Here is a 72,089-nt window from a genome sequence, read left to right as displayed (position 1 = left end):
TACCAGGAATCACTCTCTTTTTTAGAGTCAGACAAAGAAAAGGAAACTCTGTTCTATTAAGCACCTCTTCTTTCAGGCTCAGTGATGTGCTCTGCCCTGACACTCTCTGGTTTCTCATCCACAGGGACCCTGGATCCAGCTGTCGTGGGGACCCTTGATGAGGACGGCGAGGCTCATCCTGGTAAGACCAGGTCTGTATTATGAGAGGGCACCCGGCCTGGAACCGTGCATGAAGAGTATGCAGAGACCACGCACAAGACAGCATCCAGAGGCTTCTATATCACTAGAACACGATTCCCCAAAATGTTTCTTCCCCAAACTTAAGTTTTGCTAAAATTTTTCAAGAAAGTCATAGATTAAGAATGCCACCCCAATGATAAACAGCATTCTGAATGAAAGTTTAATACAGTGTGACTTTTTGATCAACTTTATTAGCCATTGCTCTGTTAAATTAAATGGGAAACTCTCGCAATTTTGAGGTGCATCTATAGTTTGAGCACAAGAAGACATTTAGACCTTCCTCTGTCGCCATGCTTTTGTTTTCCGTATGACAAACTGATTTATGATCGATCACTCAGCATTCATCATTAGAACTGTGCTTCTTGCTTTTTATCTGTTAAAAGCATCTAATCACAGAAATCCCCCCTGAGGATTTTTGTGAAGGATAAATTAGCTGATGCTGCAAAGCTTTTAAAACAGCGTTTGGTATAGAGTAAGATTTTTATTTTTATTTTTAAATATTATTGATGTGACTACTCACATATTTGTGAATTCCTCTTCCAACTGAGGAAGGTGCCTTTGAATCATTTTGTATATTCCATGGCTTTCTTTCCAAAGCAACGAAAAAGCATTCGGGAGAAACCAGGCTATCACTGCTTCTGGGCTGTTACACGCAAAGGTTCTTCCCGCCAGTTGGGAGAGGGGGACAAAGATGCATCAAGCAGCTTCTTAGACTCTCCTTGGCAATTGGCTTGTACAGCAAATGTGGAGAACACCCCCCTGTTTCTGATATTGAGTGCCACCTATCCCTAAGCTCATGATAATAATAAAAATAAAGAAATAATGTTATAGAGATGCTGTATTGGAAAAAAAAACATTTCCAAAATCTTCATACCTGTTGTGTCCAAAGCTAGACTACTACACACCTACTTCTTTGTCTATCTGTCCACCCACCCTGCAACCTACAGCAGTGGCTTAGTGCACTGGGGGCCCGAAAGGCTAGGCTTGCCCAGTTAGCAAAGTGGATCACAGAGCTTTCTGCAAACATTTTTGTCAAAGTGAGATAGAAAATGCCAAGGTTTCTAACTCAAGAATGCTGCTAAGATTTCAGGAGCTTCCTTCCTTTCACAAGAGATGGTTCAGGGAATTTCCCACGAAGAGAGAAATAGAAGACTGAAAAGTAAATAGTCAAGAAGCTCCAATTCGGAGAGGGACAGGTGGGAAATGGGCCTCCACGGTGTCTATGCCACATCCAGTCTAAGCTGACAGGGGGCTTCACAGGACACTGGGCACCCAGCCCCCAGGCCTGGGTCGTCAGCTCATCGCGCTGCACTGGGCAAAGCTCTGACTTCTCTTTTTCTTGCGTCAGCCTCTTGTTTAGGGTGAAGGGAAAAGCCACATGGCTTCTGACAGCTCCACATGAAACTATCTGAGCGACACTTGAAAGGATCTTTGCTCACTTTGGTCAAACACTGGACCTAACTCTCAACAGTGGCCCCGCATTTTCACTCATCAAACTTGTTGCAACCAGGACGTTAGTGCATGAACCCCAGGGGCCAGCTGGACAACTGGGAATGAAGCTTCTCATACAGGATGCCCACAGGCGTTCTTTCCAAAGAGGAATGGGGAATGACATCCGTGTATCACATCCTGTGTGGCTGGCTGTCTGTAATTTTTGGTCCCTTGTCCCAGATGAGGGCCACCATGAGGAGACACAGCAGAGAGACACTCAGCCCCACATAGGTGATCACAGTCAGCACAGGGGCCTCCTGGATCCAGCAAAAGAAAAGAGATATCAACTCATTTTGGACCTTCGTATTCTTTAATAAATTTACAATTATTGTAAATAGGATAAAATTGTTTAATTATTATATATTCTTGATCTGGACTACCATTCAGTCCTTAAAAAATTATGTTTTCAGACCACTTATGGATGTTAGAAAGTGTCCATGACAATGTTAAATTTACAAAGCAGTATATATACTACATGGATCAGGGTCTCTCAATCTCAGCACTATTGATGTTCTGGGCTGGATAATTCTCTGTCGTGGAGGGCTCTCCTCTGCATTGTAGGATATTTCGCAACACCCTTGGTCCCACTAGATGCCAGCAGCACTCTCCCCACCAAGTGGTGACAACAAAAAATGTTTCCTGCAATTGCCAAATGTCCTGGAGATGGTGAAGTTGTCCCCAGTTGAGAACCACTGATATGGAGTATGGTCACACAGTTGAAAAAGAATACATGCATAAAACAACACGATTTATTTTTTAAGTTAATTTCCATTATCTCTGGATGGTAGAGATATTTCTTGTTCTTTGTAATTTTCTATATTTCGCCTTTTAAAACCAGGAAGCATACATTTTCTTAATTAAATAAAATCAGTATATATTTAAATCCTCCACTGAATATAAGTTTGGAATAAGATTCATTTTATAAAAAAATTAATTATCAGACTCTAATTGCTTAGTAATACACTTAAGACCTTACCTTCATCACACTGGATGCCATAAGCACTGCAAAACTGGAGAGGCGACTGCAGGAACATACCATTTGCATCACAGTATATAAGATGACATGACAGCCTTCATTGAACCAAACCATTTTGTGCCAATAGATACATAGAGGCCTTTCAATTTCATTTTTCCCCTGAAAAGAGAATAACAGCCTTGTTATATTGTATTTTACAATCACTTCAGTCAGTATATGTAATATACATATCACTATATGTAAATCTATCAGAGTTAACAATTTATGTATATTTGAGGGTAAAACACAGCTATAATTGCTGCTGCCTATTGTTGATTGAATAATCCCTCCCACATTTGTTCCCTCCCTCACGTATCTAATTACTCCTTGACTATAACTGTGTCCTATGAATCCCAATCTTATCTTTTTATGAATAACTTCAACAGAACTTCTAGCCCAAGAGATGGAAAACTATGACCCTTGGCAGATGTGACCCACTGCCTGTTTTTATATGCCTGTGAGCTAAGAATTGTTTTTACTGTTTCAAATAGTTGAAAAAAATAAAAGAACAATATTTCATGACACTTGAAAATTGAACAAAATTCAAATTTCAGTGTCCATAAACAAAGTCTTGTTGGAACACGCCTATTAGTTATGTAGCTGATGTTGCACTACAGTGGCAGCATTGAGTCATTTTGACAGAGACCATATGGTTAGCAAAGCTGAAAGTAATTACTGTCTAGTCTTTTACTAAAAAAAATTAGCTGATCTTTGTTTGAGCCCACCAGCTCTGAGTGATCAGCTTTAGACCAACTGGAGAACTTTGCATCCAAAGTGAGGAAAAGAATTATTGTTTGTTGAAAACCTGCCAAGCGCATCAACTATGTTATATCATTAAGTTGCCACAACAGCCCTGATGAGGAAACTAAATCTCACAGAGCATCAAAAACTTGCCTGGGTGCCAGCCCTGTGGTGTAATGAGGAAGTAGGGTGGGCTCCGCTTTGGCTTCCTGGGTTTGCAGGTTCAGATGCCTCAGTTTTCTGTTACCTCCAGTGTCTTCTCCAGCAGTGGTTGTGCAGTGAATGCTCACCACTTCCATTCCAGCACTCAGGGTGAACGTCTTTTTGGACCCTTTACAGCCTCCTTTAATGGACAGGGTTTCAATAGCTGAAAGCCAGACATTTTGTTATGAAGATTGATATCTACTTATATTAAAAATTCACAGCACTTTACACATTACACAGAGTGAGTTTCATTGTATGTGACACCACCACCACCACCAGAGCAGAATCACTAGGTAAAGTGAAAAAATTACAAAGGAGCTTCAAACAGTTATCTTTGTAAGTGAGTTTGTTGGTCTCATGTGGGGAAACAATATACTTGAGGGAACAAAGTAGATGAAATAAGGAATGTGTGTGGGGGAGATAAGAAACAGGAAGTAGAATTCAAGTTTGAGCTGGATGCTCTGTCATTTTCACTATAATCATTTCAAGAGAAAGAATTGGAAGAGGCTCTGCTATACCCCACCACTCTATAATCAATGTGCAGATGGAAAAAATAGGCCCTTGTCTTGCCATTTTACCTATTTTGGTGAAAGATAAAGACATTTTAAGCAACTTTACATGGAGATGCTGGTAATAACACACAGTGAGTTTAGGTCATTTTGGTCTTCGTCACAGTGTTGAATCCCTTCCTTCTGTATCTCTGAGACTAAGGACACTACATTCAGCTTCATTTGCAAGTTTCTCATATGTTCTGCACATTCCATTACCATTTGGTCATGCCTTTATTTCACCATTTAACCACAGTGTCCACCTACTGCTAGGCACAGGGAAATAAAGGAAACAGGACTTGAAGTGGAGCCCTACCCGTCTCAGCTTTGTCTGTGGCCTCAAAGGCCCAGAAGAACACAGTGGGACACGTGTGTCTCCCACATCCAGAAATGAGGGGCCGAGCACCTGTTCTGGACATGGCTCTTGATACCCAACAGGAGGTTTCCCAGCACTGGCGATGGCTGCCTGCAATCCCCCTCTCTATTAGAGCTTGAGATTGGAGAAACCAGATAGGATTCTAGGGGGAAAAGTTGAAGGTGTAAATGAATGTACTTTCCCCTCCTGTCACATCAACTGAGCAATGTTTCATGGGAACTATGCAGAGAGCATCTATCTGTTACCTGGAGATTGGAGAATGTAGAGATTGGAGTCTGACTCTCACCAAGGGAAGCCTGAAGTGTTTCCTGGATGAGATCGAAGATGCCCTTGCCTAATAGCAGAATAATGAGTATTGCAGTGGAATCGGGATGCAAAGGTGCAGAGTCCTGGGGAAGGAGATTCAGATCTGCAAATAGGAGCTAGACTGGAGCCCATGTTAGAAGGAATCCTACTAAGGGAGCTCCCCGCAGGATGAGAGGATCCTGCTTGAGTAGCTCAGAGGCTGAGGGGAGGGGTCTAAGATGCCGACTGGGGGAGTGGCCTTGGGACATCTTGGGATGCCTGCAGGTCTCTTGCAAGAGGAGTGCCAAAGACGCCCCATGAGAGAAGCAGCCTTGTACAGTTTAAAAATTGAAAATGTGATTACCAAAACTGACTCAAACATAAAATAAAGAGAGAATATTATACAAATGTTGCCATGTGGTTTCAAGAGAACATCTGAGAAAAAAAATTCCAAATATCCACCAGGCTTGGAAGAATTTACATGGGGCATTGCCTGCACGCCAACTTGCCCAGGAACAAGGTCTCCTGAGCTGGTGTGAATGGAGAGCAGAGGGCGAAAAGAAAAGCATTTAGCCTCTCGTCCTGCAATGAGGAACAGGCTATCCCTACAGCATCCAGGTGCCTGAAGCTGCGGGGACACATGAGCTGAGCTTGACTTGCGCCCCCAGGAGATTCACCCCAGACCTTCCCTGACAACACACGTGTTATTATAAATAACATGTCAATACATTTGAAAATTAGATGAAATTCACAAATTGCCAGGAAATGAAAGTTACCAAAACTGTCTCAAGAAGAAATGAGAAATCTGAATAGTCCCATATCTAAAGAAGAAACTGAATCCACAGTTTAAAACATTCCCACATTTCATCGTGACTAACACCTCTGCTGGCAAATTCCACCAAACATTCAGGAGAGAAATAATACACATTGACTCTAGCTCTTCCACAGAACAGGAAAAATGGGAAAAACTTTTTGATTCATTTTGTGAGAATAGCTTAACTTTGCTACAAAAATTTTACAAGGTCATTACAGGAAAGGAAATTTACAAGCCACTTTTTTTCTGGAACTAAACTCATGTATTCCTAAAAAAAATTAACCTTCCAAATCCAGCTATATTTTTGAAGGAGGCCACATCATGACCAAATTTGCTTTATGCATTGCCATTCAGTGTGCTACTTCCTGAAAAAGGAGAAATAATAATCTGGGTAACTGCGGTTATTATCTACTATATATATCATGTATAATCTACTAAAATAGAACTGGTCATGTTCTGTTTGTTGGCCTGGGTGGAGTTAAGACATGTGTACACTTTTTGATAACTTATCAATCTTTACACTTGGATTTGTGCTCTATTCTGATTGTATGTCATATTTCAACAAATATGTTTATTAAAAAGAGAAAACGAAAGCACAACAATGAATGAAAACCATAACAGTTATTCAATTGAGAAGTGCCCAGAGAACTAACCAGAAAGTTTGGGGAAAACAACCCAAAACAGACCTAACAAGTTAAAATGCAGAGTTATTTAGAGTCAATACAAACCGGAAATTTACCTTATTGAAGGTGAAATTGCAGATACACACATGTGCATGTGAGTATTCTATCATGTATACATACATGTATATGATATACATAGGTACATGCATTATATATATGTATGAGTGTTTGTGGACACACATGCACATATGTGTCTCTCTATATATATAACTTATAGGGGGTATATATATGTGTGTGTGTGTGTGTATTTATATATATACATATGGCTGCTCTGGAGAGGGAGGGAGGGACAGATGTTTACTGACCACCTACAAGGTTTCTCAAACTTAATTTTTCCAACATTTGAAATGTCATTTTTTTAAACTTCACATATGTTTCAATAATACATTTGTATTTTAATGTGTTATACCAGTATAACCTTAGCATTTTTAATTTGTTCATTAACGGCAGAATTCTCCAGCCTGTATGCATTCTCTTGATGCTGTGATGTAATAGGCTGGGCGCTGACAGCCTCCCTTTTGTATTCCAGAGGTTGTGTGAAACCTCAAGTTTGTGGTCTCTCTCTGGCCTGCGGATTTGGACCAAGTTTCTGCACGTGCTCACTAGTTGTCCTCCAAAATTCACTCTAACCACCACTGTTGGGAGCATACACAGGGAAGAAGCCCTAGGGTGGAGGTGTGTGTATGTGAGGCACGCAGAGCACTGGGGGTGCCTAAGGGCCAACTGGGGAGATCCATGGGTGAGGCATACCCCACAAGTCATGGGAGACTTCTTGATGGAGTGCTCAGTGCAGTTACAGGATCCACATCCTTTAAAGCCCTCTACGAGTACCTATCTGCCAATGCCCCCAAACTCTTCAACCCATCCACACTCATATTTTTGTGCTCCAACAGAGGGCTGGAACTTCTCTTCTTGAAACCTGGACTTCCACAAAGGCCCTCTCCTCTGTGTGTCATGATCTAAGACAGTGTTTTCAGGGGTTTCCATGCAGCAGCTGAAAGGAGCTTGAGCTGGTTCACGAGCCACTGCAGGGTCCAGAGCTGGGACCGAGGTCTGTCTGCCTATTACCAGATGCATGGCTGGGTGAGACTCCCTCTGGGTCCCTTGGCATATGGTGCTGGATCCCACTTCTCCCACAAAGGCACTTTTGTCTATGGATGGATGCCAAAGCATTGTTAGTGCAAGAGTAGAAAAACAGGAGGTGTCTTATTCCACGATGATGCTGATGTCACTCTCCTTTGAATTACAGAGATTCAAATTTGACTCAGTTTTTCAGGAGCCTGCTATTTGCCTACAATTCTCTACAACCTCAGACCCTCCCAGACCCACTCTATGAAGGACATAGAAAGAATGTTCTCAGATCTACTTACAAGGGCCAGGCAAATAAAAGCCAATAAATTGGTTCTGGTCACTCTGCTGGGAACAGAGGGCAGTGGACGTCTCATACATTCTGGTTTGGAAGCAAGACTTCTTGTTCTCTGTGGATGAATAAACAACAAGAAAAGAGAGCCTGTGGTAGGTAAATACATGCTTGACTCATCTGAAAAGGTCATCTCCTCTCCTTCAACTTGAAGGTTAGTGTAGGGAGAGAGCATGGGTAGTTTCTACTGTTCACCTTCTCCCTTAATATTCAGAACAAAGAATCAGTTTTATTTTGGGTGGCAATTCAACAAACTAAAAGATAAAATTCCTAACCCCTCTTGCAGATAAGAGTGACCAGACCAAATTCAGGCCAATGACGTGTGGCAAGAAGTATGGAGTGGGGGTTTGTGGAGGCTGCACAGATGGAACTGACATAGATGGGAGGTTCAGCATTAGACATGTGACAGCAATCCACAGGTGTTGTAGGTATTATCTCATATACACCTGACGATGTTCCTAGAAAGCTGTTTTTAGCACCATCCCCATTGTGCAGGTTGGGAGACTGGGGAGATCTGGAGAGGCACAGTGGCTTTTCCAGGACACAGAACTGGTAGGATAAAAGAGGTGTGACTTCAGCTCTGTCTCCTCAAAGCTGGCCACTGTTTCCCCTCCCAAGGAGCTGTGGGGAGGGTGGTGATGGATATTTGTGTACAGTGATGGAGATGACATGGGCAAGGAGGGAGAGCAGCCAACAGCCTAGCGGGGGCTTTGGGTGGGTCTGATTGAAGGAAGGGGCCAAGTAATAGAACCTTGAAGAAGTGACCTCACTTCCTTGGTGACAGCCCCCAACAGAACTTAGAACTCTGGTTACCAGGCACCCACATTGTAACCACAGCCTCCTGTCCAGTTCATTTGAGTGGAGACACTTGACACAGCAGGATGCTCTCGTGTTGTCCCGTGACTTTCCGAGGCTCTGGCCACCGGAAAGCCAAGAATGAGAGCATGTTAAGTCGCTTTAGACATTGGCTCAGCCCTCACCTCGAATGCCTGTGGCCTTTTACCTGGAGGAACCATCAGGTAACAGCGTAGCCCAGGGCAGGCCACTCTAGGTCAGGCCACAACTGTGATCCCAAATGGACAACCCCACACCCCTTTACTCTCATTGTGTGTGTGTGTGTGTGTGTGTGTGGGTGTGGGTGTGTGTGTGTGTATGTTGGACGTGGAGTTAGAGAAGGTAGTATGAGGAGGAACCACCCTGAGCAGGAGTAGGTAGCTAAATGGTGGAGATCTGGTGGTGTGTCATGTTCATATTGAAGATCTTGGCTGCAGGAGAGGAAGGTGAGTGCTGGGGACCAAGCTCTTCTACCCACATGTGAATCCCAGGCCATCCAGGTGTCATCACATTCCTTCCCTGATGGAGACTATGCAGATGCCCCTCTGTGCCTGAACTGTGGTGGGGTTTCCCTCTGTGGTAAAGTCCAGTCAGGCCCCTGATGCCTCCTGGCCTGACTTCTGGGCACTGTCACTGCAGAGCTGCACCCAAGTGATGGTTGAGGAGCTGGTAGATAATTTCCAGTTCGCCATCTCCCTGGAGAGGACACAGGTGCACCAGTCCATCAATGAAGAGGGCTGGTCTGAGGTGAGTGTGGGAGCAGAGGGGTCTTCATACCCAGGACTCTGAGATGACCAAGGCACTACTAGAATGCAGACTCAAATCTGAGTCTCCCCTGGAACCCCCCAGGGTTTTTTCATTAGAGTGCTCCACAGTCCCACTCCCAAAGGAATCTGGACCTCCACTCCTTCCCACCAGCTACACAGGAGGGTAGAAAGTCACCTCATGCTCCCGCTGGTTCACCATGATGTCATTGAGTGTATGTACCTCCTCCTCTCCCTCAGTGTGAGGATGAGTCCACCGTGAATTTAAATGAGGCCTGCAGGATGCGGGCCCTCCAGACAGGCGTGATGGAGAAGATGACAGAGTCCATTACACCAGCTGTCCTGAGGAGGAACATCTCTAGCTTCACTACCTTCATGGTCAACTACTCGGCCTTAGACACATCCCACCAGGTCCTGGACCAGCTGTTTACTAGGTGAGCGGCCACTCCCTCCTCAGCACAGTGGTGACTCTGCACCCTGCCAGCTGTGTGTCCTCGGAGTATCACCAAATCTGAGCCTCAGCTTGCTCCTCTGAAAAGTAGGGTGGGAGAGGATAAATTTCATGGGGATCTTGTAGGAACTAATGGGATCAGCCATGGTGGGTGCTTACCTGGTGCCTGGCTCTACAGAGAGGGCTGTAGACGTGCTGTGGTTGTTCATGGTGTTTATTTCTCTCTTCCCCGTCAAAAGTAGTCTGCCTCACCCATCTCTGAGATGCGGCCTTTCTGAGTTTGGAAAAGCACATGGAAACCACCCTGTCAAGGAGTTGGAGATTCCATCCAGCTGGTCCTGGTCCTTTTCCTTGGGGTAGCCAGTCAAGGATCTCTGGGGCAGCAGAGAGGCCCTAGGCCCACTCAGGTGTCTGGGATGGTTCTGGGTGGATTACATTCATTCAACCACGTAGATTAAGCACCTACTGCATGCAGGACATTTGGAGACAGTAAACCCAGTGAATGAAGGAGACACAATGCGTGGCCTCAATTTCCGTCTGAGAGTCAGACATTGACATTCGACATCATTCGCAGGTCTTGTCATCCACCGTCCATCCCAAGGGATGCCCTCATAGCCTCCTTGACATCTGGAGGCATCTCCCCTTATTCCAGCCAAGAGGGCAGAGCACAGGACCACCTAAAAAAGTGAGTGGTCTTTGGGTCCAGAAGGACGGCCTCCTGTCTCTAAAGAACAAGCTGTGGGGGGAGAGATGGAGGCTGTGGCTGAGGTGAGCCTGTCAGAAGCCGCATCTCACGCATCTTTTGATTCCCATGGGAAGGCAGAGGCCCGGTGGCTTCCACTCCAGGAGGACAGGAGTCAAAGAGCTATGGATGGGTGCCAGGACCCCTGGGAACCAGAGGGGTGGCTGGGCTGCGTTCTCCCCTAGAAACCCATTCCCACTACAGACCCATTTTAATCTGCCTCCCCTTCTCCACATCTACCTCTTCTGACCACCGCCTCCAGGCCCAGAACAGGAGGTGTGTGAGCAACCTGGTCACAAATCTGTCTCAGTGCTCAGTCCAGTTGCACAAGTGCATGGAGGGCTGGGGTGGGCTGTGTCCCAGACCTTCAGGAGAAGAGTGTCAGTGGGAAGAGACTCACAATAGACTCTGTGTCAACCTGCTGGATAAGCAGGCCTGCCACTGCCAGGACAGCCTCACAGGGGTCAGGGCTGCCATGTGGCTTTCACCTGGATGGAGAGGGGCAGGCATAGGGCCCAGACCCAAGCTAGGGTGCCTTGGGTGAGAAGCGTGGAGGGAAAGGCCAGGCCTCTGACTCTGTTGCCCAATTGCCGCCCCTAGTGCCATCTCTTCTCTGGTGGGAACCTGCCTGGACCCAGGGCAGGATTTCTGGGAGCTCCTGCACTATCCCTGCTTCAGGATGAAGCTGGCATCTCTGCATCTCAGCTTGCCTGGCTCGGGGCTGCAGGGCCACGCCTACCTTCTCCAGGTCCAGCTGGAGCATCCACGGCCCATTGAGGCAGATCTGGAAGGTGAGGGGACTGCAGTCTGGGAAGATGATTTGCAGGGTCTTCACAGGCTAGGTTCCCTTAAAGGCAGTGGGGTCTTTCCTGGCTTTGACAGGCACAGGGGAAGTCAGCTACTTGAGTGACACTGTTTCTTTCTCCTGCTGCAGTACCATCTCCAGAGCTCCCTCCAGCTCCAGAGCCAGAGCAAGGGCCAGCTCCACGGCTAGATCCAGCTCCAGCTCTAGTTCCACCACCTGTGCTAGAGCTGGAGCCAGTGTCACCTCCATCAGTCCCTCCAGGGCTAGAGCCACCACCAACATCAGCTCCAGCCCCAGTGCCAACTCCTGAGCAGGAGCCACCTGGACCATTGCCTCCAGGGAGAATCCTCCCTCCACCTGGAGAGATAACAGCAGAGCCAGATCCAGCCTCAGAGCCCGCCTGCCCCTGGGACATGACCAGCAAGAACCTGCTGAGGGAGGAAAAGCCTGACTTCTTGGAGTTCCCTCCCCGGCTGGTGGCAGAGCAGTTGACACTGATGGATGTGGTGAGCAGCGGGGCTCTCAGGGCAGGTGGGGCCTGCCTTCCCTGTGCCATCAGCTGCCCCACACCTGCCATTTCCTGATCCAGAATCCCATGATCTCGGTCCAACCTCTTGCTTCCCCACTTACTCTCATGTGACCTGAGCAGCCTTCTTAACTCCCAAGCCTTTGCTGTCCTCATGTGGACAGTAGGGATGGACTTTGAGAGCAGCTGCCATGCAGAGTGGCTGTGCAGTTGGATGAGGTGGAGCAGAGAGGAAGTTGGGCAGAGTCTGCGATTTGGTTGGGGAGGGGAGCACACTAAATTGCTGTCTCGTCCTTGGGTAGTTCACTCATTTGCCCAGGAGGCCTCAACGGCCTCAGCACTAATTAGGCACTTCATGTGTACATGACTACAAGGCAGACAAACAAAGCCCGTGGTTGTTGCTGCCTTGGGGGAATGTGCATGTGAAAGAGGAGTCAGACCCCAGGATGGTCAGAATGGGTGGAAGATGCCCCTAGAGATGGTCAAGCAGGAGCCGAGTTCTGGTGCTTGGAGGAAGTGAGACTGGGCGGCGAGCAAATGCTACTTCCTTGCGCCACAGTATTGGGTCCTGGGCCATCCTGTGCTGGGTGCCCTCAGGGGACACAGGCAACACCCAGGGATTCCCACAAGTCGCATGCCACATTCTCAGCTTCCTGAGTTCCAGCTCTCACCACTGACCCGGCCTGGGACTGGGGGCTGCAGATGCTGAGCTGGGCTGTGGCAGGGCTGGGTGACACTCCCTGTCCTCCCCAGGAGCTGTTCAAGACAGTGATGCCCCACGAATTCCTGGACTCCATCTGGTCCCAGTGTGACAGGGGCAATAAGCACCTGGAATCCACCATCCATGTCACCACGACCCACTTTAACAGAGTGGTCGAATGTATCATCAGCACCTGCATTGGGGACCCGAGCATGACTGCCCAGGACAGGGCCAGGGTCGTGGAGCTCTGGATCCAGGTGGCCAAGGTAAGATGCGGGAGGCCCTGGGAGCCCCTCTCTGGTGTCGGGGGAACTGCCCCTTCTCCTTTCTCAGCTCTCATATTTGAAGTCCGTGGTCTAAGCCTTTGCACAATCCTTAGGCCCCTCCTGCTAGGCCTCGATGACCTGACTCCTGGTCCCAGTGGTGGGAAGCTCACCCCTTCCTGGGCTCCTTTCCTGGCTTGAGCTAAAATCCTCCTCCCTGGAAGTATTCCTCATCAGGTTCCACCTGTGCCTTTTCCAGGTTCCTTGAGCCGCTGTCTCATCCAGGACAGGAGACATCAATGAGGGGACAGAAGCCAGAGGAAGCAGGGCTCCAGTTCCCCCTCACAGCTCATTCTCTTCCCTTCCCCAGGAATGCCACGGCCTGAGGAACCTTTCCTCTCTCCATGCGATCCTCTGGGCTCTGCAGGGCCCCTCCATTCAACGTTTAAAAGAGACGTGGAGACAGGTGTCCAGGTGGGTAGGCCTCTCTCCATGCGAGCACCACCTGGGTGGGCCAGACACCCCCCACAGGGCTGGCATTGCCCTTCAGTCAGTTGGGACCTCCTGGGAGACAGCAAACCCTGGGGATAGGGTCTGACCTGGTTGGCAGGCTTCAAGTCTTTCTGAAAACTGAGGCCAGTGGTTCTGCTTCAGGAATCAGTTTCCCTAAGTGACAGATCATGGCTTGAACCAAATTGAAGATTTTCAAGTGTTTGCAGCAACAGAACTCTCTGTCCACGTGAAATTAAGACTGTTTAAAACACATCTGCTGAGAAAATAAGAGAATGGAGGCCCCAGGTGACAATAGGAGAGCCCCCTCCCCAGTCCCAGACACCTCAGGGCTCAGAGGACACAGTGAAAATGCTCATCCAGGCTGTCTGGATCTTCTGGGTTTTCAAACAAAAGGGATTTATCCTCAAACCACTCCACAGTGTTTCTTTCCTTTTTTCCCTCCTCAGGAAGAACTGGCAAATCCTTAAAAACATCATGCGAACATGCCACCGGGAGAGCAGGAAGCTTCTCAAGGAGGTGAGTGGAGGCTGGAGAACTGGAAGGACGGGAGGTGAGGTGGGGAGGGACCAGGCAGGATATGCTTTGCTAAGTTTTTCACTTAAGGTTCCCCGAGAAATAACGGTCTGTCTTGTCCAGCTGGACAGGAAGCGGGGGGTGTGAGCTATAGGGGCAGGTGGGGACTGTTTGGGGCAGGAGGCCTTGGTCACGGGATACAGTGGTGTCGCCTGGACTGTTCCAAGAGGTGAGGAGCTGGCAGAAAGAGCAGGTGTCTGGCTTCCATGCAGACCCATCAGCTGGCCCTCATCATCCTCCAGGCTGGCGGGTGGATGGAGTGGGTGGGGGTTCCTTTCTTCCTAAAGCAGCCCAGTCTGTCCTCAGGAAGCCAGGCCCCTGCTGCTCCTTCTGTCTTCACTGCACCTCACAGGGGAGGGCATTCTGCCTGTCCCAGGGATGGGCACTGTGAGGTCACACAGGCCTTGTGGACACAGGGGCTGCACAGCCTTGGGCGAAATGGTGGATCTGGGACAGAACTGTGTGCTCTCTGGGACTGTGCACTCTAGGCCGATAGTGGTTACTGCTGACAAACCAGTGAGTCTCCCCCGGTGCCTTGTCCACAAGGATACACCCCAGATGGCAATGAAAATTATCGAGGAACCTACAGATACTTAATGGACCTTCATGACAGATCCTTAATGGCCTCCATCGAGGCCCTGGCAGGAGGGGCCTAAGGATTGTCCAAAGGCTCAGACCACAGACTTCAAACATGAGAGCTGAGAAAGGAGAAGGGACATTAGAAGTTTCCAAGTGAAAAAGGATGCAAATGTCACCATTACACAGTGCCGTGGTCAGCCCCTACACTGTCACTCAGATGTGGCACACGGGGGTCCCCTTCCTGAGTGAGTGAAGGAGGAGTTCTGTGCAGGGACCATCCTGAGGGGATCCTAGGGAGCTTAGGACTTTGGCATGGCCTCAGGTCCAGCCTGGTGTCAGAGAATCCCAGGGGGCTGGAAAACACAGAAGCCACTTGCATGGGACCCCAAGACACCTTGTGCCTCTCCATCCATGGCTCAGGTTGACTGAGGGCCTCAACACACCCCGAGAGTCCAGAGGACAGGACATTGGTCCGAGGTGTGTCTGGAGGAAGAGCGAAGGCTGGGGGCCAGGGCCTCTGGCTGGGAGGGGGAGCGGTCTCCTCTGTGGGCCCCTGAGCAAGTCACTGCCCCTCTGTGGGCCTCGGTCTCCTCATCTGAGAAATGGAGGGAGATGATCTGTGCTGCAGGCCTGACAGGGGTGATGAGGTACAAGGGGGAGAGGAATGTGCAGTAGCTTTGTGCTCCTCCTCCTCGAGGGGGGAGGGGACAGCACTGGTGCCAGTCAGATGACACTGAGTACTCAGGGGACCCTGGGAGGCATGGGGAGTCCTCCTCACACTTTCCTGATGAGGAGAGAGGCTTAGGGGCATGGGCAGGCCTGAGGGCACAGAAGAGGGAGGTGTTGGAGCTGGGAGTGATCTAGAATCAGGGCACCCTGGAATGAGAGCAGCCATAGACACCAGATGGCCAGGGTCCAAGATCAGGGGCCTGGGAGACATGGGGAAGGGAACATGGCCTCCCTGAGCCTGTCTTTGACCCTGCAGGAGGTGATATCTGTGAGGGCCACCCTGCAGATGGACCCCCAGGGAGCTCAGGAGAGACAGCAGCAGCAGGTGAGGTGGCCTGAGGGGGAGGATCCAGGTGTCAGAGGAGGGGTCACTCACCTCATGGCTGGAGGCCTCCCTAAGAGAGGGGTCCCTCCTCCTCCAGCCCAGCTCCAGGAGCCCAAGAGCCTGAAAGGCCTGCCCTGGAAGTGACCAGGAGGAGGCCTGGAAGGGCTGGGCCCAGGATGGGTTAGGGAGGGGAGGGGCAGGGACCACATACCGTGGGATTTGCCAAAAGCCGCCCCTGGGAGGTGACTGGGGAAGTTGGGTGGTCCTGGAGGGGGTAACTGGGGGGAGGCCGCTGAGGGTCCTAGGCTGTTCTCTGTGAGAGTCTGTGGTGGGCAGGAGGCTGGGGTGAAGGGATTTGGGGGAGGGTCCATGGGGGCACCTGAGAGGTGGGACTCATCTCACCACTCCCACCCTGATTTCACAGGGTGTCGTCCCCTTCCTGGGCATGTTCCTCTATCACCTAAAGCTGCTGGACATTGGGATGGAGGATGATCTGGAAGTGAGTGAGCCTGGAGGTGGGGCCAGGGAGCAGGATCCTGAGGTTTGGGAGGCGAGAGCCCTGCACTGGGACCTGAGCTCTCAGTACCTGGCAAACCTCCTCTCATGAGAGCCCCATGGCCACCCCTGGGAGTTGGGGAGTCAGGCCCATCTTAGCAATGCGTGAATAGACGCTCCGCTGGTGAAGCTCATAGCTGCCTGCCTGCAGAGCTGCAGGAGGCTGTGTCTCAGATGGATTCAGCCTCCCCCTCGGGCCCTGCCCCTGGGGGAGTGCCATCAGCCCCTGCAAGTGAGGAAGCACTTCTGTGTTCCAGCTGTCCCTTCCTCCCTGAGGCCTCAGTCTCCCCGTCTGTCATCAGAGAGGGTGTGCTACATAAGGTCTCTGGCCTCAGCTCCCCTGTCCCTCCTGCTCTGGAGCCCAGAGCCTGGCACAGTGTCAAGTTCTCTTTGTGGAAGGTCTGCCCTCTGCTGGGCCCTGACATTCCTGCAGCCTGAGAAGGGCTGGGATGGGGGTTGGTTCTGGGCTTAGGGGGCTGTTTCTGATGGACATTGGCTGTCTCCCTTCCAGGGAAATCGGGTCAACTTTCAGAAATTGTGTGACATGAGCAGCTAAGGGGAGGGTGGGGAAGTGGAAATCACAGACTTCCCCTGGCAAGACTTTCTCTAGCCTCATCCCTTGGGTCTTACATTTATTGGGAGAGTCAGATCCACAAAGCTGGGGATCCCATCACGTTGGCGGGTGCGGGAGGGGCTGGCATCAAGGACACCTTCCTGGATGAGGAACTAATTCAAGCCAACTGTGAGGACAGGCAAGTCCTGAATGGAGTGGGAAGGAAGGAGGGTTCCCGAGTGAGCACAGACCCCAGACCAGATCCTCACTCCGCACAAGTCCCTGACAGCGTTCCCCACCCAAGCCCTGTCTGCATCCTGTCCTTCCTCTCAGAAATTCACACTCATCCGGAGGATCCAGCTGCTCCAGCAGGCTGCAAATCAGTATGACCTGGAGCCCGACAAGCGATTTGGGGCCTGGTTCCAGGCCATGGAGCCCATCAGTGTCCATGAGAGGTGAGGGGGACAGGAGTTGGGTGAGGGCAGGGCAGACTCTCTCTGATGACCAGCTCCAGAGCCTGTGGCCTGGCTCGCTGATCAGCCACAGAACTCGTAGCGTGGTGACCCATGGGGCACCAGGACTCAGCTGCTGGCAGGCTCTGGGAGGGGCACCTGAGGTGTGGCTCCTGGTAGCTCACAGGCCACTCTGTCCTGTAGCTACTGGGTCTCCTGCCAGCTGGAGCCCGCACACCAGAAGGCGAGCAAAATGCGGCTCTTCAGGAGAAAGAGGAACCGGACATCCTCCAGTTCAGGGCCAAGTGAGTGTTGGTACCAGGAGCGACTGAATCCAGGGGCTCAGTACAGCTTCGGGCTAAGCATGGGCCTGGATCCCAGCTCCACTGCTGAGCAGGCCTGGGACAGGCCGCTCCCCTCTCCTCTCTGGGACTCGGTTGCATCCTCTGAAATGGGTGATGCTAAATGATGCCTTGTGCATCAGGGACAAACGAGGTGCTGTTGATGGACTGAGCACTCGGTACAGGGTTTGGATCAGAGTGCAGGGGGACAGGGAGTTGTGCCATGAATCTCAGGAAGGTTCCCCAAAATAGTCTGTTTCTTCTCTTCAGCCACCATGCCCTTGGCGATGAGCCATCACACTCTGGAGACCACAAGTGCAGCTCCTCCTGACCAGCAGGGACACTGGCGCCCTCGGGGTGCACCGGGCCAGGTCTTCCCACCCTGAGTGAATGAGGACATCCTAAGACTTTCCCTGGTTTCCCCTAAATCCCCAGAGGGAGGGCACCACCCCTTCCCTCTCCCTGACATCACCACGCCAGCCACTGTTAACCCATTGGGGAGGAGTGATATTATTTCTTTAATAGTAAATGGTAGATTTGACTCTTACATTATATCCTGTTTCTTTCACAGCCTGGGTGTTGTGGTGTGGTTCTTTCACTTCTTATGCTCATGTAAATGAGACACAGAATCTCACTTTCCTCCTTGAATGAAGAACTTGTGTATGGTCACAGCTTATTGTATGTGGGAGAATGGAGGAGGGCCAGCCTCCTCCCTGGCTACTGAATGAAACCCTCAAGTCCCCCTTCCTCAGAGGACAGGTGCATTTCAGTGTGGTTCACCTGGGCCAGGAGCAGAGACAGCCCCTCAGATCTCCCTGGATGTAGAGGTTGGAAGGACTTTCCCAGGCAGAGCAATAACCACTGAAATGTGGGTGTCTTTCAAATAGCACTTACCAGGACCATGTCCTTCCCCAGGACAGCGGCTGTCTTTCTACAGCTTTCCAGGAAGAAGGAATGTTTTTTGCTTCTCTTGTTGAGGTTTCTTGGATCAGATATTGGAACTTGCCGTTTTCTAATCAGTGTCTGGATTCGCATCAACACTAAATGAGGAAAAAATGTAAAAAGATAAAACTTTGCATGTGGAACGGACAAGGACATAGGAAGACCAGGTGCAGATGGACTAAGGGCCTACAGGACATCCCCATCAGGCCGCCTCTAGGGCTCCCTGTTCACCCTTCGCCTAGACTGGAATCCTCCTGGGATCCTGCCCCATGCCCTTGGAAGTCCTTTTCCCGCTTGTTTCATGTCACTTTATGATGAAGTGCTGCTGTTCACGCCCAACTCTAGAGCTTTATGGATCAGATAATACCCAGTTCATAACAGTCATCTCAGACTGTCCCATAATTAGGTATTTAGTCCCAACCAGCACCAAGTAGCAAGAAAGGTGCCATTTCTCAAAAGGAAAATGGATATCTGCATGGTTTTGCTTTAAAATCCTAGGTGCATGCATTGTCATTCTCTTGTGGAGGGCTGCCAGAAGATCCCGAAAACAGCCCTAAATGCCAAAGACCTGCTGATTCATATGGCCTAAATGGTAGAATAGCTTATACTGTACCCTGGACCAGCTTCAGAGACTTCTTTTGCTCTGAGCCCCATTTGAAACTCAGTAAATATGCAAAGTAAATCACTCAAATGAGACACATATTGGCTCCAGAACCCAAAGAGGCCTACACAGCATTGGATCTTTTTTAATGTTAATAGGTGGAAGATACATCAACTTAACTTTCACATTGAAGGAGGGATCTCAGTATGCCCCAGAACCCTAGAGCCCTACAAACCCACCAAGTCTTCATGGGGTTTATCTCCCACTCATATATCTTACTAAAGCTTCCAGGGTATTTGCTACTTCCTGCCCAACAAATCTATTAGCATGATTTCATGGATTATTTAGCCTCGATTATGACAGAGAGGGCTAGAGCTGAAAGAAACAGTGAATGTTTTGTTGACCCGATCATGTGGAAGCAAATTACTTCTTGGTTGATGTAGAGAGAATAAAGCATTTGCCAGAACAATAGTTGCACACCAGTTTTTAGAGACTGTGCTGTTTTGCTCCAGTAAGGAGACTACATCTGTAAAAGCAGCAGCATTTAGGATCACCACCTGATTAAGTGTATGAAAATCTGCTACCACTCTCCAAAACCCCACTACCATGCATACAGGCCAAGTCAACACACTTGCATCTCTCAAGACTTGCATGGTGCCATTACTCTCCACAGACTTCCTCAGGGATGCAATATTGCTTTTGATTTATTATTTTGGTTGAGCAGGGAAATTCCAGTGGTTTCCAGTTGGTCTTTCCTATTATATAAGCCATTGTTCTACAGGCAGGGAGCCAGTGTGAAGAGTCTGCTAGTTTGCAAATGTGTTCTTGAGAACTATAAATTCAGGTAAAATTTAGGTACAAAGAGAATTCCTATTGAGTTGTATGTGTGGACCCACTGGGCCCACTGTGAGAAGGAATCAGACCAAAGAACTATTTATCATCTAATCTCTATCAATCTCCACTCTGACTATTGGACCAAAAAGCATTTGGGATCCCCAGGATTTAACATCAACTCCAATTCTATCTTAGTCATTCCAAAAAAATCTGGCTATTTCCCTCTTCCCATGCACAGATACCTTGGTAAAGGGTCCCAGGTCACTTTCAGAAGGGCAAAGAGGAAGATTTACAGTATACTATGTTGGCAGGGTTATAGCATTCTTCGTCAGAGGGACCCCACTCATATCTCAATTTCGAATATCTATTCCTGCACCAGTACCAAACTGTTTCTATTAATACAGCTTTATAATGTGTCTTGAAAATTGATAAGGCAGTTTCTAATATATTCAAAGATTGTTTTGGCATTCTTTTTTTTTTTTTTTTTGGAAGATTGGCCCTGAGCTAACATCTATTGCCAATCTTCCTCTTTTTTCTTGAGGAAGACTGTCCCTGAGCTAACATCTGTGCCAACGTTCCTCTATTTTGTGTATGGGATGCTGCCACGGCATGGCTCGATGAGCAGTGTGTAGGTCTGTGCCCAGGATCCGAATCCTCGAACCCCAGGTCGTTGAAGCAGAGTGCAAGAACTTAACCACTATGCCACTGGGCCGGCCCCATATGTTGGCATTCTTATATATTTGCTAGTCCTAATGAATTTTGGAATCCATTTGGCAAAATCCACACACACAAAAATTCTATTAGCATTTTTATTGAGATTGTTTGGATTTATAAATTAATTCAGGGAACACAGAAATTTTTCATAACATTAAGTTATCCCATCAGTGAACATGATATATCTACTTATTTGGCCATTTTATATCTTTTATTAAATTCTATAATTTTCCCAGTAGAAGTCAGTACATTTTTGTTAGTTGTAGTCCTAATCGGTCTCACATAAAAAATTTAAAACTTTTATGGACTCACATTCTCATCCAGCTATTTCCCTTTCCACTTTATAGCCAAACATCTTGAAAGAGTTGTCTACACTACATGTTTCCATTTACTCACCTCACTTCCTCTTAAACATAAAGCAATTTGGATTCAATGAGCTCCACTTCATCAAAACTGCTCAGTCACTGATGACACACACAACTTTAAAAATCCACAAGTTTTTTCCTGACCCTTATCTTGCTTGATTTTTAAAAAATTTATATGTTTTCACTTTCAGTTTCCAGTTCTGCTCGTAAGGAGCTTGGAAGTTACCGCTCCATCCTGATAACAAGTAAAAAGCTGAACAGACTGAAAAATCAACAAACAACTATTCTTGGATCCATAAGACAGGGGAGGACACAGGGTAAACTGCTGCCCCCAAGAGTAGAGAGATGGACAGGCAAATAGAGAGAACCGAAGCTTACCAGAGCAGAGACTTGTGCGCAGAAACCACCTCCAGAACCAGTGCCAGGGTAGGAAAACCTGAACTGTAATGGACAGATTGGTGAAGGCTCAGTGTGGACAACTCTGAAAGTGAAGAACTCTGGGGTGATCCAGTCATAGAGGGGCCCCCAGAACATTGTGAGATTTACCTCCAGGAGTTTGACTAGGTTCCCACAGTAAATATCTGAGAAAAATCCCCTTGTGCTCCTGGCAGGAGGAGGGGAAAAGGAACCATTCTGAAATACTCCAGAGCACTCTGTTCTTCTTAACAAGGCCCACCCTCAGGGAAAACTGCCTAACAAGAGCTTAACCTACTGGAGTATTATCAGAGCCTAATTGACCTAGGGGAGGGGAAATACCCAACTCCAGCCCACTCTAGCCATCCTGTCTCACCTAAGGGGGCAAAAAAAAAAACCTGAGAAACAGTCATGAAGTTCACAGTGCAGAGGCATAGGCTCACTGAAAAACTGAGACCTAATCTTAGGACTATAGAATGCTTCCCCTCCCCAACACCTCACTGCCACATCACTAAAGGCCTATTTACAGCAGTTCCTTTTACCCAGTGCATCACATACAGCTATCAAGAAAATTTACCAGGCATATACCAAAACACAAAAAACATAATTTGAAGAGACAGAGTAAGTATCAAAATCAAACATGGCAAGGATGTTGGAATCATCAGACTGAGAATTTAAAACAACTGTGATTAATATGCTAAGAGCTCTAATGGATAAAGTAAACAGCATGCAAGAACAGATGGGTAATGTAAGCAGAGAGATGGAAACCCTAAGAAAGATTCAGAAAGAAATGCTAGCAATAAAAATCACTGTAACAGAAACAAAGAATGGATTTGAGGAGCTTATTAGTAGGTCAGACATGGCTGAGGAAAGAATCTCTGAGCTAGAGGATATATCAATAGAATCCTTGAAAACTGTAGAGCAAAAAGAACAAAGACTGAAAAAAAAAAAAAGAACAGAATATCCAAGGACTGTGGGACAACTACAAAAGATGTAACATATGTGTAATGGGATTACCAGAAGGAGAAAAAAGAGAGAAAGGAACAGAAGAAATATTTGAAAAGATAATGACCAAGAATTTTCCCAAATTAATGTCAGACACCAAACCACAGATCCAGGAAGCTCAAAGAATACTGAGCAAGATAAAAGCCCCCAAAAATTACACTTAGGTATATCTTCAAATTATAACCAAAAATAAAGAAAAAATCCTGAAAGTAGCCAGAATATAAAAACATCTTACCTATAGAGGAAAAAAGATGAGAATTACATCTAACTTCTCAGAAACCATGCAAGCAAGTAGAAAGTTGAGTAAAATATTTAAAGTGTTCAGAGAAAAAAACCCACCAACCTAGAATTCTATACTCTATGAAATTATTCTTCAAAAGTGAAGGAGAAATAAAGACTTTCTCAGGCAAACAAAAATTGAGGGACTATGTTGCCAATAGACCTGCTCTGCAAGAAATGTTAAAAGAGGTTCTTTAGAGAGAAGGAAAATAATATAGGTCAGAAATTCAGATCTACATAAAGAAAGGATGAGAGTTGAAGAAGGAATAAGTGAAAGTAAACCAAAAACTCTTATTTTTCTTATTCTTAATCTATCTAACAGATAACAGTTTGTTTAAAATAACAATGTATTTGATTATGTACGCTTATGAATATGTATGCTTATGTGTGCTTACATATAAGTGAAATGAATAACAGCAATGATACAAGGGATGGGAGTAAGGAATTAGGATTATTTTGTTATTATAAAATACTTATGCTACCCAGGAAGTAGTATAGTGTTATTTGAAAATGGACTTGGATTAGTTGTAAATATATATTGCACTCTAGGGTAACCACTAAAAAAGTTTTAAAAAACTGTAACTGATATGCTAAGAAAGGAGAGAAAATGGAATCATACAAAATGCTCAATTAAAACCATAAAAGGCAGAAAAAGAGTGGAAGACAAAAACAGGAACAAAAAAACAAAAGAAACAGGGGCCGGCCCAGTGGCGCAGTGGTTAACTGTGCGTGCTCTGCTGTGGCAGCTTGGGGTTCGCAGGTTCGGATCCCAGGCGCGCACCAACGCACCGCTTGCTAAGCCATGCTGTGGCGGCGTCCCGTATAAAGTAGAAGAGGATGGGCACGGATGTTAGCCCAGGGCCAGTCTTCCTCAAGAAAAAAGAGGAGGATTGGCATCGGATGTTAGCTCAGGGCTAGTCCTCCTTACAAACAAAAAAAACCAACACACAAGAGAAACAAATAGAAAACAGTAATGAATATAGTAAGTATATGTCAACTATATCAAAAAACACTTTAAATGTCAATGATCTAAATGTACCACTTAAAAAACAGAGAACGTCAGAAGGGATCAAAAAACATGACCTAACTATATGTTGTCTACCAGAAACCCACTTTCAATACAAAGACACATATAGATTAAAAGCAAATGGGCAGAGAGAAATATACCATGCTAACAATAATCAAAACAAAGCAACAGTAGCTATAGTAATCTCAGACAGAGCAGACTTTAAAGTAAGGAAAGTTATCAGAGATAAATAAAAGCATTATATAATGATAAAGGGGTCAATTCTCAAAGAAAACATAACAATTGTGAACGTGCATGTGCCTAACAACAGAGTGTCAAACTATGTCAGGCAAACACTGATAGAACTATAAGCAGAAATAGACAAATCCACTATCATATTTGGCGACTTCAACACCCCTCTCTCAGAAATGGACAGATCTAGCAGGCAGAAAATCAGTAAGGACACAGTTGAACTCAACAGCATCATCAATCAACTAGATATAATTGACATCTATAGAGCACTTCATCCAATGATAGCAGATCACACTTTCTTCTCAAGCTTGCATGGAGCATTCACCAAGATAGACCACATCCTGAGACATAAAACACCTCAACAAATTAAAAAAAATAGAAATCATACAATGCCTGCTTTCAGACCACAATGGAATTAAACTAGAAATCAATAATAACACTTTACATGTTTTAAATTTACATAATTCACTCTTTGTGATGTATATTTCTATGGATTTTGACAAATGCATAGAACTGTGTATACCATCACAGTCATGATCCAAAAAGTTTCATCACCCCAAAAATTCCTGCTTGCTGCCTCTTTGTGATCAACCCCTCCCCACACCCCACTCCTGGCAACCTCAGATTTGTCTTCTATCTCAATAGTTTCGCCTTTCCCAGAATGTCATATAAATGGAGTCATACAATATGATGCCTTTGGGTTCTAGCTTCTTTCACTTAACAAAATACCTTTGAGATTCACACATGTTGTTGCATGAATCCATCAGGGTTACTTTCTCCCTTGTGTTGCTAAGTAGTATTCCAGTGTATAGATATACCACAAACTGTTGATTCATTTATTCACATTGGAGTTGTTTCCAAGTTTTAACAATTAAAAATAAAGCTGAAATAAACATGCGTGTACAGATTTTTGTGTGCACATAAGTTTTTAGTTCTCTTGGGTAAATATTTGGGAGTAAGACTGCTACTCCCATATAAGAATAAGTAAACATATAAGCACTGTATATGTTTAAATTTGTTTGTTAAAAAAAACTATTAAACAGTTTTTCAAAGTGGCCATACTGTTTTATAGTCTTATCAGCAAAGCACGAGGATTCCAGTTGTTCCACATCTTTGTCAACACTTGGTAGTGTCAGGATTTTTTTTTTTACCTTCTAATAGACGTATAGGGGTGTTTCATTGTGACTTTACTTTGTGTTTCCATCATGAGTATTGGCATCTTTTCATATGCTTATTTACCATCAATATGTCTTTTTGAGTAAAGTGTCAGTTCAAAACTTATGTTTCTGTCTTTTGAGTTATTTCTTGTTGAATTTTGTGAATTCTTTACATTCTGAATAAAAGCCTTATTTTATTGAGGTATAATTGATATATAACATTATATTAGTTTCAGGTGTATAAAATAATGATTTGCTATTTGTATATATTGGGAAATGATCACCACAATAAGTCTAGTTAACATCTGTCACCATGCATAGTTACAAAATTTTTTCTTGTGATGAGAACTTTGAAGATTTACTCTCTTAGCAACTTTCAACTATGCGGTACAGTATTAACTATAGTTATTATGCTGTACATTACAAACTATAGTTATTATGCTGTACATTACATCCCCACTACTTATTTATTTTATAACTGGAAATTTGTACCTTTTGATCTCCTTCACTCACTTTGCCCACCCCCCCACCCCTCAACTTTGGCAACCAGCAATCTGTTCTCTGTAGGCATGAGCTTGTTTTTTTTGTTTGTTTGTTTTAGATCCCACATGTAAGTGAAATCCTACAGTATTTGTCTTTCTCTGTCTGACATTTCACTTAGCATAATGCCCTCAAGGTCCATCCATGTTGTCATAAATGGCAAGATTTCATTCCTTTTTATGGCTGAATAATATTTCAGTGTATATATACACCACATTTTCTTTATCCATTCATCCATCAGTGGACACTTAGGTTGTTTCCATGTCTTGGCCACTGCAAATAATGCTGCAATGAACATGCAATGAATATGAAGTCTTTTGTCAGAAATGAGACTTCTAAATATTTTCTCTCAGTCTGTAGGTTTATCTTTTCCTTCTCTTAACAGTGATTGTTTCAGAACAAAAAGTTTTCATGTTTATAATTGCTCATGTTTTGGCAGCATTTGACATTGGCTTTCTCATCCTTCAAGACTCAGTTTCAGGAGGCCTACCTGAATTAGGCTCCTCCAGCTCCTTTACCTTAGCAAATTTCTATCATATCACCCTATACATTTTCTTTATGGCACCTCTCACAAACTGTAATTATTTTATTCATTTATTATGTTTATTATCTGTATTCCCCACTGTATTATAAGCTCCGTGAGGAATGGGGGCTGCATCTGCTTTTTCACTAGTACTATCAATGACTAATACAGCGCCTGGCAAATAACTATGGAAAGGAAGGAAACAAGGAGAGAAAGAAGGAAGGCACAAAGGAAGAAAAGGAAAATCTTGAGGGAGAGGTCCAAGATTATTCTGAGAATTCAACTTCAAGAAACTAGCTAATTGTTATGATTTAAATGGAAATAGAAAATACAGGATTGAACAGCAACTCCCCACTTCCAGCCCACCCCCCATCAGCCCTTGGCAACTACCATTTTACTTTCTGTTTCTATGAGTTTGACTACTTTAGATACCTTATACAAGTGGAATCAGGCAGTATTTGTCCTTCTGTGACTGACTTATTTCACTTAGCATAATGTCCTCAAGGTTCATCCATATCGTAGCATATGATAGCATTCTCTTCTTTTTTAAGGCTGAATAATATTCCATTGTATGTATGTACCACATTCTCTTTATTCATTCATCTGTTAATGAACATGTAAGTTGTTTCCACCTCTTGCCTATTGTAAATAATGCTGCAATGAACATGGGAACGCAAAGTATCTTTGAGATTCTGTTTTCAATTCTTTTAAATAAATATCCAAAAGTAGGATGGCTGGATCATATGGTAGTTCTATTTTCAATTTTTTGAGGAACCTCATACTGTTTTCTGTAGTGGCTGCACCATTTTAATTACCATCAACAGTGCACAAGTGTTCCAATTTTTCAACATCCTTACCAACACTTGTTATTTTCTGTTTTTTTTGACAATGGACATCCTAACAGGTGTGAGGTCATATCTCATTGTGGTTTTGATTTGCATCTCCCTGATAATTAGTGATGTTGACCATTTTTCGTATACCTGTTGGCCATTTGTATGTCTTTTTTTTTGTGAGGAAGATCAGCCCTGATCGGATGGCACCCTAACATCGGATGCCAACCCTCCTCTTTTTGCCGAGGAAGATTGGCCCTGGGATAACATCTGTGTCCATCTTCCTCTACTTTATATGGGACACCACCACAGCATGGCTTGACAAGCTGTGCGTCGGTGCGCTACCAGGATCCAAACCTGCAAACCCTCGGGCCGCCGAAGCGGAGCACGCACACTTAACCGCTGCGCCACCGGGCAGACCCCTGTATGTCTTCTTTGAAGAAATATCTATTGAAGTTTTTAGCCCACTTTTTAATTGGTTGTTAGTTTTTCGGCTATTGAGTTTTATGAGCTTCTTATATATTTTAGATATTAACCCATTATTGGATAACTGGTTTGCAAATATTTTCTCCCATTCTGTAGGTTGCCTCTTCATTCTGTTGATGGTGTCCTTTGCTGCACAGAAACTTTTCAGTTTGATGCAGTCTCACTTATCTATTTTTGCTTTTGTTGCCTGTGCTTCTGGTGATATATAAGAACAAACCTTTTAGCAAAGTCTTCCCGGCTTTCAAATTCTGGCCCCAGCCTGCCTTTCTTCTTTGAGCTTTCACCATCACACCACTGCACACCACAGTCCAGGCCACTGGACCACTCCCAGTCCCTGAGAATGCCATGCACATGTATGTGTCTCTGCATATTGTCCTTTCTTCTTGGAATATTCACCCTCTGCTGTCTATCCAGCAGGTGCAGTATTACAAAAGTCTCTGGTGGCTTTCCTGATCCTCTTCCTCCCAAGGAAGAATTAGTTGCATTCAGCTTTGTTTGGTCCCCTAGTGAAGTATGTACTAGAGTTGTTTACAAAATTGTTTCCTATTCTAGACTATATTCCAGAAATTAATATCTACCAGATAGTGTATGCTATTTTTTAAATAAATTTGGTCATTTTGTCTCAATTTCTTTATCTATAAAATGACAGTGCTTTTAAATTTGCTTGTCAATAATAATCAGCTGAAACTCATTTTTGAAATACAGATTCTAGGCTCCCTCCCATAGATTATGATTGCAGGGTTCCAGGAATTCATATTCGAAATGACCTCACTATGTGATTCTTATAATCAGGTATGTTTAAGAGATCTGAGTTAGATTACTCTAGGGCCCTACCCTGCTCTAAATTTTTTCCTTTTTTTGTCTATAATTTCTTATGGCATAGAAGAGAATAAAAGCGAAGGACAAAGGTGAAGGGCATGTTTTAAGATGACTAGCCGGAGTTTTGGTAACTGACACCCATCCCCTCTCCTTCAGTCCTTATTTTCAAGGGCAATTTTGAAATTTTAAGCCTGGTAAACATGTGGAAATATGATTAGAGTAAAGAGAAAGTAAGAGGAGAAACTGATTCGATGTATATATAAATTACAAAAATACCTTAGACAATTTTCCATCAATAATCAAAATAACACCTTACACCGGTACAATGCTTACAACTTGCAAAATACTTTCCACTTCCTTTATCTTTTTTACACTTTATAACCACACTGTAAGTTCAGCAGGGAAAAGCAGGACAGCAATCATTGTTTCCATTTTATACAAATATTTTTTGAGTGCCTATGTCATATGAGGAAAAAATAGAGTATTTCATATAGAAAAAGGCTATGATCTTCTATGCGTTTAAAAGAGGTAAAGTTCTCAAACTGTATATGCCCAGGTAAAGAGTTATTGGACTGAGTTGGAAAGATATATTATCCAGATATTTCAAGGCCATCGAAATCTTTTTTTCCCACCATCTATGCAGAGTTATTTAGGGAACTGCTATAAATGCCCTCTTGACTTTTCAAATTTGAAATAATTTCAGAATTACAGAAAAGTTGCAAAAATAGTAGTTTCCATATACCTTTCATCCAGCTTCCTCTAATGTTAACATTTTACATACCACAGTACAGTTATCAAAATCAGGAAATTAATGTTGGTACAATACTAGTGACTAAACTACAGACTTTAACATTTTTCCACTAAGGTCCATTTTCTGATGCAGGATCTAATCCAGGATCCCACATTGCATTTAGTTGTCAAGTCTCCTTAGTCTCCTTCAATCTGAGATAGTTCCTTGGTCTTTCTCTCTCTTTCGTGACCTTGACACTTTGGCAGAGATACTGGTGGAGTTATTTTGTCATATATCCCTCGATTTGGGTTTGTCTGATGCTTTCTCATGTTTAGATGAAGGTTATGCATTTTTGGCAAGAACACCACAGAAATGGCACTGTGCCCTTCTCAGAGCATAAAGTCAGGAGACATGGTGGTCTCTGCCAAGTTCCTCCATGTAATTATTCCCCTTCCCTTGTCATTAATAAATATCTTAGGGGAAATACTGAGACTATGCAAATATCCTGCTTCTCCTCAAACTTTTACCCACTAATTTTAGCATCCTTCAATATATTTTGCCTCTGATAATTATCAATATGGTGTTTGTCTAACGAAGATTTTCTTTCTTCTTCTTCTTTTTTTTTTTTTTTTTTTTTTGGATATCTGATCTTGTTACTCTTAGAAAATTTCATTTTTGACTGGACTCAGACTTAGAGGTAGAAGCTCTCAGGACAGCCCCCGTCTCTTGGCAATCTGTTCCTGGTGTTTTTCTTTGGTCTCCTTCACTCTCTTGGCCAAAAGTTCAGCATATTCTGCAGCCTCTTCCTTGTTTTTCTTAGTACACTGTTTCTTCAGAGCAATAGGCCGCCGTTTGTGTTGCAGGACACGTGGAGGAACAAGATGCTGAATCTTGGGTGCTTTGGTCCTAGGTTCTTACCTTTTTTGTCTAGGGGCTTTCTCACAACATTCTAGCGGACATCATCCTCTTTAGAGAGATTGAAAAGTTTGCAGATTCTGCTAGCTCTTTTGAGCCCCACACGACGAGTCACAGTAGTATCAGCGAGTCCAGAAATACCCTTCTCCCCTTTTTTCACAATGAACAAGTTGAGAACACTCAGATTGGCAACCACAATGCAACCCCCAACAGATTTGTGCTTTCTTTCTGCAGTCCTCCTCCGTCTGTAACAGGAATGCCCCTCACTCAATAGCAGGCAGACACGGCCATGGGTCAAGACACCCTGCTTGATGGGGAAACCCTGCTTGTCATTCCCACCACTGATTCGGACCACATAACCCTTCCACTCTTCACCCAGAGCGTCAGCAGCAACTTCTGTGGCCATACGCTTCTCACAAAATGTACAAAGTTGGCATTCATCGTCCACTTCCATGAGTTTCTGGCAGCCAGTGACCGGGAAAGAGATGTTCAGCTTCATCCTGAAGCAGCCGACTACCTCCGAGGCACCACAAAAAAAGAGGCTAATGAAGACTTTCAATTTTCCTCATTCCTCTATATATATTAGTTGGAATTTTTCTCTAAGGAGAAGCTATCCCTTCTCTCTCAATTGTTTATTCATTCATTTGTGCCCTTCATTTTTGCTTGTGTGTTCCCTCTGTTTCCCTTCTTTGCCAGGCCAGTAGGAATTTAACAAAGCAATAGATAAAAACAAATATCATTTAAAAAGACAACTCCCAAAGTATTTTCAAATTTTTTGCACTATCCTGTCTAACCAGATGGACTAGTCAAACAACAAAAAACTTAGATTAAGATCAGACACACAAACAACATTGATCAAAGCAACATGAATCCATAAGAAACAAACTGACCAAAAAAAAGACAAAAGTCCTTACTCACTGACTGTGTGTGGTATCTTAGGGGCAAAAATTAAATCAATGCATTTTGACAACCAATGTTCATTTTGTTTGTCTCCAACTCTCTAACCGGGTAAAGTTTCTAAATAAAAGAAGAAGCTAATTGCTTTATTTCAAAATGGATAGTGGTTTTTAATGGTTTATTTTGGCTTGGGGCTTTTTCTCTCCAACCAGGACATCTATTCTTCTTCAGAGAACAAAACAGAAAATAAATTATTGGTACCGAAGTAGCATGAATATTGATACCATCAGATGTTTTTACCCTAAGAAAGATTATTTCCACATCTATCATCAACGAAATGTTTTGCAAAACAGGTTGTTTTTCCAACAGATTGGTGTATGGTGAATCAAAAAAGTTTGCATGTGAGGAGAATAAGCATTGATTCTAGAAATGAGCCACAATCTCTTGGGTGGCCTAAGAACAAGTTACCAAACTTGCCTAGACCTGATTTTTCCATCTGTGAAATGATGATAGTTTTTACCTACCTCATTAAGAGATGTCAGACATTAATTAATGTTCATAATGGGCTTGAGATCTGTGATTAAATCTGCTATCCTTATGGAAAACAGAGCCATTCAACCACTGAGGAGCAGTAAACAAATTAGGGGGATGTATAGTCCACGGAAAGAAATACTGAAGAGTGAAAAGTTAGTCAAGAATGAGGAGTGGGGGCTGGGACAAGAACCTCTTTTGGTGTGTAAGTATTCGTGCATTGTTATTCTTCATGGAATTAAGAAATACACCTCTCTGATGTCTCAATATGCGGACTCTTCTTCGCCACACTAAGGTTCTTAACCTTTTTTTGTGTCATGGATATTTTTAACACTTCAGTGAAGCCACAGACCTCTTCTCATAATGCTTTTTAAATACATTAAAAAGTATGTAGGATTATGAAAGAAACCAATTTTATTAAGGCACAGTTATCATAATGTTTTTAAAAATTTAGTCAGAATTATATGTATACTTCTTTATTAAATTAGATGAGATCCAATAGCAGTCTAATGACTATCATAATTTCAAAGTTGTGATGGTTGTAAACAACATTTCAAGATATTTGCAACAACTCTAATGTGATATAAAAATATCCGTGTTTTCTGTTAGTGATAAGGTTAGAGGAACTGCTCTTATTATTGCGGTTTGTTGCCTACATTTATAATTTTAAATTGCTAAGTTTTAGTTGGAAGTTACTGAAAATAAAGATGTATTATTCTTCCCATCCAATTTCACGGATCCTCTAAATTTTATCCATGGGCTTCTTGGGGTATTTGGATCTCAGGTTAAGAAACTCTGTTCTAAACCTATCCTGGAAACCCTCAGATAGCCAAATACTTGATATTATTTCCCCAAGTGCAATCAGGTGATCATAGCTATGGAGTGTTTATTAAAAATGCAAATCTCTTGACCTTTTCCTAGACCTGCCGAATCGGTATTTTTAACAAGCATTCAAGTGACTGATATACACACTAAAGTTTGAGAACTGCTTCAAAGGTGGTTACATCAATACTTATCTTCAATAGAATCACAATTATCAAGCCACAGATTCTTAAACATTAGTTTGAGGTATTATAATATGGTATAATATTATAATATGGTAGGTCTGGAAGGGGCCTAGAAATTTCAATCTTTTAATAGGCCTTTCAAATATTGTGATGAATATGTTCTCAACTCCATTATGAGAAATATTCCTAAACGAAGACACTAAAAGTCAAAGTATAAAATCTGCCCAGGAATGAGAGGAACCCAATCAGGAGCTTTCCATCAGAATCATCATCACAATACTCCACTACCCTTTCCTTTTCTGCACCAGTTAATATTCTTCAAAAGAAAATCTTTAGATAGAAGAATTAAATATGGAATCAATGCATTGTATCACAAAAGATACAAAAGGTGAGTGACATTCTCTGTAACTTTTAACATCATGCTTTAAACTGGTAGGCAAAAATTAAATGTCATCAACAACATGAAAAGCAGAAAAACAGAGTAAAAGGGCTGCAGAAGATCTAAAGATCATCTTGAGTTTCAACTACTTCCCTTTTTCTTCTGCCTCACAAATCTTTATCCCTATCCCAAAAATTCTCTGTAATTTGAGCTTCAGACCAGTAGATCCAATTGTCCACTAAACATTTACCCCTGCATACCACAGACAACTCAGACATGACAACCAAAACTGAACTCATCACATTCCTCTGCAGAATGGCTTTCTCTTTCATATTGTGGGTCTTGGGTATTGGTACCATCTAGCAAGATATTCAGAAATTGTCCTAGACATCTCCCATCTCTCACTAAGTTTTTCTTTGCTAGGGGACGCTTTTGGAGTGATGGTCAGTGTTAAAGCTCCAGCAGTGACCTAGTGTTCTTCATGTCTGCATGTTTGGAGTGCCAGCCTCCAATGTGGCTGATGTCATAAGATTGACATAGTGATTGAAAGAGTCCTTCTCAGACAGGTCTCATGCCCCAAACTAACTCCAAAAACACAACTGCAGCCCTAGGAAGGCTTAGGAGATGTGGCTTACTCCAGCTCAGATTTCAGACTCTGAAAGAAACGCCTTTTATTTCTATGATTCATTTTTTCCTTGTATTTATGTTTTCTTGCCCTTCACTCCATTCAAGTAGTAAGACTTTGAGTTCTAAGTTTAGGGTGTAGTTCTTGGAGAATGCCCTCTCAGACTGCCTGTGATCTAGGCAAGAGAAATTCTTGGGGGTTCACAGGGTCCTCGCTGAATCATGGAGTTTGGAGGCCAAAGACACCTAATAACACATGATTCGGAATTTGGAATTCTTATCACCAACATCTGGTGTAGGTAAGCTGACCAAAGTGAGTACATAGACAGGTTTAAGAGGTAAGACCACTGAAGAACCTCAAACCTGAAGGGCTGTTGCACTATTTATGGGTAAATCCCCCTAAGAAGAGCAAGGCTACTGCACCAGGACAGGATCTAGTAAGTGGACCATGGTCTTGATGAAGACAAAGATTCACTTCTAAAGTAGTGGGCTGATCTCAAGACAGAGCCTCAGTATGTAAACTTCTGATCCAGTCATATTGCTAGACTGCTCTGTGTTCTTCACTCCAGGATCAATTTTCCTTTTCATCCTATTCCTCAGTCAGGGCAGAAAGAGTAATATGTAACTCCAAAGGAAATAGAGCAAATTTCTGCTGGAGCAGAAAAATAGGTGGCAGAAAAGAATGTCTGCATCACTATGAGAAGGATAATTTTAACCAAGGCTATGTGGTTTCAATGCTGACAAAAGGTGAGATTTGGGGAATGAGACATGGCAGAGATAATCTACTTCTCAACGGGCCCCTGCATGTAGAGGGGTAGGAAGTGCTTACAGCAGCAGTAGGAACAAACAAAGCTGGTTCCGCTAGGATTAAAGCAGCTCACAGAGTGGGGTCTATATTACTGAGCATGGGCCACCCTCAATTCAGGATTGTGAGGCCAAAACAATGGGAACCTTATGGGACAACAGGAATAATTCAAAAAAGAAAGAAGAGGAGGATCCCAGGAAAGGCCCACATCATGGAGGTGCAAACCTTGCAGTCACTGGTAGTGGACCCTGAACAACAGACAGGAATGGATTGCTCTCTTGGTGCAGTTGGAACCAAAAAGTCTTTATTTATTATTTTATTTTATTTTATTTTTCATACTGATGCCTTTTCTTTTTTTTAAAGATTGGTCCTAAGCTAACATCTCTTGCCCATCTTCCTCTTTTTTTTTAATCTTTTTCTCCCCAAAGCCCCAGTACATAGTTGTATATCCTAGTTGTAGGTCCTTCTAGTTCTTCTATGTGGGACGCCACCCCAGCATGGCTTGTTGAGCTGTGAGCAGGTCTGCGCCCAGGATTCGAACCAGCGTACCCCAGGTCCCTGAAGTGGAGCATGCAAACTTAACCGCTATTCCACTGGGCCAGGCCCCTATTTTATTTTATTTTATTTTTCTGACTACTCCCTCACCCCAGAAAATACCAGTGCTCTTTTGGCATATGGCTGGTAGCAGTAATTGGATCTAGACCTGCTTTCTCAAATCCAGTAGGCACTAACCACATGTAGCTATTGAGCACTTGAAATGTGGTTAGTCTGAATTGAGAGATTCTTTACATATAAAATATCTATCGAATTTCAAAAACTTAGTACAAAAAAATGTAAAATATCTCATTAATTTTTATATTAACTACATGTTGAAAATATACTATTTTGGAGATATTGCTTTAAATAAATATATCACTAAAATTAATTTCATCTGTTTCTTTATTCTTTTTTAATGTAACTGTTAGAAAATTCAAAATTACATATATGGCTTGCATTATTTCTCCATTGGACAGTGCTGGTCTAGACCAAGACATACCTTGGTTCCACGGCCATTGTTCTTTTTGTATGTGCTAAGGAACTAGTATTTAACCAATGATTCTAAAACTTAGTGTGTTTAAAAATCATCTGAGGAACATAAGAAAATGTCTTTCTTGCCTCCACCCTCCTAGCAAGATTCTAACTATTGCATTTGGGATGTAGACAATGAATTCGTATTTTCAACCAGTTCCCTAGGAGATTCTGATACAGGAAGTCCTCTGACCGTACCTTGAGAAATATTGGCTTAGGGTGAACAGCACTGCACTGATCATGTTTGATTCTAGGATGTTCTTCTCTTTTTCTAAATTTTGTGGGTGGGAGAAGCTGCTGTGATAATCTCATGTTCGTGCTGACTCTCTGAAACTTGGGCTAAGTACATCCAATGATGGTTTTAGGATTGGATTAACCAAACTTTAAAAATGCTAAAACCTTTACCTCAGATTTAGTGGAAGATGGCCCAGGATACAGCTGCAGAGGAGAAATCTCAGGCTGCAGTGAGGGCCCTGAATTAGTTCCCTTGTATATGAGAATGTAAGAACTGAAAAGAAAATGTGCATGGGTGCAGGCAAGAAGGAGGGAGACATGCAAGAGGGCCTGAGACACTGGATCCTATATTGAAGCTTTGACGTCTCTGTAGGAACAAGGGGTTGGCTTGATGCTGGGAAGAGATTTATATTACTAAAATGTATACGGTGTATTCACAAAATGACTAACATTATGTGCTGAAGTCAACAAGGGCTCACTGCATACCATGTGGTTAAGAGATGGATTTTGGAGCTAGACCGTCTGAGTTCTAATAGTATCTCTGCCTTGGGCAAGTCTTTTAACCTCTTTGCTTTTCTTTAAAATAGAAAAAATAATTGTACCTACCCATAAATCTGTTGTGAGAATTAAGTGATCTGATACATGTAGAAAATGCAGAATTGTGTCCGGCACATAAGAGCTATACGAATGTTAGGTATTATTCTTGTATTACAGGGTGGTGAAATTTGCTGGGCAATATAGAGCTAAAGATACTTTACAATAAGGAAAGGAACAGAAGGAGACCACTTTACCTATTGCAGACAGCAATAGGAAGCAGCAAGCGCCAATGCTTGGAGAGGACAGGGAAGTTGCACAAATGCTGATCTTACTCTGCTTACGACGGGGTTACGACTCGATAAACCCATCGTAAGTTGAAAATATCATAAGTCGAAAATGCATTTAATACATCTTACCTACCAAACATCATAGCTTAGCCTAGCCTACCTTAAATGTGCTCAGAACCCTTACATTAGCCTACAGTTGGGCAAAATCATCTAACACAGAGCCAATTTTACAATAAAGTGTTGAATATCTCATGTAGTTTATTGAATACTTACTGAAAGTGAAACAAAATGGTTGTGTGGGTACAGAATGGTTGTGCGTGTGTCAGTTATTCACCCTTGTGATGGCGTCGTTGACTGGGAGCTGCGGCTCGCTGCTGCTGCCCAGCGTCACAGGCGAGTACCGTGCGGCATACTGCTAGCCCGGGAAAAGATCAAAAGTCAAAAATCGAAGGATAGTTTCTACTGAATGCATATCACTTTCACACTATCATATAGTCAAAAAATCACAAGTCAAACCATCATAAGTGGAGAACCGTTTGTATGTGTATAAGGTATACTGGGAGATGAGGAGAGAGGGCAATAAAATAGGAAATAACAGAATCTGAAAGAAGGCGTTGCCTTTTGTAGATTGGAGTAAGCCTATCTAACCTAATTTAAATATACATTCAAATTCAGTATTTACTTATTAAAAGTGCAAGCCAAATATGAAAAATATCTTTGGGTCAGATTACCTTAAGGGGCTAGCTGCCAGTCCCAGCCACATGTGCAGTTTCCAGAGTTGTCATGCGCCCTCTCAGTTAGAGTATTGTTCCTTCCTATTTCAGATGTTTCTGGGGGAAACTTCAGGCCTTGAGGAGGCTGAATGGCCCATCTCTGGATGATATCGGGGAGCTGTGGTGAGGATTATGTGCAGTTAAGGCTTTTCTGATACTCTGCGATCTCCCTCAAACGGAGCAGCAACACCCTAAGTGTTAAGACCATGTGGGTTAAGAGGAGGAGGACAAAATAGCAGCTACTATCCGCTGTGTACTTGAGGGAACTCAAGGTGTTTCTTGCTTCACTTCGCCTCCAAAGGAGGGCAAGGAGAGATAAAAACAAAAGTAGGCAACAACGCTGGGGGCTGGTGTTCCTCATGCGACAAGTGAAAAGGTTAAAGCAGTACTTTCTCAACCTTTTTCAGTTTATGTCACGGCCCAAGGCAACTGACGTGGAGTCCTAGCTGTCGGGCTTCTATCCCCCTACCTGCCCCAAAGGCACACTTCTGAGCCTTTCGTTGGAGAAGGACTATTTCAAGTCCCAGGAATACATGTGGTGTTACATCTGGCTTTTCCTCACTCAGTTTTTCTCTAAGAAACTTGCTTCCTTTATGGGTAAAAGGCAGATGGCCCCAGGGCATCTCCTAATTGGGAAGGTGGTGTCTCCTTTTCTTTCTTCTCTTCTTCTATTCCTAAACCTTACCTTTTATTAAAGGTCACGCGGGGAAAGAGATAAAAGAAGATTATTTGAGCTTTCTGTTCTTGGTTTTCAAGAAAAACATTTTTTCTGCTTATGATACACTTGCTTGGGGTTGTTCTTCCTAAGCTCTTCTTACCATCTATAAGCCCCTCAAGAGCCCAGATTAGTATGTGGACTTAAGAGAAAGTGGCCAAGGGTGACAGGTGGACATTGGAAAGTGTGGAAAGATGTAGACCCAGAGCAAAAGGAAAGCAAAGCTGCCTCAGCAAAACACAAAACTGAGAATCACAGCACTGACCTCCATCTGCCAGGAACCAGAATAACTGTATTTAATATTAATCAAATACACTAATATAACTCTGGAATGTTTAGTTGCCCCAGGTTTCAGATATTCAGAAGTATTAAGCATGGGAATGCGGTGGTTATATAAAACCTCAATAGTATTCCATAAAATCAGTCACAGTGGTAGCTCTCCTAATTGACATTTACTTAACTCCTCACTCCCACTGGCTGACTGACGCACCATGGTCCGATGAATCTTACCCTGAGGCTCCTTTCTAGTGCCTCCTAGTATGCTACTCTCCCAGAGGAGTTGCGAGATTTTTAAGAGTTATATATGTGATACCCAACCTATTTAAGCCAACTGTGCTTATTAGTATAATCACTTAATTTAATAAAATATTCTTATTAAATTATAAATGAATATTAATATTTTAATATTTTTAAATTTAATACAATATTTTCCATTTTATTAAGTTATAAATAAACGCCAAAATATAACAGCAAAATTTAAAACCAAAGAAATACAAATGTGAAAAGAAAGATTTATATCTATAAAAACTAAATTTAATGCCTTGTAAAGCCTCAATAAAGGTGAGTCACTTTTAAAATGTTGCTGTCAAATTAGTGTTCAAGGCAACTGTAAAAATTGGGGGGAAAGTCTTAAAAGTCTAAAAAGGCTGCACTCAAATTGCTTTATAAGTATCATCAACTCCTATTTCACTTTAAAGAAACAGAAACTAGAAATCAGAAATGAGGCAATTTGTGTATTCCATCACGCCATTTTGAGTATTTTTTCATGCCAGAAAGAATACATCAGGAGACTTGTACTCAAGGAAAATTCATGAATAATGGACATTTATATATTTTAAGTAAAGATAAAATGTTTAAGATATGTTTGTACCATTTGTTTTTTATGATTTCCGAATCTTAACTGACTTTTTTGGTGTGAACCAAACAATTCTGGGTCATCTTTAGGTCCCAACTGCATGGTGGAAGATGGTTACTATTGAGTTTTTTTGAAATTTGTAACCGAATGTGTTTATGTAATTGCTTCATGGGATCGCATTGTTTTACTTCCAGGGAAAGAAATGACATCATATTACTGGAGGATATCTTCTAGTACCTACAAAATAATGTACAGGTGGTGAGAGGGGGACAAATAAGTAGGTGATGAGATAGCCTTCTCAGAACACCAATAAACCATAACTTTTGAAACAGCCTTAAACAGCTAAATAGAATTTATTTGGAAGGGTTCTTTTTTGCATTTAACTTTTGTTATTTAATAATTATTTTCTTGTAATAAAATATCTCAATAATATTGCACAACAATTTTTATATCGAACCCTAATTTTAGTAAGTTTCTGTAGGAATTAGTGAAAATAAAGTTATTTATGTAAACTGAAACTTAAGATTTCCAGCACAAATTCACACTATTATTGGGGTTCATCAGGGTTTCATCAGGGATGCAGCACTCAGGTTCCTTTCCTTCTTTCTATCTGAAATTATATTATTCAGTTGTAAGTTTTTATAAAATGCATAATGAATATGCTAATCTGCAGGTAACTTTCAACAGACTCTAATTTTACTAGGAAAACTGTGTAGCTAAAAAAGTGGTTACCCGGGGCAGCCCCATGGCTTAGCGGTTAAGTGCACGCGCTCCACTACTGGCAGCCCAGGTTGGGATCCTGAGCGCGCACCTACGCACCACTTCTCCGGCCATGCTGAGGCCGCGTCCCACATACAGCAACTAGAAGGATGTGCAACTATGACATACAACTATCTACTGGTGCTTTGGGGAAAAAAAAGGAGGAGGATTGGCAATAGATGTTAGCTCAGAGCCAGTCTTCCTCAGCAAAAAAAAAGAGGAGGATTAGCATGGATATTAGCTCAGGGCTGATCTTCCTCACACACACACAAAAAAGTGGTAACCCATTCATCTCTTTTTTTTTTTTTTTGCTAAGGAAGATTAACCCTCAGCTAACATCTGCTGCCAATCTTCCTCTTTTTGCTTGAGGAAGATTCACCGCGAGCTAACATCTGGGCCAGTCTTCCTCTATTTTGTATGTGGGTCACTGTCACAGCATGGCCACTGACGAGTGGCGTAGGTCCATGCCTGGGAATCGAACCTGGGCTGCCGAAGTGGAGTGCACCGAACTTAACCACTAGGTCACAGGGCCAGCCCCTCCATTCACCTCTTTTTAATGTCCTAACACATTTTAAAAGTCAAGAGATGAGAAGGAGCAATATTAAATTCAGTATTCAAAATTAAGAATTTTTACATTAATGCTATCAAATAACTTTTACTCATTTAATATGTATAAGCTTGGTTTTTTCATAGATCAATTTTATTATATCAGGCATAACAGGAAAACTTTTCAATCACAATAACAGGTGACTAAGGGAAAACTTTTCTACCTAAGGGAAATTTTGAATTCTACTTATATTTTTCTTTTTTTGTGTGTGTGAATAAGATCAGCTCTGAGCTAACATCCACGCCAATCCTCCTCTTTTTGCTGAGGAGGACTGGGCCTGGGCTAACATCCACGCCCATCTTCCTCTACTTTATATGAGACGCCGCCACAGCATGGCCTGACAAGCGGTGCATCGGTGCACGCCCGGGATCTGAACGTGGGCCGCCAGCTGCGGAGTGAGCGCACTTAACCTCTATGCCACAGGGCCAGCCCCCGACTTATACTTCATGAAATATAAACAGAAAAAAAGGAAGTCCAAGTAAACTCCTGTCATAACTCACCTGTGTCCCGTTACAAAGAAAATTCTTTATCTGTTTTAATTTATATTGCCAGGAACAGTGGAATATTCAACATCTCAGCAGAATGACTGACCGGCTTTAAATAAAACTCTATAACTCTTCTCATTAGAGCAGTTTCATGTGACAAATTATGCCTCAAAAAATTATAATAAAACTCCTCTCTCTACTTCGAGATCCCAAAAGGATGTAAAACACATTATGAGGTTCTACAATGATAATTAATTATAAAACTTAATCTGCACTCTTAATGGCACATGTTTTTAAGTTGCATTGTTTTTTAACAACAAAGGACATACACTTTTTAAATAATTACATATCCCTATTCATTTATAACGAATATGGCAATGAACCTATTTTGCACTAACCGGATAGAAATCTTTATTTCCTCTTTTAAAAACTATTTATTGAGTGCTAAATATGCCTGGCACTATTCTAGATGCTGGAGATATAGCAGTAAACAAACAACTCTTATGGACTTTATATTACAGCAGAGGGACATAGACAATAATAAAGTTAATAAGTAATTAATGACTAAGCTTTTCAACAAGGGCTATGGAAAAAAATAAAGCAGAGAAGGGAGATAAAGAGTGGAGGGGATATGGGGGAACATAGAAGGCGGTCTGAAATTTTAAATAGAATGGTCAAGAAAGGCCTCACTAAAAAGATATCGGTAGGGCGGGCTGACCCGGTGGCTTAGCGGTTAAGCATACGTGCTCCGCTACTGGCGGCCTGGGTTCGGATCCTGGGCGCGCACCGACGCACGGATTCTCCGGCCATGCTGAGGCTGCGTCCCACATACAGCAACCAGAAGGATGTGCAACTAAGACATACAACTATCTACTGGGGCTTTGGGGGGTAAAAAAAAGGAGGAAGATTGGCAATAGATGTTAGCTCAGAGCCAGTCTTCCTCAGCAGAAAAAGAGGAGGATTAGCATAGATGTTAGCTCAGGGCTGATCTTCCTCACAAAAAAAAAAAAAAAGAGAGAGAGAGAAGATATCAGTAGGGCTTGTAGACATTTGTAAAGACTTTGACTTTTATGTTAAGCAAAATGGGAAGCTTTGGAGGTTTGGAAAAGAGAAGTGGCATGATCTGACTTACTCTTCAAAAGGATCCCTAGCTGCTGTGTTGAGCGTAGACTGGGGAGGGAGGCGGGGATGCAGAAGATGAGTTAAGAGGCTATTGTAGTAATCCAGATAAAAGATTAAGATGGTTTAAAAGTAGTGAAAAGTTTTTGGATTTGTGATGTCTTTTGAAGGTGAATTCTAAAAGAATTATTAATAGATTGAATGTAGGTATAAGAAAAAGAAAAATCAATGATTACTCCAAATTCCAAATTCCTTATTGGAAAGCAGCATTCCAAAATAATTAAATTCAGCACTTGTTAAATAAGAGCATCTTTTGAGATAATAATAACAACAACAATAATAGCTGTACTAGTCAGGAAGGTCTAGGTTATGCTTCTATGAGAAAAAAAGAAAAGAAAGGAAGAAAAGAAAAATCTCAGATAAAAGTCAATTTGTTCTTTTACGCAAAGTTCACTGCAGGTTCAGAAGTGATTCTAGGGCAGCTGTGTTCCATGGATTTTCCAGTGATCCAGTTTACTTTGATGTGTTGGCTCTTTCGTCTCAACTTGAGGCCTCCTCCACGACCAGTAGGTAAAGAAAGATGAAGAGTTATGAATGGGTTTTTCACTACCTCTGCCTGAAAGTGATGTGTATCACTTTTGCTCACATTTCATTCACCAAATCTAGTGGCACAGCTCTACTCAACAGCAAGGAAGCCGAGCAGTAGTATTCCATGTGTCAGGAAGGGGATAAGAATGTATAATACTACAAGCTAGCTTTGTCTACTGCATTAGTTAACATTATCCAGCATTTTCCATATGACAGGCTATGCTACGATCCACAAATAAAGACTTCCAGTGATCTGTTCTCAGTGGTTTCTACTTTGGAGTGGCACTTAGGCATGCCCGCTCTGGGCTCATTATCCTAGATCCTAAAAGATCTGGTTTCTAATCCACCATGACCTGGATTTAACAATGCTCTGGGAAAACTCAACTACTCCCAGAATGCACATGCAATAAGGAAACAGAGATTACGTCTACTGGTTTCCACCTTCATCTGGGGGTCACAGCATACCCTGGGGATAGGATTATCATTCCCAAAGAAACAAGCCACAGTTTAGCAGAGTCCGTGCTTAGGCATAAACGCTCATGAACTCTGTTCTTCCAATGTTTGGATATCAAATTTCTTGTTTTCTGAAGTTGATGCTGTGTCTGAAAAGATTAATTACCAAGGTGTCTAGGAGTTAGCCCTACCCTGGGGCATCCTCCAACTTCATAAATGTTACTCCCGACCAACGAGCAGTTAACTTTTATACCTAGTAGGATTGAAAGAAACCCAGGGGACCCAACATGGCACCATATGTAATGAGGATTCCTGTAATAAGGACTGAATTGAGGCCCGGTATCTATGTTATGTTGCCTCTCCTTTCCCTCAGGTCACTCATCTCAGACCAAAACACAAGTGTTCATCCCAAATACAAACTTAGAAATTCAAGAGACTGTTAAAACCACTTTTGACACCTTAACATCTTTGAAGGGCATCCCTCTATGTTAACTACCCCAGAGCCATGCTGCAAATCTAAGTGGTGGTGGACAGGTTAATTCTGACCAACAATTTATCTTTTATTCAAGGCCATGCTCAGCCCTAGACATTATAACCCTTTGGTCCTCCTTGGTACGCCAAAACATACTCAGCTCAAGTTCAGTTTTTAGAAAATATAGACTCAGTGTAAAGATGGAAAAATTTTTATTATCTTAGGAGCAAATGTGACAATTCCTTTTATTGAGAGAAAGCTATTTTTATTGGGAAAATACTTTTCTTAAAGCTGAGTATAACAGCTGGGATCCTGGAAGTCTGGTTATTAGCTAGCATGACATCTTAAGAGGAAGGGAAAAGTAACTCTCTATAATAGAAGCAGAGGAATTTGAGTTTCTGGGGAACATTTGAGAAGGGAAAAGGGAAGTGAGCAAAGTTGATGGATATATATACGAGAGAAGGGCCAGAGAGAGAAAACCCCTCTGGCACAATATCTGAGAAAGAACTTAGGAAATCAACAGTGTCTTACAAGAATATGAGCTGTGGCATGCAAACTGTTCCTCCTTGTCCCCTACAATAGCTCAAATAAAGTCTATATTTCTCACTCATATTTTAGTATGAGTCGATTTTTGTATGGAAGAACTGAGTTCTGCATGTCAGATTAGACAAAGTAAAATAAAGTAAGTATCTGAGAATGCAGTAGGCAAAAGGAAAAGGCATTTCCTGTTGACATCTTCATTACATCCTTTTTTTTTTTTTTTTTGATGAGGAAGATTGCCCCCAAGCTAACATCTGTGCCAATCTTCCTCTATGTTGTATGTGGGACGCAACCACAGCATGGCTTGTTGAGCAGTGTGTAGGTCAGTGCCTGGGATCTGAACCAGTGAACCCTGGGCCACCAAAGTGGAGCCTGTGAACTTAACCATTACGCCACCAGGCCAGCCCCCTTCATTACACCTCAAGACCTCTATATGCAGATTCTCCTCACCATTGTCCACCAGATGGACCGTGTGAAACTTGTTTTAGGAGAAATCCTCTAATCTTATTACCAGCCAGTGGTTTTGAGGGGAAATAAAAAACGTTATTTAAGAGAGGAGTTAACAGTAGAGACCAAGAGAAATTCATTAGAGCTTTTTTTAATGAAATTTTCCTACCTGACTGTGGTCATAATCCAATATTCTTTGAAATGGCTGACTATCTCAAAAAGTTTGGAAGATACTGTCTAGATGCCCACAAACCCATATCTCTTCCTGAGCACACAGACAGTATTGCCCAGCATCTGTTGCAATTGAACGTGTGATAAGACTGAATTCTAGCCAATGGAATATGGGCATAAAGGACATGCGCCACCTCCAGCCTGACTCATAAAAACTTCCCTCGTAGGGTCTTTAATCTGCTACCTGATTGGAGAGGTCTTGGAGGACCTAGAATAGGGCACAGCCTAGGTCCTTGAAAAAATACTTGGAAGGCCTCCCAACCAGGGCCACCTACATGGGACTGTTGTGAGAGCAAGAAATAAACTTAATACGTTAAGCTACTAAAATGTGGTGTTCATCTGTTGGAGCAGCTAGCATTACAACTTAACTAATACAAAGAATCACAGTTTTCACTACAAGGAAAGATTCGTATCTTTTCTCTGACACTTAAAATCATAGAATTTTAAACTTGAGTGAAATAAGAAATCACCTAGTCCAACCTATGTTCTGCATATAGGGAATCCCAAGTTTGCCCGTAATTCTTCATGAACTCTCTTCTAAGTAGGGTTACTAACTTCTTGCTTCGTTTCCCACATCCTTCCACCATTCCCAGACTGGGTTTGGGTGTACCTTCCCCAAATATGATAATCTTAACTGTTCAGGAATGGTGCTTGTTTTTAGGTTACTCCTAAGTGTCCACGGAAACTCAGAAGCAAACTTCATGAGGTTACAAATAACAAGTGTTCAAGGTGCTAATACTGTTCTGGATGAAGTTATACTCCAAACATTTGTGTAAGCATAACAACAAGGTCCAATACTCTTCTTCCAGATGAGCTATATCCAGGAATTTAATACTTAGGACATTTGTTCATAGTTATTGTGATGTTCCGTGATTTTACCTTGGAATTTTTTTTGTTTTTTCTTTCTCCTGAATGCATCTTCCCCATTATGATTACTCTGTTACTTCAAAACAAACGCCCACATATCTGCCACTGATGAAAACTCTAGAATCGGTTTTGATCTTTGGCAAGCCAAGATTCTTCTAAAAGCATTTTTTCAATACGGGCTATTTATCTACTATTGTAAATACGTAATTTATTTTCTATATCACAAACATTTAGTCTCTATTTAGGAATCTTAGTTCAGTGCTTAACATCAGCAGCACTATTATGTGACCTGCTTGATGAAATATTATTTGGGGGTAAATATTCCCAGACCACCTTAGGGCATTCTGCGAATATGTTCTATTCTTCTTTTTCCAAGCAGTTCATATTTCACCTTCAGGGACTCATTCGTTCACTTCCATTGTGCAAAAATGTCTTTATACCTTATATTCCATTGCTACAGTAAAAGTTTATATTACAGTAGTTAGTATGCAACAAAGTATATATTAAGCAAATGGCATATTAGATGTTTTATTCAAATGTCAAAGTAAAACTTTGCCATTTAAACAGCTCATAACAATAGCAACAAATTTCATCTTGTGTATATTTTCCAGATTTATGTCCCATTACAGAGTCAGTAATTCCTTCACAAGCCATGGAGCATCAAAATAGGTCTCTAATAATTGAAACATTTTTAGCCTTCCTGCTTTGTAGTAACAATTGCCATTTGATGTTTTCCAGCATATTTTATTTTCTTCCTTCCAAGATAGATTTCCTTATTCTGACAAGACAGTGACTGAATTCTCATCATCTTTTAAAAATTACAATCAGGATGTTTCATAAAACTCATGTTTAATGTTATTATCTAGAAATCCATTTGATGAATTTTATTTTATTATAGTGTGGGGGTTCGTTTTCTTTTTTGAATGTTTGAAAATCTTTAACCCAGTTGGAAGCACATACCGTTAGCCTGATAAAATATTGAGTTTTTGTTTTCAGAATAAACAAATACTATTTCTAACTGTGTGGCATCAAAATAGCTTCCCATTGTATTATCTTTTTACATACAATATCTATTAGAAAAAATTTTCTAATGCTTCTTCCTTCTTAGTGTCTCATGTATTATTCTGTTTTTCCTCTTTCCATTGACATATCCTCGTGGGCTAGGTACTGATGCCTTTAGATCAGCATGACTACCATAGATTCCTAATTGATCTCTCTCTTTAAAATCTCCAGTCTCTTCTGTACATAATGGCCTTATTATTTTTCCCAAAATTATTCCATTAGATCATTTTCTTATTCAATAACTTGCCATTGTTGGCCAAAGTAGTAATTTCTTTGTCTGCCAATCATATCTAACTCATTTTTGTAACCCTGGCTCCTAAAACCATGTATGTCTATACTAGATAATTCTTTTTAATGAATGGCTCCAAAATTATTTCACAGAGGTGCCAGAGGAGTGCATAGCAGAAAGCAAGTAATACTGTAAGGGAAAAAGAAAGCAAAGAAAAATAACGTGCAGTGAATTCTTATCATATCATCTTACATATTTCCCTCAAACAGCCTGTGAGCTAGAAATCATTATTCTCATTTCATAGATGAGAAACTGAGGCTAAATAGTTATGACCAAGGGCACACAGCTTCAAAGTAGCAAGTCAAGAGTCAAAGACGGGTCTGACTACAAAAACTTTCTGCCTCTGTCTCTTGCCTCAGGTGGTGCTATCTATGTTTTGAATCAAGAGTATTAGTTTCTCAGCTGAGAGGGAGGGGGGAATTCTATGATAGGAAGAGGGAACAGTATGAACAGATAGACACTCATATACATGGGGCATTTGGGAAAATTGAGTCGTCAACTATTAGAGCATAGTTCCACCACCACTTCCGTTGGTGGATCAGGTAGACAGATTAGAGAACCTACCAGTGGTTTGGAGCAGGACTTGTGGTAGAGGGTGGAATTACCAAGCAGTTAGCCATGACAATTTGTATGTTACCAGAGGTGTTCTGGAGCAAGATGGAGCTATCCGCTCTCTTCCTCAAAGGTATCCACTATTCTAACTTCTACAATTTAGTTTCTGATGTTTATATTAGTGGAATCATGCAGCTGTATTATTGAACGTCTGGTTTCTTTCAGTCAATATTATATTTCTGAGATTCATCCCTACTGTGTATGTAGCTATAGATTATGTTCACTTTCACTGCTGAATGGTACTCTATTTCATGAATATGCCACTCATTATTTATTTATTGTTTTAATTATTATTTTACTGTGGTGATAATACTTAACACAAATCTATCCTCTTAACAAATTTTAAATGTACAATACACTATAACTGACTAAAGATACAATGTTATACAGCAGATCTCCAGAGCTTATTCACCTTACTTATCTGAAACTTGATGCCTGTTGATTAATAATTCCCCACTTCCCTCTCCAGCCAGCCTCTGGTAAACCATCATTTCAGTTTTTGACTTTATGCATTTAACTATTTTAGATATGTCATGTAAGTAGAATCATGTAATACTTGTCTTTCTGTATCTGGTTTATTTCACTTAGCATAATGTCCCCAAGTTCCATCCATGTTGTCACATATTGCAAGATTTCCTTCTTTATTAAGGCTGAATAGTGTTCCACCATATGTATGTACCACATTTTCTTTTTATTTATCCATTCTATATCTATCTGGGTTGTTTCCAGTTTGTAGCCATAATAAATAATACTGTTATGAATTTCCAGTGCAGTTTTGATGTGCATGTCTGTATTTCTGTTGGGTGTATACCTGAGACTGAAATTGCTGTTCACTGAGTGTGTATATGTTTTAGTAGATAATATCATTTTTCCAAAGTTGTTGTATCAATTATACTCGTACCAAATGCATATGAGAGTTGCAGATCAACATCAACAGTTAGTATCCAAATACACATCAACTTTTGATATTGATATTTTTAACTTAAACCATCCTGATCACTGGGTAACGTTTAATCACTGTAGTTTAACTTTCTTTTATTCATTTATTTATTTTGTGAGGAAGATGGGCCCTGAGCTAACATCTGCCAATCCTCCTCTTTTTGCCGCGGAAGACTGGCCGTGAGCTAACATCCATGCCCATCTTCCTCCACTTTATATGGGACGCTGCCACAGCATGGGTTGCCAAGCGGTGCATCGGTGCGCACCCGAGATCTGAACCCCAGGCTGCCGCAGTGGAGCGCGCACACTTAACCACTTGCGCCACCAGGCCGGCCCCTGTTGTTTAACTTTCATTTCTCTGTTGACTAATGATGTTGAGTATCTTTTAATATATTTATCTATCATTTGTGTATCGTATTTTATGATATACCTATTCGTTTCTTATCCATTCTTCTATTGTTATCTGTCATTAATTTGTAGGGTTTCTTTGTTATACAAATTGCAAACGTCTTTTCCTGTCGGTTGCTTGCCTTTTCACTGTCTTAATGGTATCTTGTGATGAACAGAAGTTCTTAATTTTAATATTGTCCACTATGTCAATATTTGCCAATATTTTCCTTTCTAGTTAGTGTAATACTAGTGTTTTTTGTAATACTAATTAAGAAATATTAGCCTATAGATGTGGGATGATAAATAAGAGGTGTCTCTAACAATCGGGAATCAATTAAGGACAGGATCAAAGCAGGCACAGAAAGGGAACAAGCGAGCAGAGACAGATCATGAACCGTTAGGTTCACGGTGTGTGGGTGTGTTGGGATGACTTAAGGCTACGGAATCGAGACGGACACTACCTCTTACTCAGGTCTTCCCTGCCAAACAGGACTCAGTCTAAGTTTCTTTGGAATGACCTAAGAAACAGCTGGCATGCATTTAGGGGCTTGCTATGAGAGGCTGGGTTGCAGCACACCAGATTGCCAGGGCACTGCTTTCACTATGTACTCTGTTTCCCCACCTGAAGACGTAGGGCCTGGACGAAGAGCAGTGTGTATGTCAGCCAGGCTTGGCACGAAGGAATAAAAGACAGCGGAAACGAGCAGGGGTAAATACAGACAGGAGCACCAAATTCAATGAATGAATAATACCAATTCAATGACTGATCTTGAAGAACTTTATGAACTGTTCTCAAACAGGTACAAGTGCTAATGCCTATAATATAGGAAGAGCCATCCGGTGTTTCCCATGTGGTCTGTCTGCCTTGACGTTTGGTATATAGATTTCTACATACTTTATATTGTTTCTCGCATATTAGAGTATATTATTCAGTTTTTCCTGTTTTAAGAGTCAAATCTGCTTCTGAAAAAAGACAGGAAGGGGAGAGAAATTTGTTTGGTTAATTGAAAAAAATCAAGAAGTTCATGATTTCAGGCATGACTAGATCCAGGGAATCAAAGACAAATCATTGGGTCTCAGTCTCTCTCTCTCTCTCAATCTTTCTCTCTGTCTCTGAAGTATGTGTATATTAGCAAAAGCACACATTGAGGCAGTGTACAATAGTGGTAATGAACACAGGTTCTATATCCAGACCGCATAGTTTCAACTCTCAGCTTTAACATTAACTTTGAAACTTTGGGCAAGACATTTAGCCTTATTTACCTCATCTTTAGATTGGGGATGATAAATGTCAACCCTGCCTCTAAGGGTTATTGTAGGACAAAAGGATTAATTGTGTGGGTAATTAACACATAGTAATTGCTCAATTAATATTATCTAGCCATATCTCGATTCTATTTTCCTCTGCATTAACTTCAGTCTCAGGATCTCCTTAGACAGGATCTCCACATATGGTAGCAAAACTGCTACCAGCAGCTCAAGATTTTTTTTTTTATAATTTTATTTATTTATTTATCTTCCCCCAAAGCCCCAGTAGATAGTTGTATGTCATAGTTGCACATCCTTCTAGTTGCTGTATGTGGGACGCAGCCTCAGCATGGCTGGAGAAGCGGTGTGTTGGTGCGCGCCCGGGATCCGAACCCGAGCCGCCAGCAGCAGAGCGCGCGCACCCAACCACTAAGCCACGGGCCGGCCCTCAAGATTTTTACTATTAAGTTTAAATCTGTTGTAAAGAGAGATTTCCTATCCCCAATCATTCCAACATACAGCTCAGAAATGAGTTTTGTGTCTTTGATATTCCTGTCTTCTATCGTGTAGTTATCCATGACCCAAGCACTGTGGCGAGGCTAATGTGGTTCTCTGACTGGATCAAATAATCACTCCTGGATCAAAGCTGGTGGGATCAGTCCCAATCTAGCAACGTGGCTTGACAATGGAAGAGGGGCAATGCCCTAAAAAAAGCTGACGCCTTTACCTTAAGAAAAAAGAACGTACTGGCTAAGCTAAAACCCCAAGTGTACAAGAACAGAGGGCATCCTGTAGGTTTTCTTGAGCAGCTCCTCCAGCTATCAATCAGAGGCTTGTTCTTAGAGGGGCAGGAAACAGGGAAGCAAGGATGGAAGCTGTGATGGCAATGAATGCTGTGATTAGCTCAATGGGTAGAGCCATACACTCTTGGAAAATTCCACTGTGGTGGATTATGACTTGCATCTCTATACTATGTAACAATGGAAATGATCTTCTAGAACATGGTTGGTGCAGTAATTGGTCGAAGATGGTGGGTGATGGACAAGCGGATATGGAGATGGATAACTCTGAGCAGTGACTGCTGGAAGGCATGAGGAAAAAAGGGCTCAATGGTAGGATATCAGTGTTAGGTAGTTTTTCTTATTAAATCATATGACAATGACCAAGGGAATTGGAGATTCAGTCAAGAGAACGAAGTCTGCCATTTTGGTGAGTGCATCTACCAAGACTGCGATATAATCTTTGGAAAGATGCAAGTATCTTATGAAATCTAGGGTGATAGTTTCTCAGAGGGGCTGGGAGTCAGGGTGAATGAAGCAAGTCTTCCAGGATTTTCTGATCCCAAAGAAGTAGGTAACTAGGTGGTGCTATAGCGTAGGGCATTGTGTTGGAAGAGGGAGTACGTGAAATTTCTAAGAGCAACATGAGTATGAGGGCACAATGAAGACTCATGTTTGTATTTCCTCATTTGAATCATGGGGCAGGGTATTTTTGTCTAGTTTAGGACCTGACAGGGGCTCTGTCTGGCTCACTACCAGACACTAAAAGGCATAATCTCCACTTGTTGTTTCTGCCTAATTGTCTCAGTTATTGCCAATTATGGCCAACTAGTGGACTCGCAGTCTGGGCCAGCTTCCCAGTCAGTGCTCTCTTGAGCTCCTCTTGGTTTAAGCCATAAATGTGGGCTAGCTTCAGTCCAGTTGCTGCTAGAAGAACCAAAATTCTACATCTACACTCTCCAAAACAGAAGTGCTAAATTATTTTGTTAGGGTAGGTTGGACACTTCAGACATAGCCTAGAAGATGGCCAGAAACCCCCACATAATTCCTCAATGGGGACTGCCAGGTTATCTAAATAAAATTCACCATTTATCTATGCATAGTTAGCAAGAAACTAAAAATGTCACTTTTTTAGATTCCATATTCATGCATTCAAAAAATATTTATTGAGCACCTATTACGTGCCAGGAACCTTTTTAGGTGCTGGGAATGTTACTGTGAGTGCAGCAGATAGAAATCACTGCCCTCATCTATCTCACATTCTAGTAGGGTAAGGCAGACATTAAACAAAATAAGGAAAACACACAGTAAGGAAGAAATGTCATAATGTCTGAGACTTTCTTTAAAATACACCAGAAACAAAAGTAATGGGGGTATAGATTAAATAAGATTGGTAAAATATTGATAATTATTGAAGCTTAGTGATGGGAACATGGGGATTCATTATACCATTCATACACACACACACATACGCACTTATTCATTTGTAAGAAAAGCTATATAGAAAATGAAAGCAGAATAGGAGAATAAGGAGTGGTTGGGGTACAATTATAAGCAGAGTGGTCAGGATAGGCCTGCTGAAAGGTAACATCTGAGCAAAGATCATATGGATAGGGTTACTCACTCTTCTCAGATATATAATGACAATGAGGTCTTTTCATTTTCTACAACCTATCTGATCTTCCTTGTGAGCCCCTACCCTTTTGGGAAGTAAGGAAGAAAAAAACCTACATTTCATCCAACCCAGGAAAACCTCAGCCTAATCTACTTGTCACCTCAAAGATGTAGGATCGGACAAACTCACACGGCGGTGTGGAGACACAAACCTCTATCACCTATAGTGAACACAACCTTGTCAGTTATCTATAACAGGTCTAAGGTACCCAAGTATCTTTGAAGTCTGCAAGTCTGTACATTTTTATGCCTAACCCAAGTTTATCATTTTTATGTTCTCATCTTTCTTGCACAAGATCCCTCTCCCTAACTGCTCCCCAGTTTTTCCTCAAGGTGACACTAACTAGATCACAGGTTGCTCTACCACTGTTTAACAGTTACTTCATTTTCTTATTAAAATAGCATTATGATAAGGAGGGATTCCATTGCTCAAGCCATCAGGCGTGAGGCCTGTACAGTGTAATGTCAGCGATAGCCTGTCCTTTGGTCAAACTCCACTGTGGCTTTAGCTCATCCTATGCTTATCGGCTTAAGAATGTAAACATTCTGCAGTTGCCTCATCTGTATTTCTCACAATGTCTTGGTGACCTTATACTTTCCCCTGAATTCAGTGACTTCATACAGTCTGCTTTTTATAAGCTACATTAATACAATCCCATTCTCCAATAAAAGATATTTTGCCTCTGATCAATTCTACTCAACACCAAGAATTTGAAGACTGATCCTTCAGATCCTCTCCCTAAGCACTGCCCCCGACCCCCGCCCACCCCCTTGAGAAGCCGACTTAACCTCTCTCCTTTTTCTGTCTCATTCAATCCTCCCTTTTGAAAACCCTAGGCTAGTAATTTTTTTAAAACTTAGATCACAGTTTAGTGTGTTGTGAATAGAGTATTAAAAAGAAATGCAATTGTAGCGGATAGAGCATATCAAAATGCATTGCAAGTAATACGAGTAAATTTTTTGTGTTTGCTTCAGGTATAAAATACATATGCTGAATATTATCCATACATGTGAACTGGGTCACCACACAATGTTTCCTATTGTGGTTAGTGGTGCTTTGAAAGCCGGGAAGCTATCAGGGCTCACTTTTGCTATGTTAAATGCAAGTAAAAGGAGTTTAGGAAAAGCTTTTCACTCTCCATGTTTGCAGGACAATTACCTTCCTAGAGAGGTCAGGAAAGTCAGCTTTGGAGTCTAAAGCTCATCAAAGTCCTTTTCGGTGTAGCTTCTTTGGTGTAATAGCCTCTGGCTCCCTTGTGTAATGAGCCTCAAGAACAGGGCAAGGAAGGCTGCAAAGAAGCTCTAAGTTGTATCAGTGTAATATTGTAAATATCACCCTATTAAACATGCCAATCATAAGTCTTGGGCTTCCATATAGATTTGCAGTTGCTTAAGCAACAAAGGCAATTTTTCTTATTGACCCCAAGACATGTTTGAGGAGATAAAGCAATGATGGCTTGCAGATCCCTGAAACAGCTGTGGCAGGAGATGCTGGTACCTGCAGGACAAGCAGTTTCTCTCTTTAACAAACGAGTTCTGCCAGGTAGGTAAGCATAAATATTGTGGTCAGCAGTCCCCTCCCTTATCTCTGGCCTTTAACAGATGCACTTATCCCATTAGAAAGTAAGGATTTTTGTTGACAGCTATGTCATTAGTAGCCAGAACAACATCTAGCATATAAGGTACACTCAAAAAATATTTGTTGAAAAAACTGCTGTTTGAAGTGTATTTTTGCATATATCTTTAAGAAAAGTATGTTCCTAGAATGAACAGTTGCAGCAAAATGTCCATTGTCCCCACATAGGGATTGGGTGTTAGGCTGCCTGGGCTGCAGACCATTGGGCATTAGAATGGCTACGGTGACCGCATTACCTGCAGAGGTCCAGAATAGAGAAAGCCAGGTCAGAATCCCAAGATTCAAGATTTAAGAGCCAGAATTTACATATAAAAGTCAAGTTTTTAGTAATCTGAAGAGATGGAATGAGGACTCAGGGTATGTATAAGAAATGGACAGAAACAGAGAAGTGGGGACCAGACCGGTTTCTGCAAACACCAGTGGGTGGTTTCTTTTATAGGCCAACAGGTAAGTGACACAGGGTGAGTTAGATGATGAAGAGGTGCCATGTTGAAAGAGAAAATGGGAAGATGGTTAGAGAAATAAAACAGGATATGTAGGTGGGCTTTTGCGCGAAAAAAGGAAAAAAGTGAGGGCCTGAATAAAGCAGAGGAAAAAATAGATTTTAGACACATTTCTGATTAGAACTTTCAAGACTTAGTGATCAACTGTTAGTATGATATGAAGGAAGAAAAACAATGACTAAGGTCATTTATTTGGGGGAACTGGGAATACAGTGACTGTATTAAAAAGAGATAGAGACTCTATGGGGAGTGGTGTTGTTCCCCCATAAACTCATTACCTTTATGAGTTTAGTTTTGGACACAATAAATTTGAAGTTTCTGCAGAAAAGTCAAGTTGAGAGGTCAAAAAGACGTTTGGAAATTCTCATCTAGATCTCAGAAAAGAGGTTAGAGATGGAGCTAAAGATTCAGGAATCCATTTGTGTATAAGTGCTAATTAATTTCATAGGACTAACTTGAATGCAAAGATTGCTTATGGACTCATATAGAGAAAAGAGAGTAAATGATGAGGTAGTCTAAAATTTAGGGGTAAATGGAAGAAGTGAGAGGAAAACAGATAAAATAGGATTGGTGGTATTTTCCAAGAAGATGAATTTGACATTTAAGCCTTGTTTTCTTGTCCTTTCTCCATGATTATGCCACATGTGATAGCCAAAATTAATGAGCTCTTTCAAATTTCTTCCTTTCTCTCCCCTATTTCCATATACACATATAAGCTGGGATCCAGCAGACACTCTGAGATTCTGAGATCCGCATGTAGGAGGTTTGTTAGGGGGCAGGAGGATACTCTTTGGAACAAATTGTGTGAGAGTTAAGAGAAGTAGGATTGGATAGAGGGAGAAGTTGAACTGTGGTGTAGTCGGAACAGAGGCCTCAGTGACCCATGGGAGCTCTGAAGCCCCTTCAGAGAAGCTCTGAATTAAGGCAAGGGTACCAAACCTTTGTATCCCAACATGGACACAAGGGGTGTAAATTTGAAGGTGGTAGCTTCTTTAAGTCAAGATAATTTCCAGAGAAGAATGTAGCTATGAGCAGTCAGCAGCCCACACTCTAGGCAGATGTGGGCACAAATGTCTCAGTCCTTAAGAGGCTGGAATCTGGGTGTCACTGCACAGCATCTCCTACAGATTCTCATTTATATCTTTATATGGGGGTGTGTATGTGTGTGTGTGTGTGTGTGTATTTGGTGATTCTCTGGTTTTTCAGTAGCCTATTATAAAAAAATGATTACTGATGACAGAGGTATTCTGGTGATAGAACAAATATATTGGTAAACTTACTGACTGCACCTGCTGTTGTTGCTGAAGCTGCTAGTAAGAACAATTTTCCAACTCATATCCTAGAGGCAGAGAGCATAAACTTGGGTGGGAAAAACAAGGTTGAGGGAGCTCGTCTCTTCCCTGAGAGAAACAGTCAATAAAAATGTGTCTCCTATGCTTCTGATCTTTACAGTTTCCTCATATTGCAGCACTAGAACAGGAACTACACCATATTATTTAGAGCTAAATAATAACAAATACAATTTTTGCCAGAAATTTTAAAAGCGTATCAAAGTTCTTGCTAAGAATAATTTTAACAGACATATAGATGTCTCTATAATGTGCTGTAAGTAATATTTTCTTTTTTGTGAGGAAGATCAGCCCTGAGCTAACATCCATGCCAATCCTCCTCTTTTTTTTTTGCTGAGGAAGACTGGCCTTGGGCTAACATCCGTGCCCATCTCCCTCCACCTTATATGGGACGCCACCACAGCATGGCCTGACAAGCTGTGCGTCAGTGCGCGCCCGAGATCCGAACCTGGGCCGCCAGCAGCAGAGCACACGCACTTAACTGCTATGCCACGGGGCCGGCCCCCGTAAGTAATTATTTTTATAGGTCATCCAAACTTAATACTATCGTACAAGGCAAACCTAAGAGTTTTATGCTTATACATTTCTGGGTTGTCTCAAGTCCTCTTTGTAAAGAATTCAGATGTATATAAATATTAACATATTAATAGAAAAATAGTTAATTAAAACTGGGTAATGGAATCAGGAGAATGTATCAGATTTATCTGTGAATAAATGTAAATTAATGATTTTTGAATTGTTTTTGTATTAAGTAATTCTGAGGGGGTAAACCTGACCTTATTCAAGCCTAAATTTCTTCAGATCTCTTCTGAATCCACTACGAAGTTTATAACGTGTCCATTTCACAGATATATTAAAGAAATGGTTGGTTGGGGTGGAGTGGCGGGGTTAAGGACAAAATTAAACAGACTCTGCCATCAAGTGGCTAGGTAATCTTGGATACATCATGTAAGCTCTTCAGGTTTTCATTTTCTTATCTGTAAAATGAGGAGGTTAGACAATTACTAAGGACCCTTCACGCTCTCAGGGACATATCAGAGGGATAAACAGTTCGTCAGCAATGAGTTCATACAGCATGTAGCACATGTTACTGAAGGAAGTGTTTTTAAAGTAGAATTATAGGATTTTGCCTGTGAAATATATATAAGCTATAGAATTCCTGAAAGTAGTCTATGACTGCCCTCTCCTGTTAATTATATGGTGAGGAGAAGGAATAAACCAAATACAAAGGGTTTTTATTTTAAACTAACTTATAAGATTCCTACCACCCTGTCCAACAAATATCCATTTACTCAGAAAGGAGGAAATATGTTAAAATAACACATTCATGTGAGTTTGATCAAACGTTGCACATTTTTACAGTTATGAGAAAGACCATGGCTATCACTGCATTAAGAAATTGACCCAAGGAAATATTATGCAACATATGAGGCATCATCAATTCATGTCATTAAACGTAAGTGTGATGCTTAAAAGAATAAAAACATTTTTAAATGCCATAAAGCAGCAGAGCTAATCTAGTTATTATTTTGCCTCCAAAAAAGCAGCAAGAAAATTTCTATTATCTGCTTGCCCAAATCTCAAAGTTCAATGACGTATCCCAAATATCTTTAATGTCTCTTGACAACTAATGGTGCTATTAGGTATTTGATTTAAATTTCCTTTGTTTTTATTCTATATTTTTGGTTGTTGTTGTTGTTTTATTCTGAGCATCAGAAATCAGCATTTTAAAATTGCAACATGAATTCCCATACTTCTACACTCAAAATACAACTATTTCATTCATTCAACAAGTTTTTTTTAATTGAGATATAACTCACTTACCATAAACTTCACTCTTTTAAAGTATATAATTCAGTGTTTTTTATCATAGTCACAAGGGACAACTATTTATTGAACGCCTACTATGTGCCAGGTTTCTGTTCAACTTGATTTTCATGTAGTAGAAGTCAGAGTTTTCAAATTATAACATGAACATTCCTTACTTTTGCCAGAAAAACCAGGTACTGTTGGAATAATTCTTGGTTCCTGACCAGAGACAAATTTAGACAATGAGGAAAATGGAATATGCTGAGAAAGCAGGAAGTGAGATAGGGTTTGGAGAACTAGATCAGAACTGTCCCACTGTCAATGAACCTCATCACGTGTGGCATTTGGGGCATGGATAGTCCCTGGTAGAATGTGGGGGCCCGGTTACTAAATCTTTCACCAATTGTGACTTGGGAGATTATTCTGATGCAGAGGAATGCCCTGTGTGGGGCAAAATACAGGCAGTTCAAAAGTGTGTGTACGTGTCTGAACCATGGATGCAAGCTATGATTGGCTGGCCATTAGGTTAGATGGTTAAACCTGAGAGCAGTTAACAAACAAGTGGAAACTCTCTCCTTCACTAGCTGTGAAGCTGCTAAAGCAGCCAGACGGCTTGCTGAGCAGCTGCCACAGACGCCCTTCACTCCTGCCCTGGGAAACAGGAACAGCTTGACCACCAGACTCAGAACTTCATTATCAAGAAGCTTCAAAAACAATTGCAGCCAGGCCGGCCTGGTGGCTTAGTGGTTAAGTGCGCGTGCTCCGCTACGGGCGGCCCGGGTTCGGATCCAGGGCGCGCACCGATGCACCGCTTCTCCGGCCATGCTGAGGCCGCGTCCCACATACAGCAACTAGAAGGATGTGCAACTATGACACACAACTATCTACTGGGGCTTTGAGGAAGAAAAAAAGGGAGGAGGATTGGCAATAGATGTTAGCTCAGAGCTGGTCTTCCCCAGCAAAAACGAGGATTAGCACGGATGTTAGCTCAGGGCCGATCTCCCTCACAAAAAAAAAAAAAAAATTGAAGCCAAAGATAGGTAACTTGTTGGAAAACTTGGGACACCGACGCATGGGATGGGGACAGCTGGATGGATGCCCGCAAAGATTCTGGCTCCTGAGACCCCTCTGAACACTGAGAGCCTGCAGAGGTTGCCCACCTTTCTTACTAAAAGCTAACACTCCTCCCACACAGAAAGCCACTGCAGCGAGTGCTTCTGAATAAAGCAACAGAGAGCCCTCTCAGAAACTTAGCCCACCTCCTCTCATGGCAGTCACGCCAATAACTAGGGTTAAGTCACAGCATAATCTACATGGGAATGTGCTAGGCCTGATCTATACCCCAAAGAAGCTGCCAGAATGAGTCAGCATATATTGGCAGGAAAAAGGGAAGTTTTTAGGACTGGATTTTGAGGGTGCCTAGTCAAGAGACCTAGCATATAAGATTGGATAATGGTGAGCTTATTGACTTGGAGGCACTCTTGAGATATGGGATGTAACACCATGGCAGGCCCCAGGCACAAACTCCCCGTTAGGATGGTTCCTAGAAGTCTGGAGAAAGTAATAGCCTGTGCTGAGAGATCTTGAAATGCTTAAATTGCCATGGCAGTCAGTGGAGGGCGGGATTAAAAACCTCAAGGGGAGTGGGCAGGCTGGAGTGCATATATTATGTGAGGCCAGAAGCCCTTAGGGAAGATTATGGGAGGGGCCAGAGGATACATCATTCACCAAGGCCTTCAGTAAGAGAGACATCCTGGTAAAAGAGACACCACCCTCACCACGAAGTTCAGTGACAGTTCACCTCTGAGGGCCAGGGCTCACAGTAGGAGATGCTATCACAGAGCTTGGCTTATTAATAGCAATGGGAATGATGGGGCCCAGAAGCATAGTAGATCCAGGAGGCAGAACTTAATGCCAGAAGTCAGAGTAGTCACAATTATCAGAATGACTGGCAAAATCAGAGTGATAGCCAAGGAAGCTTGACCTAGAAAGAGTTGTGGAGATGTTTTATAGAACCCAGTGCTCCTAGGGGAAAAATAAATGGGCAGGGAATAAAGGTATTACCTAATATATGTAATCAAAGAAAGCAAGAGCGGATGAGGGTGGTCACTACAATAAAAAGTGTCACGATCTCTTGTCCAGTTTCCAGATCTGAGTCAATTTTCAGACCCAGAACCTACTGACTATAAAGGTGGCCAAGTCCTGGAGGAAAGGACCCCACAACTCTATGGCAAGTATATACTGTAATAATTCTTCTAGTCCTTCCTCAAAGGGACCTACACCATTTTCTCAGGTGACTGCACACTGAGAAAGGGGGAATATCTAGACATTTCAGGAAAAATTAGACACAGGATCTGAGTTGACATTGATACTTAGAGACCCAGATTATCATCTTGGTCTCCTCATTAAGAGTAGGAACATACAGAAGCCAGGCAATAAATGGCCAAATCCTGGCTCAGAGTAGGTACACTGGGTCCATGGAAACACCTAGTGGTCATTTCCTCAGTCCCTGAAGGTTACAACTGTGAGTAACATACTTGGCAGTTGGAGTAATCCCCACTTTGGGTTTTAGCTCCTGAAGTAAGAGCTGTTACAGTGGGGAAGGCCAAGTAGAAGTCTTGGAAATTGATACCCAGCCTGCTTCAGCCAAAATAAACCAAAAACAATGTATCATATTTTGGGTGTGCATGGCAGAGATTAGCGCCACTCTTAAGGATCACAAGAATGCCTGGGTGGAGGTCTGTGATGGTTAATTTTCTGTGTCAACTTGACTGGGCCACAGGGTGCCTGGACATTTGGTTAAACACTTTGGGTGTGTCTATGAGAGAGTTTCTGGATGAGATTAATATTTGAATTGGTAGACTGAGCAGACTGTCCTCCCCAAGGTGGGTGGGCCTCATCCACTCTGTTGAAGGCCTGAATAGAACAAAAAGGCTGAGTAAGGGAGAATTTGCTTTCTCCTCTTGTCTTCAAGCGGGAACATCAGTCTTCTGCCTTTGGACTCAGACGTGGACCGGAACTTATACCATCAGCTCTCCTGGTTCTCAAGTCTTTAGACTGGGACTGAAACTATACCATAGGCTCTCCTGGGTCTCCAGCTTACTGACCATAGATCTTTGGACTTCTCAGTCTCTATAACTGCAGGAGCCAGTTCCTTGTAATAAATTTCTTTTTATATATACCCTATTGGTTCTGTTTCTCTGGAGAACCCTAATACATGGTCCCTATCATATCTCCATTTAATTCACCTCTCTGCCCCCTGCAAAAACTGGATGAATTCTGGAGAATGACCCTAGACTACTGCAAGCCCAACCAAGTAATAGCCCTGATTGCAGGTGTCAGACTCAACCTGTCTCTTTAGTAGAGCATATTACTATGGCTTCAGTCTCACAGTTTGGGGTAAAGCAAACTGAGCACAGAACCTTCTGGATGCTTATGCTATTTTCTTTCTTTCTTTTCTTTCTTTTTTTTTTTTTTGCTGGGAAAGATTCATCCTGAGCTAACATCTGTCGCCAATCCTCTTTTTTTTTTCCCCTCTCCCAAAGCCCCAGTACATAGTTGTATATTGTAGTGGTAAGTCCTTCTAGTTTTTCTGTGTAAGCCACCACCACAGCGCGGCTACTGACAGACAAGTGGTCTGATTCCACCCCCGGGAACTGAACCCAGGCTGTCGAAGGGGAGCGCACTGAACTTTAACCACTAGACCATCAGGGCTGGCTCTCCTTCTTTCTTTCTTTGTTTTTTTCTTTCTTTCTTTTTTTTTTTACAGTTGTCTCATCCACACCTCATTTATCTGAATATTTTTAGCTAGTTATCTTTCAGTTTTTCAAAAGCATTCCACAAAATTTTCACAGAAAAAACTGTTTACCTTCTTAGTTCATCAATTTACATAATTTTTTTCAATTACATAATTGCAATAACAAGTACAACTAGAATTAACAGGCTTAAGAACAAACACATCATCTCTTAAAATATACAATTCAACTCACAGGAGCAAAAATGTATGTTGCGCTAGAGTAGCTTGCCAGCTGTAAGCTGTTAGAGATTCCGCATACCAACGACAGCAGTGTGTTTTAGAGATGGAATGGGGAGGGTCGGTCCTTCATTCTAAGGAGTTATAGTGGATTTAAGATTAAATGGAGCTCAGTTGTAAGTGTTTACACTCAGAAAGGACAAGATTCTCCTCTCCTTCTCCCCAGCCCTGTGTGTTTGTATGTGTCTACTGGGGCGGGGGGGGCGGCGACGGTAGAGAAATGTACTTTTGCTCTTTTGTTCTTGTCAACGTTAAACAGATCTGATCTTATCATTTCCCTGCTCCCAAACCACCATCAGTCCCCACTGCCTTCAAGACAAATAAAAACTCCTTAAAAGTGGTGTATAAGGCCCTTCACCACCTCAGACTCCCTATCTTTTCAGTCATATATCTACCTCGTGCCATTTCCCCCACCAACCCTCCTGTCATGCCGAACCAGAGGAGATCATGCTCTTTCACTTACCCATGACCTTGCCACTCAGACTAGAATGAATTTTTCCTTCTTTTTAGGGTGACTACATAATTTGCTGTCCAAACTGGTACACATTTGAGAATGAAAGGGGACACTAACCAGATGGGACAATGGGAAAACACATACAAACTGGGGTAGTTCTGTGTAAACAGGCCTATGGTCACCGTGCTCATTGTAGGCCCAGTGATTTCCTCATTTCTGTGATCTCAGTGCCTAACACTCAGTGGGTGCTCCAAAAATCTTAGTTGAAATTGATCACATATTCTACGACCTTCCCCTATTGTTGTTGTTATTTTCCTCTCCAACCTTGGTCACCACTAATACATATAGAAACTTTGTGTGAATTACAATATGTGCCCTTTCTTCCTAGCAGACTACACAGCGAGTGGACACAAGCTGGGTTTCAGCCACCACTTTCCCTCACATGGGCATTTTTGTAGAGTGAGAAAAGTACTCAATGTGTCTCCAACTATTTATCCTGTATAAAAATTAAGTGGTTGTGGAAGATACTGAAGCACTCTACTAAAATATATGTCAGATGACATTTGAAATCTGGATGAGAAAAGATGCCAAATGAAATTTGTAGTAAGAAGAGCAAAGTATCAAACATTTATCTGGAATTTTATGCAGAGTGAACATAAGAGGACTGTGAAAATCTATTCGGGAGTAATAAATTTGCTTCACATTGAAACAGGGAAATATTTTACAAGTGGAACACAGGGCCATAATATTATTCAGAGAAAGCGTACTATCAATATCAATCTAAGAAAAAGAAAAAATGATATTCTTATCACTTGGAAATGGGCTATGATAACCTTATGTATAAAACGTCTATTTTATTTTAAGAAACCTATCTTAAAAAACAAGCATCCAGTACTTTTTTGGTTGTTCAATACTTTCATAGTACCTACATTTAAAGATACTAGCCATTAGGCACTTAAAACAACAAAAACAAGTTCAAACGTCTTGTCCTTTAAGAACCTGCCTTTCCTTTTAAATCTATCTATGTATCCCACTCCTCTATTACCATTCTTTACATCTAGAACACCACATATTTTAATTTTTAAGTTGCTTGTATTAAAACAGTAATTAAAGAAATAATTTTTTAAAATGGACTCAATTTAAAATTCTAATCTCCATTAGGTTCGTTTTGAAAAAGTCTAAATAATTAAAGTTCATTAAGAAATCAAATAGTTTTGAAAGGCTAACAGTTAAAAAGTCCTGTGCCTTGTCTCTCTTCTCGCCATCTCTCTTCTCTCCATCTCTGGTCCCTGTTTCCCAGAGGCAAACACTTTTCAGCTATGAAAGCTGTTTCTTCTGTCAGCAAGCTCCATCTTTATTTGAGGCTCTTTTGTTGCTGGTTACAAGCAAGGCTTAGTTTTAGGCTAAGTTGTTACATAGAATAGATCCTCCTCATTCATTAGCACCCTTACCAAACCACAACCCCCACCCACCGAGATTTCACTAAAAGATACTACCTAGTTTGCCATCCTTTATAGCCGGGTTTCTCAACAATAGCATTATTGTCATTTTGGCCCAGATAATTGTCTGTTGTGGGGGGCTGTCCAGTGCATTGTAGGATCTTTAGCAGTATCCCTGGCCTCTGCCCAATATATATCAGTAGCAGCCCCCACCCAAGTAATTGTGACAACCACAAATGTTTCCAGATCCTTGCCAAATATCCCCTGAGGTGCAAAATCTCCACCCACCACTGCCCTGTTAATAACCACTATTTTCTAAATAAATATTCTGGCCTCTCCACACTTCATCTAAACCAAATGTCATGAGTGAATGCAGTGTTAATACAATGATGTCCATAGTTTTTCAATACTAATGGCACATTAGAATCATCTTTTTAAAAGGGGAGCTTTGAAAGAACGCATATGCCAAGGCCCCACCTTAGAACAATGGAATGAAATCTCTTAAGGTAAGTCTTGAGCATTTTTCTTTTTCTTTTTTTTTGGTGAAGAAGATTAGCTCTGAGCTAACATCTGCTGCCAATCTTCCTCTTTTTGCTAAGGAAGATTAGCCCTGAGCTAACAGCTGCGCCCATCTTCCCCTATTTTTGTACATGGTTTGCCACCACAGCATGACTTGATGAGCAGTGCATAGGTCCGCAGCCAGGACCTGAACCTGCGAACCCCAGGCCACCAAGGCAGACTGTGCGAACTTAACCATTACACCACCAGGCCGGCCCCTTGAGCATTTTTATTTTAAAGCTCCTTAGGTAATTCTAAACTTCGGCACAGCTGAGAACTACCTTCTTAACATATTACTCTTCCCAGGAATATATGGGAATATATTCAAATAGATTTCTACCAAGACTTTTCAAACATTAGTAGAGCATGAGGCATGTATCTGGGGAGTAACAGACTCACAGAAATTCTCAAGCTACACCAATTAAGTGTCTATAGCCCATAACTATAAACAGTGATATCTAGTGTTCAGTTCCCGATTGGAAAAAAAAAAGGTATATGTGTTAATTCTTACAGCTAACTCTAATATATTCAACCTCTCTTTCAAAGGGATATTTCCCATTGTCTTTGAAACACCTTAAATCTGTCACCTAAACAAACAAAAATCCACAAGCCCCCCCAAAAAAACAAACAGAACAATTCATATTCACTCTCAAGTCAAAGTCAAACTGTCTGAGAGAGAAATTTAGACTCACTGATTCCATTTCTTCATTTATCACATCCCACTCCAATCTGGCTTCTGGTCCTATTATTCCAACAAAATACTTCTTGCTAAGGTAAATGACCCTTATGTTACTAAATCTAATGGATATTATTCAGGCCTTATTTCACGTGACTTCTCAACAGCATTGGACACTACTCACCACTCCTTCCTTGAATCATTTATGCCTTTGTCTTCCATTGCACAACACCCATCCGATATCTGCAACTCCTTAGCCAGCTCATCTTCCTCTACCTAGCCAAAAATTAATTTAAATTCTTCATTGCACACTCCTAGGTTGTCTGCTAAGTCTATTTCATGTATACTCAAGACTTTAATTTCTCCCTACATACTTAACAGTTAGTTTTCAGTCTAGATCTTACTTCTCAGCTCTAGACTTCAATCCAAAAGCCTCTTGGATGACTCAAAGGCATCAGAAACTCAGTAAGTCCTACACCAATGATCTCCACACCTACTCATCTCCAAACATATTACCTTTCAAATGGATGTCATCAATCTGCTCCATCCCATTCCATTGTATGTACAGCTTCCCTCCTCCTCCTGACCTTGAATCCAATTGCATCAACAAATCCTTCCTCGCGCCCAGTGGGGAAGGGGAGCGAGCAGGGAGCTTACGTCGCGCGGGCGGCGGCGGCGGCGGCGGCGGCGGCGGCGGCGGCGGCGGCTACGACGGAGACGGCTGCGCTTGCTCTCTCGGCGTTATGGCGGCTGCCGGGAGCCGATAAGCGGCGGGAGCGGGAGCGCGCACGTGGCTGCGGTGACGACGACGGCTCGTTCCTTCTCGTTTTAGCTGCCCTCGCCGTTGGTGCTTCAATCGTGAATGGATTATGGGATCCGCTCCGCAGGGGGTCGCGCGTGGGAGCCGCGGGGCGGGGCTTCCCCCTCCCCCTCCCCCTCCCCCTCACGGACTCCTGCTTCCCCCGAGACGCCCGGAGCCCGAGGACTCACCCGGCGGCGGAGACCTGAGTGGGCTCCCTCCGCCCCCGCGAAGCCTGCACGGCCGCCGGTAAGAAAGGGGGCGGCGGGCGGGTCAGGACGTGGCGGGGAGGCCGGGAGCCGGCCGGGCGGGGGCGGGGGCGGGGGCGCCGGGCGAAGGCCGGGGCGGCTCTGCGAGGGCCGGCGGCGGCGGCGGCGGCGGCCGCCGGGCTGGGCCAGCGGGGGGCGCGTGAGTGGCGCGCGGGGGGCTCCGCGGAGCGCGTCCTAGCGCCGGCGGGCGGCGGAGCCCGGGCCTCCTCGGCGTGGGCACGGCGGGGCCGCGAGGGCAGAGCCGCGGAGCGCGAGCGGCGAGCGCTTGGCCGGCGCGTCGCCCCCGCCGCGACCCGGCCTCCCGGCACGTGGGGGGCGGCGGCGAGGGGGAGGGGCGGCGGCCCAGGCGAGCCCGGGAGGGCGCGGAGCGGGGCGGCGGGAAGTGTGAGGCGGGAAGAGAGACTCGGGGACCGGGAGGGAGGCCCTGGGAGGGACGGGGGTGGGAGTGTGCGTCCGGCCGGGAGACTGACTGGAGCGAAGCTGCGATGGACGGAGGCGGGAGGAGGAAGGCTTCCAGCCTCCTTTCGAGCCCCGCTTCGGAAACTCAGCAGGAGCAGAGCAGCTGTTGAAGGACCGGGCACAGGGGAGGAGGGTTGGGGAGGTTTGACTTCATTGTTGAGACGCGGGAAAGGCTGGAGAGAGCTGCGTGCGCCTGGAGCTGCAGAACTCAGGGCTGTGAGCAGGGCCTCAGAAAGAGGACTGACTCGGGGAAGGCAGATGAGGGGGAAAAGGAAGTTAGAATGTCCAGAGAAAGCCGTTTTGAGGAGCGAAAGGAAGGTGGAAAGGAAAGAACGAAAAGAGGAGTGAACTTTCTCAACGCAGAGAGACTTTCGGGAAAGAGGCGGTTTGTTAGAGTCCCTAGATTTTTAAGACTTGTTGAACAGTAAAGCTCTTTGACGGGTTGGAATTAATCTTTAACATGAGGAATAAATGTTGTGTGGAAGAGTTACTTTTTGGATAACCAGTTCTTGCAAAGAGTCTACTGGACCTTAGTCTCTGGAGAATTAAAATCTCGATCTAGATGTAGAGTTTGCTGTGATGAAGTTGGCAACAGCCTGTTTTCCTCCTCTTTTTTTTGTGGAATGGAGATCATCGTAGGACTGAATTCTCTTTGCTGAGGTCGGAGGACAGCTCTGCTCTCAGTCGGCTGTCTGGGTCCTTTCTGGCTGGGGAAGGATCTGACGTCTCCTTCCCCCGCTTCTTCCTCTCCCTCCCCTGCCAGACATCTCCTTTGTTTATTCGTGGATGGCTTGTAGGTGACTCTCCAGTGTTGTGCTGAAATCTTGAAAGGTGGGAATGCTGTGTCTTGGTCCGTGATTTTTGCCCCAAACCCGTTACTTAAAAAATCATAGTGTATATTCCATTACCTTTTTTTTTTTTTAATGGAATCTCCGCAAGTCCAACGTGGATAAATATGATTTAAATTTTATCATTCCACTGTCGGCTTACCTGTGAAAGTACACGTTTATTTTGACCTGTACAGTTTTTGCGAAGATTGTATGATACCCTTTTATTCTTCTGTTCTTATGTGAGCATTTTCAAAACTTTGTCTCATTCAAGTGTATGAAGTTCTTGGTGATATGAATTAGTGTTTGATTAAAGGTAACCTTTTCCCCCCTTACTTGGTTTGACAAAGTATCTAATAAGACTCCGTTTTCTATTCTTGGAGTGTATGTATATGTTATATATTACCATTTTTCTTTAGTTAGCTAGTTATCCGTAATGTGTGTATATGTATCGCTACACAGCTGCAGTTAGTCTAAAAGTTTTATCACTCAGCAGATATTCTGATTTCTTCTGTCAAAAATAAGCACTGGTGTGCTATAAATTCTAGTAAGTAGTCAGGAATGTAGTTAATGGAAGCCTAGGTATTTCTGATTGGCCTAGGTAGATTTGTATAAGTTCTAAATAGACTTATCTTTTTCTCTACAGGAAGTTTTCTTATTTTCTTAATATGTTTTCTTTAGGTGAATCAAAAAGGGTCCCAGGAAACCTGTGAATGTTGAAGAAAATTCGTCTGTGAATTTTTGGTATTCAAGGAGGAGTCAGTATTTATATTCATCTTTTAAACTGGGAAGATATATATTTTATTTTAAAACTTCTTGATATTTACAATGAATGGACACAGTGATGAAGAAAGTGTTAGAAACAGTAGTGGAGAATCAAGGTAAGCACTTTATTATCAAGTATTTATTATGAAGAGAATGGAAAACTTGTGTGACTCTTTTTAGTTTTCTTAGTAGATGGCAGTTTTCAGGTTCAAATTCTTCCTCTTAGGTATCCAAACAGTACAAAGTTTCTAATATAAGGAGCTTTGTTGATAATACAGGTTTTAATTATTTTTTTCCTTTGAGATACACAAAGAAGAATTTAAGTATAGAAATTTGGGTTACTTAAATCTCCTTGGAGGTATATATTGTTTGGGTTAATAACTGAAGCTAGAACAAGTAGGAAAAGAGATTTAAATTGATTTGACTGTTAGTGCACTCTCTAAATAAGGGCAATAAGAATTTCTTTCCTCATCTTTTTCTGGCATTTTATCTTCTACCTGTGCTGTCCAATATAGTAGCCACTAGCCACATGTGGCTGTTTAAATGTAAATTAATTAAAATTACACAATATTCAAAATTCAGTTAGTCACACTAGACACATTTCAAATGCTGAATAGTCCCATGTGGCTAGTGGCTACCATGATGGACGGTGCAGATAGAAAACATTACTATCACTACAAAAAGTTCTTTTGGACAATGCTGATCTGGATATTTGTTAAAGTATTGTTGCAACTCTTTTTTCCTCCTATTTTCCTTAATTTGAGTTTTAATTATATATGAGTGAGTTAAAAGTTCTTACTTGGGCCATGTCTTTTTAAGGAAGATATAGTTTATGGGATTAAGCCATATTAAGCTATTTTAATGTGAAAGAAGCCTCTTCAAATACAAAGACTCTTTAAATTCTTCTGTAGCCCCCAAATTTTAAGTTATCTGCATATTAATAATAAAGTCCATGTAGTTATATATACTCATTGTATGTAGAGATCAGGAATATGGACATTGGAGTGAGACTGCCTGATTACTTATCCTGGTTCTACTTCTGGTTAGCTCTGTGAATTAGGACAAATTATTTAACCTCTGGGGCCAGCCCCATGGCCTAGTGCTTAAGTTTGGTGTGCTCTGCTTCAGTGGCCCAGGTTCAGTTCCTGGGCACCGACCTACATCACTCATTGGTGGCCATGCTGTGGCGGCGACCCACATACAAAATAGAGGAAGACTGGCACAGATGTTAGCTCAGGGTGAATCTTCCTCAAGCCAAAAGAGGAAGATTGGCAACACATCTTAGCTCAGGGCCAATCTTCCTCAGCAAAAAAAAAAAAAAAAAAGAGAGAGAGAGAAAAAGAAAAAATTAACTTCTGAGGCTTTGATTTTTGCAGTTTTGAAATGGGGATTACGGTATTATTTATCTTATTTGAAGTTGAAGATTAAGTGAGATGCTACATCTAAAGGTCTTAATATAGTTCCTGATATAATGAGCACTCAATATTTGCTTATTATGATTAGCATTATGTTTTATGTAACATAGGGTACTAGATAACTAAAACATTAATTATAGTGATAGAGAAATGTGATGGACAAGAAACAGGAAAGTTTTGGCAGTTAGGAGGGTTTCAGAAAAAATGTTGGGGTAGAAAATGAAGCAGTGGTATATGTATTTGACCTGAGACTTGGGATTTTCTGGTCATTCTAGGAATACTTGAGTTTATCAGCTTTCACAGGTGCACTGTTTGGATAACAAGAACATCATAGAGAAGAAGGAGTAGTTACACGGAAAGCAGCATGATTTAGCAGAACAAGTGTTGGTCTGGAGTTACAAAACCTGAGTTGACACCATCTAACTAGTTCTCTGAATGATTTCTCAACTGCAAAGTAATTGAGTTGAACTAAATGATTTTGAAGTTTCATCCTATCACTTTTACAACGTGTAATAAAATTTTAGATAACAGAGTTTCTGGTGATTCTAGTCAAACTCTGTTATCTAAAACTTTATGAATCTCCAGAGTTGAGAGGTAAATTAGAAGACTTTTGAATCTCAGTTTTGATTCAGATCTCTACAGGTTTATTGACTATAGTAAGTGAATAGGAGAGTCACATTGTCCCGCATTGTCTTATACATTAGTGAGCAAGGAAATGGTTGATAGGTAGAAATACCTAGAGACACAGGAACAAAACTACCTGGAAAATAGGAAGTAAGCCTCTTGAGAGTAAATCCTCTTGTTGAGTATGCGGAGAGATCGCGTGCTGTTATATTCTGACCGCTTACCTGTTCCAGTAATCTTTTATATATTTTACTGCCATATCTAAAGCAAAGGTGAGTAGTAAGTCAAATTAGATGGTATAGTTGAAAAAAGTTAAACCCTGTGAAAGCGGATTTACTTACAGGAGTCTTATTATGCATACTCATTTAAAATAGTTGCAAAGCATATTCTGCAATTATTCTGAGTCATCATTTCTACCATACAAGGTATGTGCTTCTGAGAAGTATGATTGTCGAGTTATCTAATTCTTTCAACTGCCTTGGTGTTTGTTTATCAGGAGGAGGAAGACCTGCTTCTATTTTGCTTTCATTTTCTTCCTCACGGCTGTTATGCTATCCTTTTCCTTTGCTCTACTGTCATTGTTACTAACCCTGAGACCCCCTCCGCAAAGCTTTTATAACAAGGCAGTACAGAGAAGGGAGATTGTGCCTAGTTAGTTAAAAGAGTGAGGAGGTGAACTTTATAGACATAGGGATTTTCTTGCAAACAGCAAAAGTTTCAGTAACTACGAATGTTAATATAGAGTGATGAGAGGAGAAATATGCTCTCCTTTTGAAATTAATATACACTGTAAATAGTTTTTAAAGTAAAATTTGATTTTTATTGGCTAGAATTTTTAAATGTATTTTTGCTTTAGCGTTTCTTTTTTCCTTTATGAAAATGAAGTTTATGAAATGAAATAGACTTAAGAAGTCATTTAGCATTTTTGGTTGGTATAATTAGCTTTCTACTAAAAAAAATGGTTTTTTGATTCTTTCCATGTGGAAAGCTCTCTATAACCATTGACTGAAGGGAAGAAGAATACATAGGAAAATGTCTCTTGGCCTATGCTATAAGGGACAGTTTTGAAACTTATTTACTAAGAAATCTGGGTCAGGATGCACCTGTACATCAGTTTCAGCTCAGCACAAAGTTTATTATGTAACTGAAGTTAAGCTTTCTGAAGATACTATTGGAAGATTTCAGAGCATCAGTTCCTCACTGTGTGGATGTGTTGTTATTTGCAACCAAATTTTTCAAATCCTGGGTAGATATTTTTTATTTTAAAATTATCTTGAGTGAGGATTTACTCCAGGACTAGATTTATGGGTAAAGACCAGAAATATATTATCATATTTTGCTCATTTTGGATGATTGATACATGCTTAATACTCAGAAGAATTTCTCTGCTTGCCTGTAGATTAAATTTTTAATAATATGTTTGTCCATGTAAATTTGAGAATTTCTTTGAATCACTTTAATTAGTCTCTGTATATTATGCTCTTGAAAAATTCTTACAGGGTGAGGCAGGTGGTTAGTGATGTGCTGTAATGGTCTCAACCCTTTAGAATTAGTCTCTAGCTGGCAATGGAGCTTTGTTGACTGTAACACTTCAATTTCCTTGGCTTATAGAAAATATTTTAATTATCATTTTATGGTTCAAGAATCTTTGGATCTCAGCTTGTAAAGTGTTGTGGGGAGGCAGTGAATAGGGACTGTGATCACTGGAAATGTTCTCAATGAAAACCTCCTTTTTAGAAATTCAGAGTTTAACAGGCTGTTTAGAGGCTTTGAGAAGCCCTGGAGCCTCAATGACCTGTGACATTTAAGGAAAACCAGTTCAGAGTTAATTTGAACACAGGGCACGGTTTGCACCATGGATCTGTTAGTGTCCTGTTGAATTCTACTATGGTATACTGTGTTTGGAAACATTGTATTTATGTATACACATACCAGAAAGATTTCTTGCCATCAAAATCAGTTAGTTTCTTTCACTAAATAAATTTGA

General features: G+C 42.2%; 1 protein-coding gene and 1 pseudogene across 1 annotated transcript; one reads left to right on the top strand and one right to left on the bottom strand.

Annotated features, from left to right (window-relative positions):
- Positions 1–15,496: 15,496 nt before the first annotated feature.
- On the top strand, positions 15,497–18,063 carry LOC131401979 (ral guanine nucleotide dissociation stimulator-like). The gene is made up of 5 exons (XM_058537006.1): positions 15,497–15,621; positions 16,046–16,120; positions 17,063–17,184; positions 17,386–17,486; positions 17,793–18,063. Exons 1-5 carry the CDS (start codon positions 15,520–15,522, stop codon positions 17,906–17,908), a joined length of 516 nt encoding a protein of 171 aa, XP_058392989.1. The 5' UTR covers positions 15,497–15,519; the 3' UTR covers positions 17,909–18,063.
- An 11,614-nt stretch (positions 18,064–29,677) lies between these two features.
- Positions 29,678–30,433, bottom strand: LOC131401978 (small ribosomal subunit protein eS6-like; annotated as a pseudogene).
- Positions 30,434–72,089: the final 41,656 nt, after the last annotated feature.

The sequence above is a fragment of the Diceros bicornis genome (assembly GCF_020826845.1).
Source record: "Diceros bicornis minor isolate mBicDic1 chromosome 3 unlocalized genomic scaffold, mDicBic1.mat.cur SUPER_3_unloc_1, whole genome shotgun sequence".
Lineage (NCBI taxonomy): Eukaryota > Metazoa > Chordata > Mammalia > Perissodactyla > Rhinocerotidae > Diceros > Diceros bicornis.
The sequence above is the reverse complement of the archived record's forward strand: the minus strand, read 5'-3'. Positions and strand labels throughout refer to the sequence as shown.

Excerpts from the sequence above, each read along its gene's own strand:
- LOC131401979 (XM_058537006.1), top strand. The coding sequence starts at position 15,520 with ATGGCCTCCCTGAGCCTGTCTTTGACCCTGCAGGAGGTGATATCTGTG. Across the intron at positions 16,121-17,062 it reads GGATGGAGGATGATCTGGAA|AAATTCACACTCATCCGGAG; the intron begins GTGAGTGAGCCT and ends CCTTCCTCTCAG. Across the intron at positions 17,487-17,792 it reads ATCCTCCAGTTCAGGGCCAA|CCACCATGCCCTTGGCGATG; the intron begins GTGAGTGTTGGT and ends TCTTCTCTTCAG.